Genomic DNA, 72,089 nt, shown 5'->3' on the forward strand with positions numbered 1-72,089 from the left:
GGGTTTGAGATTTTACTTTCCTACATTAGTGGATGTTTTTTGGCATCCTTAAACCTGAAATTATCAAAATTTGATATGTTTCATTTTTTCTATGCGCTCTGTGGTTCCCAAGAGGGGCCGGAAGTCACAGTGGGGTCAAAACTTTAAATGAGTCTAAATCGAAATGTACCAGCAACGTTGCAATAGGTGATGTTGATACTAGACTTCTCCGTAGTCCACTTGCCAATTGTGCACTACTCTGCAGAGTAGTGCACAATTGCTATTACATTAAGATTAAAACTCTGATTTAATTAATGAGTGCACAATTGATAGATTTTCACAACTGATCTTTTCAGTCACCGTACGCCCTCTGTTTGTTAGCTTCCCAAGTGGACTACTGACTTTGCCTTGAGAGTTAGGCCAATTTCTGGCCTAACTAAAATTGGTGATGATGTAATGCATCTTTAAAAATGAATCTGGCTTGTGATTGGTCGCCCAGATCTCGTTATTGTTTAAATCCTCCCGACGCGTACTGGTACCATTATAACTATACATGGTACACAACTATCTAGGGAATGCGGCGCTTTTGTGCTGGTGGATGAACGTATGCATCTAGCGCGTATTGTACCACCATGCTTAGTCTTGTGGTTAGATTTTATTGATAAACAAGTATGATTGACAGTGTGTGAGTCCCGGGTAAAGTTCTGCTTAAAAGTGAAAGTCCATAGTCGGTTTTTCGGATAATAAACTGGCAGATTCTAAAATTAGAATTGTTCAGTATTGAAGTGTCATTATAATTATGCCATTATGATATGTTGCATTCAATAATATAAGCCTACGTAGGGCCTATACTTTACTTTTACTGTCACAAATATAATTATATAGCCTAAACTTTTTCATAACCATTTTATACTAGTATTTTGATGTAGGCCTACTAAATATCAGTATAATTTCGAGTTCAACTGAATGCGTTCATCATGATTAATAACATTTTTATTTATCAAAAATCGACTATGGCATAGTCTATGTTGATACCATCACTTCCCATAACTGTGATCTGGTTGCCGACATTTCCGCACTCTCATCCAGGAACGTCAATCTATCCCTGAATTGGCGGGGAATTTAGGAGGCACATATTTGCAAAAAAGACAATGTTACATATTTTTGAACCGTTTTTGATGTAGTTAGGTTAAATTTAAAATTGATATAAAAGATTTTTTTTAATAGACTACAACATTTTTTTTCCATTGTTTAAAATCACGTCAGTCATTCATTACACTACAATTTTTGCTCCAAAACGTCTTTGATTTATTTTAGTACCTTTTTATTATGATAAAGTAAATCCTCCTGGCCCTCATTACTGTACACAAAAACAATAAGTACCCTTAATAGAATCAGATCATCTATCTCGTTGATCATGAGAGACGATGGGATCCACGGATCTTGGAAGAAATATTACATTTCACTCATGTTTAATTACAGTAGTTGTTTGGTACAACTATAATAAGTTGTTATATAATATTTTATGTATTTTCTTGTTTTACATTATTAAAATAAGTTTATATCGAAATGTACTAGAAAAGTTAGGATAAACAAAATGGCCGTGGTCATGGCGTTGGTCTTTTCCCAGCACTGTGACCTGGGAGCCGATATTGCCCTTATGAACTCTCATCTTCCTGTCTCATACTCCTGATAACGCATCTGTACTTCATCCATACAATTAGCACCATGCTCAAAGTTTAGATACCAGTTAAAAGTTGTTCTGGTTTTAGATAGGTCGCTGACCATGCTGACACCAAAATTGTTCCGATGTAATTATAGTAAATACCAGAGAACTTCAGCGGTCGCATGATGTTGCATGTAAATGTATACGCGCGCGCCATGCAAAAGAGTCACTAATTATAATTAGCCAATCAGAACCTCATTTCCGTGTTTGCGGTCGACGCGATTTTAGAAAGAACCATCGCAAAAGTTCTCTGGTGTTTACTATAGGAAACTTTTGTTGTCCATGCACTTTCTTTCATTTCTAGGCAACATGCTAATAATTATTATATTCTACTGAGCTACACGTGAGGACTAACACGTCAAAACATGTCTCCGAGCAACAGGTAAAATATATTTACACAAAATAATTTAGTACGAATACGACTAGCCAATAATACGCCTATTTAATTAATATGTACGTCTCTTCATGATGACCTCATAGGAGTCCAACTCACGCGCAATAGGTATTCCTGACTCCATGCGTTCCAACAAGGATTCACCTTTGTCTCTAGGTACTTTTGAGATCTCGTAGTTCTGCAGGAACCAGGTAAAAATCAGGAACAATTCCGCTTTTGCCAACGATTCTCCAAGACATGACCTTCTTCCGGCTGAGAATGGTAAGAAACTATTGGGATGCTGACGTACTGAACCAGAATCATCCAAGAAATGTTCTGTTAAAGATGAAGTTATTGACAATCAGACAAACTCATACACATGCTATATATACTACATTACTATCAGGTATAGCACGCGAAGAATAAACAGAGTAGACACACGTCATTTGATGTACAATTAAGATCACAGGAAAGATCTTTAGAAAACTTCAAACAAACAAAATAAAACAGGTGTGAAATCGACTACTGTATTCTGATTTAATGTTAATTATATAATTACATACCAAGAAAGAACATTTATTCTAGCTGAAAGGTCCGATTACGAAAAGAGAGCAATGTCAACTTGAACCAGAGGATGATTTAAGCACTTCCCAGCAAGTCTTGCGGTTAGCACAGCTGTGTGAGTGAACATGACACCACTGCCCGCCCACTGCATACACACGTGCATGGTGAAATTTGAATTTTGACAGATATATTTACAATAAAAACACCTTCTAAAGGTCGGTCGATTTCACATTTTATGTTATCTACAGAAGGTGTGAATTATCCTTCATGCATACATCACTTTAGATCTGAAATCGCCCAACTAATAATGACACACGGGCAATTCTAAAACAACGTCTTTTGCACAGAGTTCAATGGGATTTGAAAAGTAAAGTGGCAGTTGAAACTCTTTTGATAACACTTTTACAGTGCATGATGGGGCTTCCTTAAATCATCCTCTGAACTTGAACTGAGCGACTAAATAATCTGATTAATGAAACGTGCGATTTTCAATTTTGACAAGTGTGTTTTCCAAACTTTGCCGAATGTGAAGGGCGTGGTTTTTTTTTTCACTGCTATGCTACTAAATCATATTCGTTGCATCGTCGAATGATCTTCTATACATCATATACAGTGTTGGAGGACTCGGGAGTCCTTTTTTCAAGGACTCGGACTTGGACTCGGAAGCTATAGGACTCGGACTCGGACTTGGACCCCAAGGACTCGGTTTTTCGGATAATAAACTGGCAGATTCTAAAATTAGAATTGTTCAGTATTGAAGTGTCATTATAATTATGCCATTATGATATGTTGCATTCAATAATATAAGCCTACGTAGGGCCTATACTTTACTTTTACTGTCACAAATATAATTATATAGCCTAAACTTTTTCATAACCATTTTATACTAGTATTTTGATGTAGGCCTACTAAATATCAGTATAATTTCGAGTTCAACTGAATGCGTTCATCATGATTAATAACATTTTTATTTATCAAAAATCGACTATGGCATAGTCTATGTTGATACCATCACTTCCCATAACTGTGATCTGGTTGCCGACATTTCCGCACTCTCATCCAGGAACGTCAATCTATCCCTGAATTGGCGGGGAATTTAGGAGGCACATATTTGCAAAAAAGACAATGTTACATGTTTTGGAACCGTTTTTGATGTAGTTAGGTTAAATTTAAAATTGATATAAAAGATATTTTTTAATAGACTACAACATTTTTTTTCCATTGTTTAAAATCACGTCAGTCATTCATTACACTACAATTTTTGCTCCAAAACGTCTTTGATTTATTTTAGTACCTTTTATTATGATAAAGTAAATCCTCCTGGCCCTCATTACTGTACACAAAAACAATAAGTACCCTTAATAGAATCAGATCATCTATCTCGTTGATCATGAGAGACGATGGGATCCACGGATCTTGGAAGAAATATTACATTTCACTCATGTTTAATTACAGTAGTTGTTTGGTACAACTATAATAAGTTGTTATATAATATTTTTATGTATTTTCTTGTTTTACATTATCAAAATAAGTTTATATCGAAATGTACTAGAAAAGTTAGGATAAACAAAATGGCCGTGGTCATGATGTTGGTCTTTTCCCAGCACTGTGACCTGGGAGCCGATATCGCCCTTATGAACTCTCATCTTCCTGTCTCATACTCCTGATAACGCATCTGTACTTCATCCATACAATTAGCACCATGCTCAAAGTTTAGATACCAGTTAAAAGTTGTTCTGGTTTTAGATAGGTCGCTGACCATGCTGACACCAAAATTGTTCCGATGTAATTATAGTAAATACCAGAGAACTTCAGCGGTCGCATGATGTTGCATGTAAATGTATACGCGCGCGCCATGCAAAAGAGTCACTGACTTTATTGCCACGGCAGGATATCGGCCAATCAGACATCGATCAGGTTCTGATCAATCGTAGCTAATTATAATTAGCCAATCAGAACCTCATTTCCGTGTTTGCGGTCGACGCGATTTTAGAAAGAACCATCGCAAAAGTTCTCTGGTGTTTACTATAGGAAACTTTTGTTGTCCATGCACTTTCTTTCATTTCTAGGCAACATGCTAATAATTATTATATTCTACTTAGCTACACGTGAGGACTAACACGTCAAAACATGTCTCCGAGCAACAGGTAAAATATATTTACACAAAATAATTTAGTACGAATACGACTAGCCAATAATACGCCTATTTAATTAATATGTACGTCTCTTCATGATGACCTCATAGGAGTCCAACTCACGCGCAATAGGTATTCCTGACTCCATGCGTTCCAACAAGGATTCACCTTTGTCTCTAGGTACTTTTGAGATCTCGTAGTTCTGCAGGAACCAGGTAAAAATCAGGAACAATTCCGCTTTTGCCAACGATTCTCCAAGACATGACCTTCTTCCGGCTGAGAATGGTAAGAAACTATTGGGATGCTGACGTACTGAACCAGAATCATCCAAGAAATGTTCTGTTAAAGATGAAGTTATTGACAATCAGACAAACTCATACACATGCTATATATACTACATTACTATCAGGTATAGCACGCGAAGAATAAACACAGTAGACACACGTCATTTGATGTTCAAGTACAATTAAGATCACAGGAAAGATCTTTAGAAAACTTCAAACAAACAAAATAAAACAGGTGTGAAATCGACTACTGTATTGTGATTTAATGTTAATTATATAATTACATACCAAGTAAGAACATTTATTCTAGCTGAAAGGTCCGATTACGAAAAGAGAGCAATGTCAACTTGAACTGAGCGACTAAATAATCTGATTAATGAAACGTGCGGATTTTCAATTTTGACAAGTGTGTTTTCCAAACTTTGCCGAATGTGAAGGGCGTGTTTTTTATTTTATTTCACTGCTATGCTACTAAATCATATTCGTTGCTTCGCACACCGACACCGCCTGGCTAATAATTATTTGGTGCAGCAGAGACACTAAAATGAATACACGGGATCGATACACGTGAATTGCTATGCACGATTTTGATATCAGACGATAATCTTCGGATACCGGGTTAGAAAATGATGAATATCTCCCGTAAATGAATTTTTCTCAAGAAACCAGATGTGGTCTCATACACTTGAAAATACGTGTTGAACAGATATGATGGTCGCTAGTATGCGCTTTGAAAATTGGCCGTGCGCTTTGAACTCTAATTTTATATTCATGCGTTGGTCCTGTATGGACTACATCGTGTAGTACAGCTGCACTCACTACTAGGCAGTATAAAAGTCGATGACCATTGACCTCAATGGGGTATACAAGCTTTTTCACGCACAACCAAGATCAATTACCCGGCTATTGTGAGTAGCCTTAGTCATGTCCCTCGACTAATTATTCGTCTCAAAGAGTTTCAAAGGTCTGAACCAAATGGCCAATCGTGGCTGTGGATTCAACCTACTATGGCGATTTCTGCATGAAGATATAGGGTCGATGACACTGTGCACCGTCGAATGATCATCTATACATCATACAGTGTTGGAGGACTCGGGAGTCCTTTTTTCAAGGACTCGGACTTGGACTCGGAAGCTAAGGACTCGGACTCGGACTCGGACTCGGACCCCAAGGACTCGGGGACTCGGCTTCGAGTCCTCCTCGAGTCTGGCAAAACAGGGTCTTTTTAGGTCTTTTATTTTCGTTCATTGTAAACTTATCTTTATGCTTGATCAATGATCACATCACGTGAATTTTGCATGCAAATAAATTCAGTTTATAAATAAAAGTACAACCAAAAAGCAAGATTGCTTTCAGTTACATCTTTAATTGGTGAAATGGATTTTAATCATATTTGTTTGTTTTGACATGACTCCTTTGTTAGACGCAAGTCTAGAATGTACATGAATAATAATAATACTCTGGGGCACTCAGGTTAAATTTTGGTAGGAGTGTGCGGCGCCGAACTTTGGTTATTATAAGAACTGATTTGGGGGCAAAATAGAGGCTTGATAACTGTGAACTAAACTTGGGCCAAATTCAAAATGTTTCCAAATTTGATCTAAAGAGCTACAATTTTCATAGTGTTAAGCTCAATGAACTGAAGCATGATGCAAATGTGTAAAGGAACTGCCGGAGAACCTGAATAAGGGACCCTTGACCGCCGCACATACCCGTACCACCTTTACATGTGAGTGACCCACCACCCCCGGAATAATACTGCAGCCAGATCCAACACTTCTTCGTTTGGCACCTGGGGTTTGGTAGTGACATCATATTTTGATTGTAATATTGCATCTTTTGCCTCCCTAAAACACAAGCCTAATAAGTTACTGTGAGTCTGTGATTATATTCTGTTTCCAATTTTTGGCAAGTCGAGAGGGGGGAACAAGCAATTTTTGGCACATATGGGGCACCTTTCAAATAAAACGCTCTAAAAAGGCTTAGAAAACAGTACGGAAACGCTTACATAATGCAAATTTCCCTGATCGCTGCGCTCGCAACATATGTGACCATCCACATCGAAACGCTCGTAAAGTCGGCCCCTGGTCAATTTTGTTTTCTTGCGTATTTAGAAAATATATATCATAAGCTTTACAATGATATATCATTTGACTTCAAACAATATCCAGAAGCGGGGTTATGGCTTGTTAAAGTTTGCTACTTCAGTAAGAAGGTACATTATTTTGGTGCTACAATATATCTCTTTTTCTACATTGCTGGTATTAAATATCAAATGGTCATAATTGGCGGTCACTTCAAATCATCCCCAAGTCAACGAGTTTCAGGAATGTCCTCTCATTGTTAATTGTTGGTTAATTCAGCACTTGAACAGGATTAAGCCAAAGCAAACAAAGAAAGCTATTTACTATAAGTATAAGCCTATTATCCTCTTCAACAATAGGATTAAAGATTGGTATTTGACTGGACTGAAATGAGACACTTGTAGGACAATTATTAGGTACATTATGAATACAAGCTTTATGCACATTTTGGACTGTAACTCGAAATACAGTTTGCCGACTTTACGAGCGGTTTGAGATGGATGGTCACATATATCCTAAACCATTTAAAGTTTGTTAATTGGGATCCCCAAAAAATGGCATGTGCAAAGGGGTGCGAAGATTTTTGGCAGGCCGGGAAGAACTAAAATTCTGGTTAAGTATAGGCCTACGTTGATAAAGTATTGGAGAAAACCCCGGGGATTGAACTCGGACTCGGACTCGGACTCGAACATTGAGGACTCGGACTAGGATTCGGACATTAAAAATTGGCAGGGACTCGGACTCGGACTTGGACTTGGACAGCAAGGACTCGGACTCGGATGACGAGGACTCGACTACAACACTGATCATGTGTGACCGTCCACGGCGAATGAGCCGTCAATTCCTCCCGCGGTCAATTTTGTTTTATTTCGTGTTTAAAAAATAAACATCATAAACTTAAAAATGGTATATCATTTGACTTCAAACGATATCCAGAAGCGGTGTTATGGTTTGTTAAACTTTGCTCCTTCAACAAAATTATAGCTTTTTACGTTTTTACATGTGTCTCTTTTTCCACATTGTTGGCAATAAATATCAAACAGTCATAATTGGCGGTCATTTCAATTCATCCCCAAGTCAACGAGGTTTAAGAAAGTTCTCTCATTGTTGATTGTTGGTTATGCATACCTGTACAAAATACAATGCCTGGTAACCCACCACTTGAACAGGATTTAGCAATATAAGCAAACAAAGACCAGAGCTATTAAAAGTTCTATAGCCATCTAAGGTAGAAGCTTATTATCCACTTCAACAATAGGATTATTGATTAGTTCTTGACTATAGAAATAAGACGGATGTCGGGCCAGCTTAAGTTACCGATGAGTATGACCTTCGTACACATTTTACACCGTAACTCAGAATACAATTTAGGGAATTTACGGCTCATTTGTGCTGCCGGGTCACATAATTATACATTATATTATTTATGAATGTATAGAAGCTGTGACGTACCTGGCTTAAAGAGTTTCGGTTCATCCCAAATCTCTTCATCAAAATGCAGCGCATAATGGTTAATGGCAACTACGGTGTCCTTTGGAATTTGAAAGTCACCTGAAAATATATTCAAAATAAGTGAACAAGCAGCTAAGGATTCTTCATTAGGCACTGTACAAGAAGCATGTCTTAAAGTGGTAATACGTAGCACTTTAGTGCAGAGCGATAGCGTCCTCTTTTGTTATGCAGTTGATTCTGTTTTAGTCTGTATTATTTTTTAGATACCATAGAATATATGAACTATAAATATTATGCCCTATCCTTTGTAATGTTTTGGCGACCTTTCCAGTTGCATTTAATTAGAAAAACTAAAAAACACTGTGGGAATAGGTCTGACAAGTACCCCAACATGATCTGATATTTACCTAACATAACATCACATGTCGTTGAGTGTGGCACACCCAAAGGAACGGTAGTACTAAAGCGCAAAACTTCCATTATGGTTGCTTCTGTATATGGTAGGCGGCCTCTATCTTCCAAAAAGGACAGTCTCTCATGACCTACGACCTCGTTGATTTCCATGGCCACCTTCTTTTGTATGTCAGGATATTCCGCCATAATAGCCAGTGTCCAGTGCAGTGTCATGATAGTTGTATCTGTTCCAGCTTTGATTGCAAATAAACACAAGTATGACATGCATACATAAATGTACAAATAATGGAATTTAATGTTAAGCAATTTCAGTTTCTTTCGATATACGCTGAATAGGAATATTCGAACGTATCAATGTGTACCCACGGAACTACGTGGATTGATGTGGGGTTTTGTTGGTGAAAATGTTAAATATTAAATAGAAGTTCTTCGGAAAAAGTAAAAATCAGTTAATGAAACGTTAATGAAACGTAAAATACTCCGCAAATACAAGGTCTTAGGGGCTGGATTTGTGATAAATTTGTGATATTTTGGGATTTAATTCACACGGTTTGTCTATTATCAACGCAAATCTATGGCGAATACCGTTAGATTTCGATCTACAAAATGAGGCAGGCTATATCGATTGGTTATGAACAATTCACACTTGACTCTTACTCGGGCCACCACATAAAGGTGTCGATAGTTTACCGAATCTTGTCTGTTGAAGAGAGATATTATGAAATACAACTTGTATTTGAAATAACAAAAACTGAACCTTTGACACCTGACCTGACCTTCCATCATGACCCCATATTCGTCTGTGTGTTCATATTGGTGTCCTCGTGTGACAAAATTATCAATCGGCACTAATTAGATATAGTATTTGACTCCCGGTATGTAACCATCGAGATTTTCTCGAAATCTATTATTACAGCGAAACTAATACAAATGTTGTAGCAGCACGTGTGAAAAGCAACTACACACGCTATACAATACTTACTAAAACAGTTTAATACAAAATGCCCTAAATAATATATAATCTTCATCTTTTTTATTCTAAATTTATGATAATTTTACTACGCGTACGATTTAATGACAATGAAGGTAGCATCAGTGGAATCTGAGCACATTTTGAATCCACAGCGTGTGTGTTCTTTCAAAAGTTTAATGAACATGAATGGTTTCTGTTTTATAATCCAATTTATGTGATCTTACCAGCTCGAAGTTTTGGACGGATATTTACCTCCGAAAAGGTCACTGATGGTTTGTACCAGATGTGTATCGGTAAGGGATTCCACCAGATCGATTCCTTCGTCTATGGTTTCCTTCTGTGCCAGAAGCAACGAATCAAATATGTCGCCAATATTGCCTGCAGAAACAACAATATTCATATCAGGCTTTTGAGCAATACAATAAAACTGCGTATTGTATATTTCTTGAAAAGTTCCCGGATGCAATACAATAATTATTTTGATATAAAATTGGATCGATGGAGCCAATATTTATTGGTCGAGCTATGAGTTTTAAATTAATACTATAATAGACGAGACGTATGCGAGAACATGACACCAAATCTTTGGCAGAGTATGCTGGGCAGACAGAGGATCAACGAATATACGATTTTTAACATCAAAAACCTACCTGGATCAAACGATTGGCGATGAAGTTTCAATTCATCATACACAAAATTGAACATTTCTCCACGAAGCTGCTTCAGTCTTCGGACACCGGGGGTCGGAAGAAATCGCAAGACAGGGAAAAAATCAGCCAGCATGCCCAATCCTAAACATTCAAATGTCTCACGGCTCATACGAACGAACCACGTAATCCTTGGATCATCCAATTCGTACCTGGAAATTTGAATTGCCACAGTGTTTGGGTTGAGAGCAAAATTCGGGGACTAAAGTTCAAGTTGAAGTTTACTTGTTTTCATCTCAATGTACACCATTGTTATAAAAAAAATTAAAAAGATGAAAAATACAAGATAGAGAATAAATTATGATATTACTAAGAGAAAACACAGGAGAAAACATAAGAACATGAAGAGTGAAGAGATGTGAACACAAATCTGAACAAGATGGAAATTAAACACTAAAAATATTAATGTGTACAATGAACATGTAATTATATATTTCCGAACCCCACCCTTCTTCTTCTAACCATTTCTTCATTTATAAATAAAGAAGTAACCAAAACAAAAATCAAGAATATAATAATAACTTGTTAATGATTATATCATGTGGCCGAAATAAGAATTTAAAAAAATGAAATCTTTATCAAAATCAGATAATACACTCAAAAGTACAATAATAAACTATTTACAATGTTGTTATTGCTTGTCATGTTTTAAATATTACACTTACTTGTGTGCAAAACAAAGCGTCCCCAGGATGTTGTAGATACCAAGGCATACCACTTCTTTCGGGTCGATAGGCTCCCCATGCTGCTCATCTATTCGTTTACCTATTCGTTCTGTGACTTCGTGAACGATACTTTCCAACTTTTTTCCAGTCGCGAAATTTCTGGAACATGTCAAAGCAATATTGTAACTTTCCATGAAATATATTTTATTATTTATTTTATTTTTTACATGATATATTGAAGTTATATATTACGTACATGTGTCTTTTTATTTTTGAGCTGAAGAGCAAATGCTGTTTAACTAGAGAAAATCGTTATTTTATCCAGCGCCTATATCGTCCATGGGTGTCAGTCAATCGGTCATGAGGCAGATGTGTTATGAATATCCTTAGAAAGACAACGGACATTAAAAATCTCAAGTTTTGTCACAGATACGGCACCTAAGGCCTTGATTTTTTTTGTGGGATATGTTAGTTTATTAAAGGGGCACTACACCCCTTGATAAATTTGTGTCTATTTTTGCATCTTTCTCAAAAACTAATAACACAGTGGTAACAAAAGTTATGTATATTATAGGGGCAAGGAATCCTACACTGGAATTTCAGTGACCCAAGACAAGCGGTTTGTATTAAGAAAAGAGGTACCGCTAGAATGTACCTCATTTCCTATCATATATACTGAACCGCTTGTCTTGAATCACTGAAAGTTCAGTGTAGTTATTGGACTCCTTGCCCCAATAATATACATAACTTTTGTTACCAGTGTATTATTATTTTTTTGAGAAAAATGCAAAAACAGTCACAAATTTACAACAGGGGTGTACCCCTTAAAGTACATTGTAATTGTGATTTCTGGAAAATCAATCTGTTTATAATGAGTTTACATGAAAGGCATCAGAAAGTATTTTATCCGTCTAGAACTTATACCCACCTTACCATGCTTACCTTATTGCGGAATGGCTCAATTTTCTATGAAGTTTCCATCTGGCACTGTAGTCGGCAAATACAATGTTCTTGCGATTTTCACTGAATACGCCAACTGAATAAAGACTAGTTGTATGGGCGGAGCCATAGGCGGAGAGCCATACTTTAATTTTGTTTTGCAATATTTGTTCGCACGTTTAAGGGTTTATCTAGCCACTGTGTAGATTGAAAGTTGCAGGGTATATAGTATGTAATCGAATGAAGAAGTAGATAGATTTTCTATAATAATATGTGTTCAGGAAAGGAGATATTTAACAAAAACAAAAACACCCAAGTCCGTCAAATGCACGAATAAGAATACGTGTATAGTATAGGCCTATCCACCATTGGGGAATTGCCGCAGCTGATTAGAGTCGTTCATTTCGTGCGGTACATGATTAGAGTCGTTCATTTCGTGCGGTAAATAGCGGGCAATGGGTGTATTTTTTGTTTGCTTTTGCGCTGCTTTTTGGAAACACTCGCGTTTGCTATAAAGTCGTTAATTTGTTTGCGTTTGTTTGCACAGACCTAGTCTCCTACACAGCCAATTTGTGTCGAGCGATCCAAACAAACATCGTGATAGCCACATACAGTCTGGCCCGAGGCACAGACTATCAAGTGTTTGTTTACCAGTGACCTTCAATAAAATCGATACTGTAGTACAAACATGCTATATACAGGGTGTCCCTGAAAGAATTGTATCGTCAGAAACTTAATTGTTTGGGTATTTTAACGCCACAATTTTGACAAAAAGACGAAATATTAAGATTAGAAATTTAATAACGTGGCATAATCACTGCGCATCATAATTCTTACTCCATTTACTGTATAAAACATACATCTTTTGACTCATTATGACACCAGATTTTTTTTCTTTTTTGAGAAACAAAAATCCTTCCAAACTTTACATATAGAGCCAAAAATTTACAAGATTAAATTTTATTTTGGCATAACAATTTAGGGAATTTTGTTTTGTTTGTTAACGTTTGTTTTAATACGCAATCACTCAGGCACACCCTTTCCAACGAAAAATGAAAACTTTAATCTCAACATTTAATTTTGAGCATGGAGAAAGGAAATCATAATTTCCCTCCTGTTTCTCCCCATTTTCCCCTTCTCTTTTTCTTCTCTTTTTTTTTTCATTTTGCTTTTCACCTTTCCACATTTTTTCTTCTCAGACAACCCTTGTTTACTAAAAGTAATACATTTTTTTTAAATTAATGACGACACAGCATTCTGCCATCCCTGTCTAGCCCCGCTCCAAAGGTTTGACCTGGTTGTTAAACCGGCGCAGGCCAGATGTCAGAACTGCAAATCAAATACAGCAAGGTAGAGGTTGTAATATCGTGCACATAGCTACATATACCTTACTGTGTATAGTGAACAGAGCACGTGTATTTTACTCACTGGCAATTGATACAAACAGAAGGTATCAATAAATGGGACAGTATGAGGGTATATAGTATGTAATCGAATGAAGAAGTAGATAGATTTTCTATAATAATATGTGTTCAGGAAAGGATATATTTAACAAAAACAAAAACACCCAAGTCCGTCAAATGCACGAATAAGAATACGTGTATAGTATAGGCCTATCCACCATTGGGGAATTGCCGCAGCTGATTAGAGTCGTTCATTTCGTGCGGTACATGATTAGAGTCGTTCATTTCGTGCGGTAAATAGCGGGCAATGGGTGTATTTTTTGTTTGCTTTTGCGCTGCTTTTTGAAACACTCGCGTTTGCTATAAAGTCGTTAATTTGTTTGCGTTTGTTTGCACAGACCTAGTCTCCTACACAGCCAATTTGTGTCGAGCGATCCAAACAAACATCGTGATAGCCACATACAGTCTGGCCCGAGGCACAGACTATCAAGTGTTTGTTTACCAGTGACCTTCAATAAAATCGATACTGTAGTACAAACATGCTATATACAGGGTGTCCCTGAAAGAATTGTATCGTCAGAAACTTAATTGTTTGGGTATTTTAACGCCACAATTTTGACAAAAAGACGAAATATTAAGATTAGAAATTTAATAACGTGGCATAATCACTGCGCATCATAATTCTTACTCCATTTACTGTATAAAACATACATCTTTTGACTCATTATGACACCAGATTTTTTTTTTTTTTTGATAAACAAAAATCCTTCCAAACTTTACATAGATCCAAAAATTTACAAGATTAAATTTTTATTTTGGCATAACAATTTAGGGAATTTTGTTTTTGTTTGTTAACGTTTGTTTTAATACGCAATCACTCGGGCACACCCTTTCCAACGAAAAAATGAAAATTTAATTTTGAGCATGGAGAAAGGAAATCATAATTTCCCTCCTGTTTCTCCCCATTTTCCCTTCTCTTTTTTCTTCTCTTTTTTTTCATTTTGCTTTTCACCTTTCCACATTTTTTCTTCTCAGACAACCCTTGTTTACTAAAAGTAATAATTTTTTTTAAATTAATGACGACACAGCATTCTGCCATCCCTGTCTAGCCCTGCTCCAAAGGTTTGACCTGGTTGTTAAACCGGCGCAGGCCAGATGTCAGAACTGCAAATCAAATACAGCAAGGTAGAGGTTGTAATATCGTGCACATAGCTACATATACCTTACTGTGTATAGTGAACAGAGCACGTGTATTTTACTCACTGGCAATTGATACAAACAGAAGGTATCAATAAATGGGACAGTATGAATGGATCATTTTCGAAGTTTATGTTGTGATGAAGTTTGGAAGTCAACATGTGCGATGATGCCGAGTATAAGGGAACAAACCAAAAGATCAATGACGTCCTATAAACGAGTTTCGTTTAGGGGTGAGGGGGTAAAAAATACTCGATTACGTTTGTACAAAACCATCGGTCTGAAGAATGTGTCATTATTATTATGTCAAAATTGTCAACATTTCTTTATTACGTTTCTGGCAGGGAGGGAGGGGGTCGGCTGAGAAATGAAACTAGTTACGTTTATAGGACGTCATCGATCTTTTGGTTTGTTCCTTATAGGGTCTACAGGGGTTTTAACAACATGGTGTATCGCCTAAACTTGGTCAGTTGTATTTGTAGTTGATGTTCTTACAGAGCTGAATAGATTTCGGGTCATCCAAGGTCACCCAGGGTTCATCTGAGGTCAAATGACTAAAAACTGTCATATGGGCACGAAACTTGGTGGGTATAGTCAACACTTAAGAGTAAAATTTTTGGAAGGTCATTTCAGGGGTCATCCGAGGTCACCCAGGGGCATCTGAGGTCAAATTACTAAAACTGTAATATGGGCACGAAACTTGGTGGGTATGGTCAACATTTAGAGTCAAATTATTGGAAGGTCATTTCGGTGTCATCCGAGGTCACCAAGGGGTCATCTGATGTCAAATTACTAAAAACTGACATAACAGCATGAAATTTGGTGAGTACAGTCAACATTAAGAGTCAAATGTTTGGAAGGTCATTTTGGGGGTAATCCAAGGTCACTTAGGGTCATCTGAGGTCAAATGACTAAAATCTGTCGTATGGGCATGAAACTTGGTGGGTACAGTCAACATTGCTAGGAAACTGTCTATACATACAAAAACTTCCAACACACGGCTCGGGTTGTTTTGGTAAAGCAATACCAACACCTGTTGTGAACTCGACACCACGAGGGGATATCCCATATCCCAACCCATGCTCTGGGCATCTTGTAAAACATAAACATTACACAGCTGTGCGGCCTATTACATTTCCATATTATTTCCTTCTTTAATCACCCCACACTCCCCATCCACCATCCAGGCTTCGCCCATACAGGGTTCTGAAAAGAAACTCACATCTAAACACAACCACTACCATACCATCACCCAACAACCTTACACACCAACCGCGTATGCCGAAAACCGCGCAACCCGAGAACCGCTCTAGTTTGATTATTGAGTTTGATAATTTAAGATTAAGGCGAGTCGAAGTCTTCAGGGGATTTTTTTAGTTTTGTTTATTTTGCTGAAATAATGCAGTCTTTCTGCAGAGTAATATATTGCTGTTATAGAAAGCCACTGGACACGTTTTTATTTCCATAACGAATGAGCCATAAATTCCTCCCCCGGTCAATATTGTTGTATTTCGTGTTTAGAAAATATATATCATAAAATGGTATTTCATTTGACTTCAAACGATATCCAGAAGCGGGGTTATGGTTTGTTGAACTTTGCTCCTTCTACAAAATGGTAGCTTTTTTTTGTTTCTACATGTGTATCTTTTTCCACATTGCTGGTAATAAATATCAAACAGTCATAATTGGCGGTCATTTCAAATCCTCCCCAAGTCAACGAGGTTCAGGAATGTCCTCTCATTGTTAATTGTTGGTTATACATACCTGCACAAAATACAATGCTTTGTAACCCACCAGTTGAACAGGATTTAGCCAAAGCAAATAAAGACCAGAGCTATTAAGAATATTCTATAGACATCTAAAGTAGTAGTAGAAGCTTATTATCCTCTTCAACAATAGGATTATTGATTGGTTTAAAATGAGATACATGTCGCGCCAACTTGAGGTACCGATGAATACGACTTTCATCAACATTTTACATTGTAACTCAGAATACAATTTAGGACATTTACGGTTCATTCGTACTGTACGGTCACATATGTATTGTAGTTATTTTCATGCACATGGGGTGGGGTGGAGTGTGAAATAAAACTTAATATAATGTGGTTTTTCATTTAACCCATACCTTTTCCTATGAGTGTGGACTTTATTTTCTCTATTTGAGCACAAACGCCGCCAGCTCAGGTAATGCACCGACTTGTATTTAACAAGCAACCGCATACTCGCACGCTCATATACACCACGCCGACTAAAGGAAATGACATTTTCGTAGGGCGTAAGCGTAGGGCTACAGCCAGTAGCGTACTCTGGCAGGGGCAGAGTGCCCCCCGCCCCAACACACACACAATTAAAGAGAAAAGTGCCCATCTGACTTGAAACATGAAAGAAAAGACAAAAATTGTAAGACAAATGAAAAAAGGTGCAATGGGCTCATTCCGACCAAAATTTACCACGATCATGGGCCAAAATAAGTAAAATACCGAAATATCACACTGTTCTAATAAAACCCTTTTTTTGAAACTATAAGACTTAAATTATTGTTGTTCCATTGTATATCTAGAGCTATAAAGACTTAAATATGCACTAAAATTTCAGACTATTAAAGCCCCTATTTCTACATCCCCCCTACGAACATACATACATGAAAACAAGTCAGGTCTTCCTGCAAACTCATCTGGTTTTCTGAGCAGTGCCTCTTTGACTACATCTATCTGATTGAGAACTACCGTCCATCGCTGTCCCATTTTCACGGCAATTATATTGCCATACTTCTTTGTCATTTCTTTAAATTTCACATGAGGTTTATCTATCAAATCTGAAAGGAAAAACCGTTTGCTTTATTAAAACCTACACTAAAATACGGACATTAATTAAAGTTTATTGCAACCTGGAACCGTTTACTCTTAAATGAGATCTTCCAGTTTGAGTATATTATTATTTTTTTATCATACAATCACGTCATTCTCATCATTATCTCTGTGTCAATAATAAACTTACCCAACATATTTCCAGCAATAGACAGTCCCGTAGGTCCTGGTGGCATCCCGATTGGTCTCCGAATACTCCAATAAATAAGGGATGCGAGAATGGTAAGCAATAACACGGTAATGGGGTAAATCCCGCTGGTGGATGTACATATGGTTTCCACAAAATTAAACAACATGGTGATGGAGATAAGGCTATGGGTACAGAAGGTAAGCGAACATTCAAGATCAATTCTTATAATCCGGTGGCCCAATGTTACAATGCCAACTATCGAAACAGCAAAGGCATTTCAACATTGGTCCAAACTATCGAAACAAGTGTTCCAACATTAGACATTTTAGACCACTTTTAATAATGCCAACTATTGACTCATGAATGGCATACCAACAATGATCCAACGTTGCAATGCCAACTGTTGACACAGGAATGGCATTCCAATATTGGGCCAATTTTGCAGAGCCAACAATTGATTCATGAATGGCATGCCAACATTGGCCCAATGTTGCAATGCCATCTACCGAAACAGGAATGGCATTCCAACATTGGGCCAATTTTGCAATGCCAACTATATTGACTCATGAATGGCATATCAACCTAATGTTGCAATGACAACTGTTGATGCAGGATTGGCGTTTCAACATAATAATGGAATTTCTAAGGCTGCTGTCAGGGGTGGTGCAATAATTATGTGTAAACCCCGGGGGTGAATTATAGGGGGGCAAAGATTTTTGGCAGGCCAAAAGGGGGGCAAGCATTTTTGGCAGGTCGAAAGGGGGGTCAAGCGATTTTTGGCAGGTCGAAAGGGGGGGGCAAGCAATTTTGGCACAGATATTTTGGGCACCGTTTCTATATTACGCCCTAAAAGGCGTAGGAAAACGTTACGAACACTTTCAAATATGCAAAATTTCCTGCTCGCTGCGCTCGCATTATATGTGAGTGGACGCGGCGAATCAGCCGTAAACTCGGCAAATTGTATTCTGAGTAAAAGTGTAAAATGTATTTGAAGGTCGTATTCATAGGTGTATCAATTCGTTGCGACAAGTATCTTATCAAACGCTGTTTAAATCAATCAATAATACTACTGCTGAAGAGGATAATAAGCTTCTACCTATTTCTATAGAATAGTTCTTGTCTTTGTTTGCTTTGGCTAAATCCTGTTCAAGTGGTAGATAACAAAGCATTGTATTTTGTCTAGGTATGTATAATCAACAATGAACAATGAGAGGATATTTCTGAACCTCGTTGACTTGGGGATGATTTGAAATGACCGCCAATTATGACTGTTGGATATTTATTACCAGAAATGTAGAAAAAGAGACACATGTATAACCGATAAAAAATACAATTTTGTCGAAGGAACAGAGTTCAACAAATCATAACCCCGCTTTTGGATATCGTTTGAAGTCAAATGATATACCATTTTAAAGCTTATGGTATATATTTTCTAAACACGAAATAAAACACAATTGACCGGGGTCGACTTTACGGCTGATTCGCCGCGTCCAGTCACATATGTTAAGACAATTTAAGGTTTTAAATTCGGGTTCCCCAAAATCTTGCATGTGTAAGGGGGGCAAAGATTTTTGGCACGTCAAAGGGGGGCAAAGATTTTTGGCACATCGAAAGGGGGGCAAAGGTTTTTGGCACGGCCAAAGGGGGGGCAAGCGATTTTTGGCAGACCATTTTGAGAATTCACCCCCCCCCCCCGGGGTACACATAATTATTGCACCACCCCTGAAAAGATGGTAAAAAAACCTTTTGCCCATGTTGGAATGCCAACTGTTAGTCAAAGGAGTGTCAAACCAACTAGGGGCAAATGTTGGCGTGTAAACCGCGGTGGTTCCAACGTTTGCCAACGTTAGGTCAATGTTGTATTTTTTATCTGGGATCGAGAGTATGACTGTGTATTCTTAATAAATTCTTAATAATCGAAAATCAAAGATAACTAAAACTTACCCTATTATTTACCGATAAAACTGCGAATGTTATTTTGCAGTTTGCACATATAAGTGACAGCGTTGGGCTTCATGTATCGTACGCAGATGTTTATTATGGCATACTCGCTGTGTAGTATGTACATGTACATGTACAGTGTATTAGGAGTCATACCAAATGAAAAAACCTACCTACCAAACATGTGTTTGATCAAGGTCATTGGTCACGGTCGACCGTTATTTGTATTGCATTAAAGGCAATAAATAAATAAATAAATAAATAAATAAATAAATAAATAAATAAATAAATAAATAAATAAATAAATAAATAAATAAATAAATAAATAAATAAATAAATAAATAAATAAATAAATAAATAAATAAATAAATAAATAAATAAATAAATAAAGTAATGAAGTTTGATTTTGGTAGTGGTGTGCCGCTGAGAATTTTAAACTGGACCCATAAATATACCAAATTTTCAAGAAATTTGGACCCATTGATATACCAAAATTAAAAATTTTCGGCAAAATTTAACCCATATTGTCTTAGTTTTTACAAATTTTCCCAAATTTTTTGGATAATTTCGTGTCATTAATGAAAAAGCACACTTATATTGTCCATATACTAGCGTTACTAGAATAGCAATGGTCAATTCTCTTTAAATTGCAAATTTTGTGCAAAAATATAATTTTAATGCGAGTTTATAAGATAAATGTTTGTTAAATTCGGATGACTTTCCAGTTTTGGTTTGTATTTTCTTGTATTGGACATTGTTTGAGAGTCAAAAATCTGAAATGCCATTGGAACAGAATCTTGTGGGAAAGTAAAGTGAGTTAAAGTGAGTTAAAGTGAGTTAAAATGTAATGTTTTTGCAGGAGAAGCAGCACAGATAATTTTGATTCAAGATATGTATACAAATGTGTATTAATGAAAATCCGCTATGTCTTGGCTTTTAAAGTTACCAATCATTAACAGTGTGATCGTGCGCCCTTATTCACAAACACGAACTGCACGTCGTTTCCCAGCAAAACTTGTATTCTTTCATAGTGCCGTAAATGCAAAACTACATAATTTGCAGAAGTACCCAGCAAACACAAAACGTTTTCGACATCATTCGCAAAAGGTTATCAGAAAACGTTTAAATGTCGGGTTATATAAAGGGTATATTAAGAGTATAAAACGTTTTCATAACCTTAAACAACATTTTTTGATAATCTACTGCTCAGCAAACAAAAATGTTTTACAGAAAACGTTTAAATGCCGGGTTATATAAAGGTTATAAAAACGTTTTAATAACATTCCAAAAACATTCGTGAAAACTTGATACAACATTCTAAACAGAATGTTATTTTGGGGTTGAAAAAATATTTTGCGAAATATGTTTGCCCAAAATATTTTCAATAACGTTTTAAAAACGTTTTCGTGACCTTTATATAACCCGACATTTAAATGTTATTAAAAGGTTTGGAAGAAACATTTTAAGAACATTTCTGTGTTTGCTGGGTTCAAATATTTTAACATAATGTTATTTAAGTATTGACACAATATTTAGCAATATTTTTGAAAACATTTAAAAATATTGTTGTAGTGTGTTTTCATACAAACGTTTTAAAACGTTAGCATGACCTTTTAATGTTATTAAAACGTTTTTACCTAAACCAAAAGCCAAAATATAACTTATTTAAAACGTTTTTGTGTTTGCTGGGTAGGTATTTTTGCATATAAAAAACCACATACTTTTCAAAAGTATGTGGTTATGCACGCAGCACCGGCTCCAAAGTAATATGCCGGGATATTATGTCAAAACAGCGGTAGGTTCGTTTTACATACTAACTGCATATTTCTAGAGTTTCTTAGTGACGAGTTAAACTACTTTATATGCAGGCAAAATATAGGATTATAATGACATAGCGGTAGAGTTGAAGGTTATAGCATGCACGACCATGTACACTCATGTTTTAGTGGATGAAATATTTTCTGTTAAGGTGATCAGACCGTTTTTCCCGAAATTGAATTGCAGACATCTATGGCCGGTTTCTCAAACCATGGCTAGCGATTAGGCGTCACACCGTACATCATTTAGAAAGATAAATCAATCAAATGGATCCACGTAGGGCTAGCCTAGCTTAGGAAGCATAGCTAAGCATGACCCCTAGCCAAACTAGAGAAATTGGATCTTAGAAAATTAAAGCCATATTATAACATTTGTTGAGGAGAACGCCCTCAAAAAAATTCTGGTTTTTACACGATTGTAATGTACTTTAGTCAATAAAGATACTCTGCAAAAATCAAGACTTTAGGTGTTGTAGTTTTGTCAAAATCTGAGATTTTGAATAAAACGATGGGACCGGCGTTTTATTATTACGATGGAAATATTTGTCGAACACGTATGCACAGTACGTATACAGCGTGCGGGATACACATACACACACACACACCGAGGATCGTACCGTATTACAACCGCGGGAGTAACATGCATGGGCGCTAGTAGTAAATTCCAATTTTCTATGCTTTACCTTACTTGTTCGGCTCAAAATTAAAAGGTGACATGTCTGACAGTGAAAGCTAACATTTTATGGAAAATAAATACTAATCTATCCTCCTCCATAGACCTTAGTACCAATTTTTTCAGGGCAAATGCAGGGGAAAGTGTAACAAAAAAATTACACACACATTACACAGAACAAACAAACAACACAGGATTACACAGAACAAACAAACAACACAGGATTACACAGAACAAACAACAACACAGAATTACACAGAACAAACAACAACACAGGATTACACAGAAAAACATCCTTGCATTTTTAATTCACCCCAATCCAAATTACACGGAAATTTTTCCCTGCATTTTAACTCATCCAAAAAAAAAAATGCAGGGAAAAATTTCCCTGCATTTTTTTTAATCTCCTCCTAAAAATCAAAAATTTTGATTTTTACTTTTAATATATTATTTCACAAAAGTTATCCACAAGACCAAATTTGTCTTGATAATTTTTTAACATAGTCATATCTTTTTTTTCAATCGGTGGTTCATTCGTAACAAACTCAAGAGTCTTTTTCAAAACCTCGAACTCCTCTGTCCTTTCAGGAAAAATCCAAGGTGGTCTTAAACACAATCTCATCCTGTATCTATCCTTATACCACTTAATGTAACACATCAAAAGGTTGATTGCCTGAATTCTTACTTTGTTTCCGTTGTAACCGCTGACAGCAACAAACAGGTTTCCAAGACTAGTACCATTCCACATATAAAAATCTCCTTTGGACGTGTCTTCCAGTTGTTGGAATATTTCATCATCAGCGAGCTCAAAATAAACCGAATCTGCCATTTATTATTCAAATAAAGATGATCGTAGCATTTTGGATTCTTACGAGCGCTCTTTTGGATTCTCCTGAGAGAAGAATCAGGATGGAAGCCAGACGCATGACAGAAATTTTGAAAGCCTACAACGATGCTAAAGAAACAGAATGAGTACAAAAAATAAAAAACCTCTTGTGATTAATAATCACAAGAGGTTTTTTGTCATAGTTACTACACCCATTTCAAAAAAATGGATGTAGAAATGGATGTAGCACCGTAGGCTGCTATAAATGTAGTGAGTCCAACAATCAAGGGGTCCCACTCAGTCCAAGATTTCCAATTATACGGTTTATTTTTCCAAAAAAAATCATAAGATGGTGTACCATCTTTTTCATATTTACCTTCTGCTTCTACTAATCCGTTTTTGTACCAACTTGTTAAATACGTGGGAATGTTGTCATTAAACACTACCTCAGTCTTTATTTTTGTTTTTTCTTTGTCATGATACCATCTCCAAACGCCGTGTGGTTTTCCTTTATCATCCCACATTTCTTTCCGATACTTTCCATACGCTCTTAGGTTTTCAACCAAGTTGTTATCCGTAAAAAAGGGAACATCCATTTCTTTTTTATTTATACAAAACAAATTTGATTTCTAATTTTTATTTTCTACGGATTCAATGTACTTCGGAGACTCTCCAAAGCTTCTTTTTTCCTCTTTCCAGTCCAGCCTGTTCTGCCTCTGTACGAATTTTATGTTCTCTATCAGCCGTAAGTTCAATTAAATCCACTCTGGTTCTATGCTTGATTCCAGCTTTGTGACCTCGATAGTTTTCCATCTCACGCAGTACGTGGTGGAAATCCTCGTTGGACACCAGTCCATCTTCCAGGGCTCTGGAGACAAGATCATTCACCGTGTTCAAACTGGACTCTGCGGTTCTTTTGACGCTTTCGTGCTTCTCGACCTTCTTCATGGTTGCTTTTCCGAGAGCCACGCATGCTCCACTAAGGACACCTCCAAAAATTGCTATTCCTCCGAGAGGAATGCTTACGAAAGCTCCAACACCTGTGGCCAGAGTCCCGACAGCTCCCGTTCCGCTTCCAACTGCGACGAGTCCTGCTACTTGAGCCGTGTTGTAAAACACATTCCATACTGTTTTGTATTTTCTCCTTAGTTGATCTCTTTGGTCAACTTCCTTTTCGAGGAGTCGCGGATTTCGGATATCTTACTTAGTCGAAATTGAACTCCTGATCCTCTCCCTGTGGAAGATCAGGGTACATTTGCGGTGCTGTAGGTTTCTTCATCCTTTTATTTAATTAGTCAATTAGAACTTCATCATCCGTAAAGTTTAAAACGTGGTGTTGCACGAAGTGCTGAATGATCTCCTGTTTGCTGAGGTTCTTTTCGTAAAACTGAGAATTCCCAGCTGATCAATGTCCATGGTGATTCCGATCAAATTTGCTAGAGGGGATATATTGTACATCTCCCTACGTTCGCCATTAACCCAAAAACATAAATTATTAGAGACGTACTCTATCGAAAAATGATTGAGGACATTCGAGTCGATGGTAACTGACGTAAAAAAGATATTTTCTGAGACACCGTTCGTTATCCTGAAACTCACGGAGTTAGCATTCCATAAGATGGTTATCCGCTTGATATTCCTGCCGGTTTGAAATTCCATAAGGACTGTGGACATAGCATGATCTTGTTTTGCCGAAAAGGAAAGGTTCCAGGGTTGATTGATGGAATGTGGTTCATTGAAATAAATTTGCAGTGGTCTACTTAGTCGCATAATTCTCAGATCCTTGCCAGGATTGGGTAGCATTGTAAAATTAGCCCCGGTGATTCCTATTTGCATCGGTTTTGCGTTGAACGTGGTGTTTTGTCCATCTTTGATCTCTATTAGCTTGTTCTCATCCAGATCTATATTCTTCTTAGCTCTAATCGAAACGTAGTGCGTCCCGTCTTCGTTCATCCACACCATGAATCTGCCTAGAACGTGCAAACTTGTGTCGTGCTCATGTCGAACTAAATTGTCCACGTATTTTTGGTTACAACGTCCTTATCATCCGTCGCTGTTCCCACGTTGGTTATTTTTTCCTCACCCATGTCTAGAGGACCCGTCATGAATCCTCCGGCTGTGTTCAACTTTATGCCGTTTAGATAACTCGTAAGTCTTCCGACTTCCGCCTTTGTGACAGCGTCTTCAGGCTCTGTTGCTTCACCTAAATTTGTTATTCTTTTTCCTCCCATATTAATCCTTCCAGTCATTCTTGCCCCAGTCTTTCTGACGTAGGTTGAAAGATCCTGGACGGTGTTGTCCGAGGGTGGCTTAGTTTTAAATCGTGGTCCACGAATACTCTTTTTTCTTTCTTTTATTTTATCAATAATCGTACATCCATAGGCTGCTCATGGTTATCCAGTTTTTCCGCGCCCCATCTCCAAACTACTCTGAAGTCAAAATCCAGCTCATGAATGCTCGACTGTGTCAATGCTATCAAATCAGGTTTGTTATAATTTAAGGAAAAATATTCACCGAAAGGATTGTTTAAGAGAGGATAAACCCGAGTAATTGCGAACCCCTTAAAATACCATCTTTGTCGTTACAATAAAGATTTTTCGAAATATTTAGCTGTCGAAGGTAAATCTCGATCCTTCGGGGTAAGAACTCGATCGCGTGATCTCCTTCGTGTTCTGCAGCTCTTAGCCAATCAGAGTTATCAATTCCCAATAGATTCAGCACTTGCTTGGAAAACCAGATTTCATAGTTCTCTGGAATAGTCATAACGATCTTTCCCGTTTCTTCGTTGAGTGCAAATTCCAGTCCGACAATTTCGTCGGTGAACCATTTGGTCAGGGATTCAAAATTCCACAATCCTGGAGGGATAATTATAGGTTCTGAGGTAGATCCTCCTTCAAGTGTGTACCTCCAATCCAGTTCTTTTTTGATGTTGTACCAACCAACTCGTCCGCTGATACTTTTGATTCCGATTTTCAGATTTCCGTTTGTGTTTTCTATAGGTTGACTCAGTCTGTAGGGACCTTCACCAGTAATTGTGACAAACATTTTTCTTTTATCTTTCAATAAAATGAGAACTGGAGGAGTATTCGAACCGACGCACGGTTTCAGTCTTGTGAATCAAGAAATTCAAGTCAACAAAAAAGGAAAATTTTACGTAAGATTTCCCAGTTTGTGGCAAAAGTACAAACTTCCGAGAGTCACGGAAAAAGAGGTGTACGATGACTGGCTCTCCAACCAGATGCAATTTTGGCAAAACCAGCTGAACTTCGCGGTCTGGTGCGCCACGTCAGGATGCGGGGTGCCCAAAGAACTTCTCAGTCACAAAGATCCGATGATTCGATCCGTGTTCAGATTTCACGCATATTATCAGATCAGAAGAATCCTGTCGGAAATGTCCTGTCCACTACCCTCGGAGGAATCCTTCAATCCTCTGAACAACGGGATCGACACCCACGCTTACGAAAGAATTTGCAACGAATTTGGAGTGTCCACGAGAGCTAACTGGAGACAAAAGTTCGATCTTTCCAACGGAATGGGCAGTTACTTCTTCAACAAACAATTTTACGACTGGAAATTCGTGACCACCAAAAATGGTCGAAGCTTACCAACGGAGGAAACTACAGTCAGTCGATGGACTGGAAAGTTCACTTTGATGCGGACAGCTTCGGAGGCGTGGACAAGCAGACTGACAAAATTCTATACATTGAACAGCTGTTCGATCACGATCCGGATATAACCGACAGATCCATTCGGAAAGGAGATGCCATGGCTGCCATCGGCAGTTTCGTAGCAGACACTTGGAACGAGGGTTTCACACGTGCGGGAGTTTCGAGAATCAACGACTCCATCAGGACTTACACGTGGGCAATTCTCGGATCCCAAGCTCAAGCCAGATCCGGCATCCTGCGTTCCGGCAAGGCGTTCGACGCTCAGAAACAATTTCTAGCAAACGTCGAGGATGCGATCAACTCGGTCGTGGATCTTCCGGACTCGATCGACAGATACCAAAAACTCTTCAGTACGCTCAAAGCAAATTGGATTTTGTTGTGGGTCATGGACTTTACTTGCTTCCGAGCAATATGGAAATCCTCGTGGGATCCGTGAACGGATACAACAATTTTATTCAAATCGCCACGGATGACATGCAGATAGGGCTAAACTCAAGCGTAAACACCGACTTTCGACCGAATGTTGAAGACAGTGCTCCTGAGGAGAGTCAGTTGCTTGAAACGGTTAAAAGCCCATCTTTGGCTGAAGGGGTTGAAAGTTCACTTATGGTAGAGGAGGTTGAAAGTCCGCCCTTAACTGAAGACCTCCTACTAATGCATGATGAAAAAAGCTTTCTTTAATTTTGGGAGCAGCCGTTATTGGATTAGCCATCGTATATTTTCGTTAAAATAAAAGATGGATGTCCCACCAGCCGAAGAAGCAAGTGAAAGGGAGAAGCTGATAGAAGAGAGAGAAAAGCCGCTTACAATACGAGAGTTGAACTAGCATTCACGTGTGTGTGGATGACTTGTCTCGCGGCAAAAATTTGGAAAAAAAAGTAAAAAAATAATCCTTAGCAAAAATAAATGCTAAGGGTTATTTTTTTTGCTCGTCGTATTACTTTTTCTTTTTCTCGTATGCCTCTGTTACAGTTTTGTACAAAATTCCTCCAACTGCGAGAGCAAAGATCCATAGGTGTTCCGCTAGAAATCCAACCACGGATCCGGCTGTTTTCATCACAAAATTTATTACGGCTCCGATGATCCCTGGAAGAGCTATCAAGGCTTTGTCTCCTAATTTTAATAGGAGGTTTGCAATCTTTTGCAGTTGATCCTTGAACCAATCTGTCCACGTTTTCGGCTTTGAAGGCTCTGGTGGCTTTGGTCCTGGACCCGGGTCTGGTCCTGGAGGCTTTGGTTTTGGAGGCACAGGCTTAGGTGCAGGAGTGACGGCTGAAATTGCTGATTTGGTTGTCACAATTATCGATGTCATAATTGTTGATATTGTCATACTAACTGCGGTTATAATCGATACAATAGTAACCCCATTTCGTCGAAATAATGTGCTAATTCTATCACGCAATAAGCCATTGTTATGTATGAAATTTTCGGTAGAATTATCCACACTTTGAAGCAAATTTCTGACCTTGGCGTCTTGGTCTACAATAGATTTGTCAAAATCATCAATTTCTGTTTCCAGTTCTTTAACTCTTTCAACGTTTTTTTCGTTTATGTGTAATAGAGGTTCTTTTTCCAGATCATCTTTGTATGTTGGATTAACAAAACTAACTGAACGATCGCCTTTGGATTTCAAGTTTTTTAGTTCGGTGACTTTTTCATCCCTTCTTTTGACAAGATGCTCGTAATTATTGGACATATTTTTTAGTTGTCCTTGTTCATTCGAAAAATTCCTGACTTCGTCTTGGTTCGCAATGGGATCATTTATAAGGTTTACTTTCATTTTGTCTATATTACCGTTTGCTCTTTGAAGAACTTGTAATGCTCTAGCCGCATCTGGTCTACCTGTTGGAGTGGTGGATAGCGTGGGGACATCTCTAATACTAACCGATGTCCTTTTAGCTTGTTGTTGCGTTTTTTTACTAGTGCTAATGAAATCCTTTACACCTAGGGTTTCTCTTACAAATGTACTACCTCCTACACCATATTTTTGTTTAATATAATCAATACTTAGAAATTTTCGCGGATTTCCTATTACGGTAAGTCTGGTATTTTTACCCTTATATTCAATAAAAATAGTATCGTCCTCAATTGACCATTTTGTATCCTTCCGAAATGTGTCTCCTATTTTCTCAGCATTATCTTTATTGAGTTCAAATCTTAGTTTTAATTTTTGTTTTACATACTCTTTCCAAGGTACGGAAAGTTTTACATTAATATCTTTTTGTATTTTTAGAAACTCTTTTGGAGGTTCTGGAATTCCAGAGCGAATTCTATCACCTCTAAGAGCATTAAGTCGTTGATTTAAATTTTTCACAAAATCGATATCCTTTTGAGTGAGGTCAACGTCTTCCCATTCAACGCTTCCTCTACGTCCTTGGTCTGTTGTTTCAATTTGTCCACCTCCAAAATCAGTATCTGCCTGACCCTGGATGGAAAGTCCACCAACTGCACCAGTTGTTCCATCGACAGTTGATTCAAACTTATCATCACCACCAATGGTATCCATTGATATATCATTAAATCCATCTGCTGCCATTTTGTTTTTTATTTTACGCTTTTCTTCTAATGAACTTTGTAATAATAAAAAGAAAGATGGCAACTGAATACGGATACAAATTGGACCCATACCGACAACTTCGTAATGCACGAGGAATCAATGATGACCGACGCAGCATTCGAAACACGCACGTTCCAAGTACTATCGATCAGGGTGGAATCCTCACAGTGAGGTTCCCAGACCTTGGAAAAAATGATGTCATAGTCCCTGGAACTAGCAGGCTTTCATTTAATGTTGATCTGAATTCTGCGGCTGGTGGAAACCAAGATGTTAATCGAACGATCGTAAATAATCTTGGAAGAGCGATAGTGTCAAAAATTGAGGTCAAATTGGAAGGACAGAGCATATACATTCTGAACGATGCTGACGTTTTCCTGTGCTATCAAGATCTTTGGAAAACAACCAAGGAGCGATCAAATGCCGTCTTTCAGGGTATTCAATCTGGAGCAGGGCGTAAGCACAGAATAGATGCCGGTGACAAAGGTGCCGACGCCAAGGATATTGCCGTGGACAAGAATTATGGCAACATGTTCTGCATCCCGTTGGACTTTGAAATGCTGAGTTCCCACAACCCATTTTTCCAGTTCGAGTTAAAAGACAGACTCTCTTACGAACTAACTTTTAACAACTATGGGAAAGTGGTAGTTTCCACAGACACAGCTGCCAGTTACTCCATTTCTAACATTCACCTGGAGTTTGATGTGGTAAGCTCACGAGAGACGGCGACGATGATCAAAAACATGTACGATGGAAAAAGCGTGGTTATGTACGATAGAGTTATCAGACACAGCAAGGAGTCGCTGGACAAATCAAACACCGTCTGGAATATTGTCCTGGCACCACGAGCAAAGTCCATGAAAGGCATTTTGATTCTTTTTGTAGATCCTGCGGATGGAGGAGCCGATTACGCTCGAGATTCCGAGAAATTATACAACCCAAAAATCAAAAAAGTCTCAGCCACTCTAGACGGAAACCCAAACCAGCTGTATGCGAGCGGAATGTTACCTCACCACCATTTTGAAGAAATTCAAAAGCACTTTGCGGATGGAAAGCACAGAACCGTTCCACACACGATCAAAGAAGCGGAATTGGCCGATGTGATTTTACCAGATTATCTCACGACTAAGTATGGGCTCTGGTTGGACATGAGAACCACGGATGATGACACGTTGCATGGATCTGGCAGGAGAATTGAGGGAACTAGTCAGAGTATTCAGATCGAAATCGAAAAAGAAGCCGAGGCTGCAGGAGCGTTGAACGCTTACGTGTACTACATACAGGATGCGCAGGTAAATATCGAAGCCGGAAGATTGCAGAGCGTAAAATACTAAAAAATAAAAGATGTTTCCAAAACACGCGCACTCGGCGATAATCTCGGGCGAAACCATGTCCGGCAAAACCGAGTATGTTTTAAATCTATTAGAAAACGAATATCGTGGATTTTTTGCTTACATAGTGATTATCTGTCCGAACTGGGTTAATAATTCGACTTACCGCGGTAGGCGGTGGATTTTTGATAATCCTTACCAAGTATTTATGATCGATCCGGAAGAATGGTTTCCTAACAAAGACGATCAATTTCAATTAGCGATCAAGGTATTTTGGGAAACTGTCGGGAAAATGGATGACTCCCAGGTTCTGTTTCTGATCGACGATAGCATAACCGAAGAAGGAATCGACAAAAAAAGAAGCGTTTTAACAAAACTCGCTTGTTCCGGCAGACACGATAACTGCTCTCTTTGGATGCTCACTCAAGCTTACGTAGCAGTTCCCAAAACTATTAGAAGACAGGTCAAATGGCTGTCTACCTTCTATTGTAAAGATGAAGATGATTTTGCCACCATCATGAAAGAGAACAAAGTAGTTCCCAAAGAAAAGAGGGAGGCATTAAATAAAAACTAGAAAAAAATCAATATTCAAAATTAAATCTATTTTATGTCCACCCAGAGGATTTGAGTACAGATAAAAAATTAAAAAAATTTAAAAAAAATGATCGCTAACGTGAATTTTATAATCAAATAAAGAAAATCATGACTGAAGTTGAAGATATAGTTAACGAGGCGATGACCGCGGGCGTTCTGCCCACCCTGAGCAAAACGTCTACCTTAGACAGTACGACTACATGGGAGGAACCTGTAAACACGGACTCAGCCAAAACGGAACAACTGCGGGAACGGTTGATCGGTGTAGTGGAGGCAGGAAAAAGCAAAGAGTATTTGTGAAAAACCCTAACCTCCACTGAGATTGATAGGCTTGATCAAAAGAGTCTGACGAGACTCTACGGCAGATACGAGGCTCACATGGGTGGGATAGTGACCGGGTCGATGAAAAAGCACTTCGTTACCACTTACATAAATTTGGTTGGACTTTTTCTTCCAAAAATTTGGTGATTACCGATCGCGATGCTTTGGAAGAGTCTCTGAACGAAGGGCCCTTTATCGATTTAGCTTTAAACAAATGGACCTGTGGACTGTATCATAGTTTTGGACATATGCTAGCTCCGTTGGAGGCTATTCTGTTAACTAGCAACGGTGTTAAAAAAGTTGACCTTCCTCCAGAAGCGAAGTGTACAGTGGACGACTCCCAAGTATTGATGTGATTGATTGAGATCCTGAAACTAAAAAAAAAATCAAGAGGAAGTATTTATTCCTCTTGATTTTTTTGTTGATTCCTATGGTACTTGAACAAATTTGGACATATGCTAGACCCACTTGAGGCTGTACTGTTGACAGGCAATCACATTCAGAAAAACCCAGAAACCCCTTAGGAACTCCAACCCTTGGCTGGAAATCAATCAGAATCTCCACCACCAGCTAAACACTCTAGTGAAAATCTCAGTGCTAAATCAGATGTATGTCCGAGTGCAGAATAAATAAAATTGATTTATGAAAAGCATAACAAAAAAAAACCGAAACAATGACAACAATCACTACAACTACAGTTATGTCAACAGCAAATTGTGATCCCGCAAAGAATCCAAAAAGCGTCGTGGCTGGTAAAGCATTGGCTGCAAAGAATAAAGAACAGCTTGAATTATTAAGAGAGTTTGAAGCGCAGAAAAAGTAAAGGAAAAAAATCCAAGACGAGTCGCAGCTGGAAAAATGGTTGCAGAACGTTTGAAAAAAGAATCGAAGCGATGCATGAAGTTCAACAGGAGCATCCTGAGATTGAAACCCAAACCTATCCGGAGAAAAGAACCATAGAAACACAAACTTATCCGGAGATGAGCTCCATAGAGACACAAACTGACTAAAAAATTCTTATCATACTAAAATTGTATGATAAGAATTTTTTTGTAGACGATTCTACAGGTATCTATAGATGATTTCTACAGGTATCTATAGATGATTTCTACAGGTATCTGTAGACGATTCTACAGGTATCTATAGATGATTTCTACAGGTATCTATAGATGATTCTACAGGTATCTATAGATGATTTCTACAGGTATCTATAGATGATTCTATAGGTATCTATAGATTTTTTTCTACAGGTATCTATAGATGATTTCTACAGGTATCTATAGATGATTCTACAGGCATCTATAGATTTTTTCTAATAATAAAAGATGAGTGATCAAGAAACCAAATCAGTAAACGTTCCGTCCAAGGTGGAAGTGTCAACAGCGGTAGCAACATCCGCGAAGCCGGCAAAGGTGATAGCAAAAGTGAGTCAAGCAAAAGTCAAAGACCCAAAGAGGGTTGCCGCTGGAAAGGCATTAGCCGTAAAAAACAAAGAAAAATTAGCAAAATTAAAAGCCTATGAAGCAGAGGAAACGACACGGGAGAACCCGTCCACCATAAACAAAACGTCACGTACACCTTCAGAAAAATCAACCGTGTCAAACTGGTTGTCAAGTCCAGTTCTTGTTGGAGGAGCGGTCGTCGTTGTTGGAGGGATAGTGGCATATGGGTATTCTACCGTAGGCAGAATGTCTACCTTAAACGATACAACTAAAAACCCACCCACTGTAACCACAGCAGTCAACAGTCAACCAAAAGTCGATCCTTTCGGTGATTTTTAATAGTAAGACGACCGACGATGGCTACACTCATTCCCAACGCGACGATCTTCGGAAACGGCGCGTATCACGCAGCAACGATAAGCCTCGGTGTATGGGCTAACTCGTTCGTTATGAAAAAGTTCCTGAAATGGAAACCGGCTAATCTCTCGCAGCTTGATGCGGAGGATATCGGAAAGTTGACTTTGAGTGTCTTTTCGGCTACGATGCTCAGAGATTGGCTCGTGAATCAAGGAATTCTTCCGGATGAAATTATGGCTTAGACATAAGGTAGACATTCTGCCTATGGTAGACATTCTGCCTATGGTAGGTATATTAAAAAAAACCTCTTAGCACAGATAGTGCTAAGAGGGTTTTTTTTGTAAAAATAAAGAGAAAATGGCGTCAATCGCATTCATGGTTGGCGGAGCCTTGGTTAATGCTTTGGCATTTTCAGGGAGCAATTATCTGTTCAACTCTCTTAATAATTCGGAAGAACGCAAAAGACATGATCTCGCTCTTGAGAAACTTCAGCACGACCGAGATTCTTGGAATTTAGCGATCAGTTGAAAAAACAGGGTCATGCGGAGAGAACCTTTTCGGACGTCGATGACGCGATGAGACAGTATTATAATTTGACGGGAATTTTGATGGATCCTCTTCCACCCGAACCATATCTTTATGATGGAGAGTATCTCGATGAAGATCAAACAAAATTGATTCAGAATGGGGAGTTAGCTTTGCTCGGACTGGGATTGCTCGGAACCGGTGTGGTCGCTCTCAAATATTTTGGATAAAAGTATTTGAGTGGGAGCCGAACCTCTAATCTCTGGAAAATCATCGAGAGTTACGGGATAATTTCTTCGCTTGAGTAGGTAAAAAAGAGCGTAGTGGATATTAAAATTATTTCTCTTGGGTTTATTTTGTAGATAAATTTTCAGTATATTATCAAGATCGCATAACAAATTAACCCGATCATGACAAAAATCGACGGGAAAATTACCCGTAACTTTGTAGTAAATCTTGTGAATGGTGTTTAAAAATCCGGGTATGATCTCGAGAATTGTAACAAGTCTTTTTTACTCAGGGACTCGAACAATTTTTTTTGTTTTTTAATTTTTTTAATAAACTCATCGATCAAAATCTCAGAAGTACTCGTAACATTTCCACTGTAGACTTCGATGTATTCTTCAAACTGGTTGATCTTGGTTTCGCAGTATTTTATTGGTTGTTGAATTTGGTCGATGTCAACTCGCGGTGAGTTCACGTTAAGAGGTGTGTCGTTTTCAAAACCACAATCATAACACACGTCACCCACCATGTATTTTGAGTTACAATTTTCACATTTTGGTATGCTTTGCACTCGCGCGGGTTCTTTAAACAACTGATTAAATTCAGTACCGTATAGACAAATCGGTTTTTTGTTCTGTTTTCGGAGACGAGTTTTCTTTTTACACAATTTGCAAAAACAACGCTTATATTTACTCGTACACTTCATTTTTGTAACAATAAAAAATCTCCTTTAGACTGAATGTCTAAAGGAGATTTTTTGTTGGTTATGGTAGACTGTACGACTAGTCTGAGTCTTCGTCATGAATGGCAGGCTTTACAACATGTTCAAAACTGTGGTACATGTTCTCCGACGTTTTACTCATTTTTAGACCCGTAGGTTTAACATGAAGAGTGGAGAATTTATCTAGGACCAAGTTTTCTAGCGTTTTGGTTAGAAGTGAAGGACTCCAAACCCGGTTGTTATCACTAAGGGTGATGACACCGGATTTTCCGATTCTAGTCTCTATAAACTCAAACTTGGTAACTTCATAAATTCCACCTTCTTCTAGTTCAACCCATTTCAAAATATCTGGCAATTTTTGCTCTTCATACAATTTTTCAAATTCTTGCTTCGTTATGCTTGATTGTTTCACCATTTTGTTCGCTTTTTTATTAATTAGGATTTTCTTAAACTGTTTTTATTTTTTTATTAGTCGGTATTTTTTCTTAAATCAAATTTTTTATCCGATTTATTTTTTACGGGGTCTGAGCCGTCTTGGTGACGGAGCACGCGGTTCAATGCCTTCGCGGTGGATCCTTCGTTCCACTCGTTGGGTTTGTCTTTCTTTTCTCGACTCCGCGTGCTCTGCATGCTTCGCTTCGCCTGGTCCGACCCGGTCAACGGTGAAATGGCCTGAAGTTCGTAATCCTTGTACGTTCCTTGCAGACCTTTGATTTTGAACCTATCAACACCCACTCTCTCTTGAATTTCGTGCACGGTCGAAGACCATTTTGACGCACTGCCTTTCGTGAAACCTACTCTGTTAACGATGTGTCTAACGTCGGTGCCGGGAGTTAGATTAAGTTTATCCACGCGATTGGCAACTCTCATCGCTCTTGCCTTGTCTTCTAGACGAACTTGCTCAATGTGATCGGGGGTTGTGTTGGCTGAGGCTATTCCTATGGCGCTGTTCACACGCTTGTTGTAAGATTCGATGATTTGGGGTAAAGAGTCGACCCAATTGTTTTTTTCCGGTGTGGAGAAACCAGCGTTCAAATATTGTGCGAAGCGTGAGATGGAAACGATCGATTCGGCCAAGAGGGGCGTGATTTTTAGCGCCAGAGAATTGATGTTGAATGTTGGAGGCCTTCATCAGATCCTGAAATTTTTTCGAGGTAAATTCCGTTCCCGGATCGGTCCATAGGGTTTTGATCGACTCTCTGGACTTGGCGTTATTAATGATACGCCGCATGGCATCGGGTGTGTCGGATTTTTTCTTGAGAGGCTCGGCGTACATGAACCTAGAGTTTGCGCTAATCACGGTCAGGATACTCTTGTGGCCGCGGTTCACTCTGGATATGTCCTCGAAGAATACTAGGTCGCCTTGGTAGGTGCCTGGAGGTCCGCCGGTGGGAGCGTATTCTTTTGGTTTAATCGTACGCTTGGTCATCTGCTGCGAGGCTGTGGTTTTCTTTTTGGTAGCAAAAAGTATCGACTCCATTTTCTTTATCTTTAGCGATGACCCGATGCGTTTTGACAACTGCGACACGAGATCTGGCAGTTGTCTTTGAAATGAGCTCGGGAATTGTCAATTCTGTCGATGCTCCAGTCGAGGTCTAGCGGCTCGAGACACACGGCGCAGCTGTAGCCCTGCGCCTTAACTTTTCCCCGAGCCCAGCATTCGGTAACGTAATCTTTCGCATTAAACGCTCTGCCCTTCCTTTTGTCCACTATCTTATGATTGGATATCCTCTGATGAATTGTCTTCGATGCCATATGGCACGGGTTCTGAAACACGACCAAGACAATATTCAAAGTTTTGCATCTAGTGATGGCCGTTCGCATCCATCTCGCAGTAGCAAAATGGCTGTCAGAATCGTGAATGTAAAGTTTGTCACCAACGGTCTGACCTAGATCGAGTCTTCGAGGAAACATCTGCCACATTATTTGATCATAGTAAGCATCAAAGTCAACACCGAGTATTTGACCCACTGGTTCGTTCTGAGCTGGGTCACCGTTAGCGATGAAGATTTTGTCCGGATTGGAAATCATAAAATCGCGAATCCACTCAAGCTGAAAGACGGGGTAAAAGTAGATCTCTTCAAACAAAACAACGTTGTATTTTGACACATCAAACTTGGTGTAGTTTTCTTCCTCAGAATCCCTCGGTCTACGACCCAATAGTCTGTGCATGGTTATGGCTTTGTAACCTTGCTGCAAAACAGAATCACACAGAACATTCGTGGGACATACAACCAGCATGTCATCTCTCTTGTTCCCCCAATGCAGGGCTAGTCTGCTTTTGCCACATCCCGGTATTTGCCAGTAACCAGTAGGGGCTCTGGAGTTCCTTCGCGAGGGCATTCAATTTCACACTCCTCATCCTCGTCAAAAATGGTTTCGGTCTGCTGTTCAATTATTCTTTTGGCTTCGTCGTCATCGTATTCATCCTTCATAAGAATCCGAGTTTGAGGTTTGGATTTTTCAAGCAAGAACTCGGGGACTTCGACGATATTGAGTTCTCCTTCCGGTAGAAGAATCGGGTCTTCGACAAATCTGAAGTTACCAATCCGGCTGCCAAAAGTGAACAACGGGGTTAATCTTTGTCTCGCATCTTCTTTCGTTAGAGTCGTGAACACGCAGTCCGTTCTCACGCCAACAACAGAGTCTCCCAACGCAGACACGATCCTGTGAAGAAGAACCCTCATACCATTTAGAATGAGAGCGGCAACTGGTCGATATCCTTCCGAAAGTTCGCGAATGAATTCGTCGACGACGAGATGAAGACCCGGAGCAATCTCGATATTTAAACGATCTTCTCCGTACGCGTTTGCTTCTTCTTCATCTTGAAACAACTGACCAAATGCCGCCTTGTTATTTTTCCTAGCCGTTAGACCGTACACGAGGTTGGCTACGTACTTTTTATCTTCGTCTTGAAGATTACTCTCGTACATTTCGTCAATTACACCGACGGGATCAACCTTGATAACCCTGTGAGGTACTAGGCGTCCTACGACAGTGTACTGGATACCGCAAGAATCGGCGTATCGCAGTACTGATCCGGGTACAAGGTCTTCATTCTGCGGGAAGAGGATCAGATCAGGCTCGTCGACACGCACCAGGTAAAACATCTCATCGCGAATGTCTTCGGATTTTGGTTGAAAGTCGAGGCGATCAAACGTGGAAAATACCGGAATTGTCTCGATATTTTGAATGAAGTGAGTGTAAGCTCGGACTACGTCTATTCCAGATAAACATAACCCCTTCAACTGAGGGCGAATTAATCCGCATCTTGGACCCCTCCTGAATTGGTTAAACAACGCTAAGGTTTGTTCGTTGTAACGCGAGAGTCCAAATTTGGGAGTTATTTCATCCGACAGCTTCTTAATCCAATTCATAACGGCGATGTGACGATCCTCTGACCAGGATCTTCTATCGTCCGGCTGATCGCCAACTATATCACCGGGAAGCGCCCGTTTCACTCGAACGGTAACCTTGGAATCTTTGGGATGGTGAATAGAGAACCCGTCCACGACACCATTTCTGCAAGTCAAATTGCCTGGCTCGATATTGTGGTCTTGAACCAATTCTCTGATGAAGTCTTCGGGCTCTTCTCCAGTAATGGCAATAATTTGACCGGTACCGTCAAGCTCGATGTTCAAAATTTCATTCACATCATCGACGAAGTAAAGTTTTTCTTTATTCTCGCGGGGTCGGGGCCATTTATCGGAAAGTTTCATCGAATTTTGCGGGCGAGGAAGTTGGGTTTCGGGTTGCTTTCCCGAGTATTTTTGTCCAAACTCCTGAACGTTTTTATTCACAATCCAGACGTGCTTATTATGAAGGAGAATATAAAATTTAGCGCAATTGATATGCATATTTACATGGTGTGGTGGTGGATCGTACCTGCATCGAACTTTACCTCCAGCGTCAATCACTAGACCCGGGATACGGAATTTTTTCAACCAAACTTCGGCATGCGTCCACGACAGGGGCCATTCTAAATTCTCATCGGGTACAGGATCGTCGGGTCTGGCTAATTTCCAAAGACCTTCGTAAGTAAGCAACGGATTGGGTGTGTTTCTACGCTTATTCAAAATAGGTTTAAACTTTCGAAGAAACACAGTTGCCATACATCTGCCCGGTCGAAATTCCGAACTGTCCCATTCTGTAGAGTCCGTCCAATGAGAAAAAACTTGAGGAGCGGAGTTGTCCGCAACTCCTACGACATTATGATCAAAGTTGACGGGAGCATTACCGGGCTCGATTGAAACAATTCTTACGTAGGGGGTCATCGATTCCCTATTTGCCAACCATTCCATCATTTCTAGTTTTTGAAAAAGATCCCGAACAATATTGGCGGTGCTGTCCGTCGGAACTCGTAGGTTGTTTTTATAACCTCTAGTCTTATCCTGTAAAATCGCGAAGAATTTAACGAGCGAATGAGCTCGTTTCTATTCAGATACTAGTAGCCGTTCACACCCTTTTCTTTCGCCAGTGTTTTCAGCCTAGTTGCCGTCATGTTCTCAAAAGCATAAGGGTCAGCCAACAATTCTACGAGCTGGGGTTTGGCCAGTTTTGAATATTCTCGGAGACCGGCATTTTTTGCGAGCGTGTTTAATTCCTTTTTGGTGTACTCTCCTCTTTGTCGTCTTTCTTCATTTTTTGCTTCCTCGATCGCCTTGTAATCCGGGGGAAGCTTGCTGATTAATTTTCTCAACTCTTCCTTTTTCAGTTTAGAGTATCCTCGATATCCGTTTTTTCTAGCGTATTCGCGAAATTCTTTCGCGGTTGAAATTTTACGAATAATCATTCTAGCTTTATTCTTTATTATTTTCTTTTTTAAACCAAAATATTTATTCTAGCTTTATTCTTTATTTATATTCTTTTTAAACCAAAATATTTATTTTTCTAAATTGATTTTTTCTGCTTTCTTTTTAGCATAATATTTTTTAGAAGCCTTTATATATGATTCTTTGTGTCTCAAATATAGCTCTTTCGAATATTTAACCGGATTACACAGTCCAAGTTCAGTACACAAAATTCCATCATATCGATTAATCATCGTAGAATAACCAAAAAATTTGTCTGGATTTTTCTTATGACTAAGCTGAATCCACTGATCCTTGTAAAATACAAACAAATGCTTGTTTTCAACTTTTGACTCAAGAGTAATTTCTTTTTCGATGTTGCGATAATTTTTAAACGATTCCATTTTTTTATTATAAGATTTTTTTTTAATAAAATATTTTTTTTAAAATCAAAAATTTTTGATTTTTAGGAGGAGGTTAAAAAAAAAAAATGCAGGAAATTTTTTCCCTGCATTTTTTTTTTTGGATGAGTTAAAATTCAGGGGAAAAATTTCCGTGTAATTTGGATTGGGGTGAATTAAAAATGCAAGGATGTTTTTCTGTGTAATCCTGTGTTGTTGTTTGTTCTGTGTAATTCTGTGTTGTTGTGTTTGTTCTGTGTAATCCTGTGTTGTTTGTTTGTTCTGTGTAATCCTGTGTTGTTTGTTTGTTCTGTGTAATGTGTGTGTAATTTTCCCCCTGCATTTTGCCCTGAAAAAATTGGTACTAAGGTCTATGGAGGAGGTACTATTTTTACAGAAATGTTATAATATGGCTTTATTAACTCTCATGACACAGTTACTATCATCAATACCGGTGTTGTCTTTTATGGGAGGGAGTATGAGATTGTGTACGTTTAAATGCCACTGATTGTACGACGATATGGACGCTAAAATTAAAGAATCGTGCTTGATAGACGAACATGTTTGAAATCGTAGCGATTATGAAATAAAAAAATAAAATAGTCAAACAAAGCAAAACTATGGCCACCTTATGGAACACCATATCAATATGTAAAAGTCATAGTCCATTGAATTTACAACCGTATGATAAAACAGGCGAAAATAGTAACTTTTTTTTTTTTTTTGCAATTTAAAGAGAATTGGCCATTGCTCATTCTAGTGACGCTAGTATATGGACAACATAAGTGTGCTTTTTCATTTAATGACATAAAATTTGAAAAATATTGTAAGGAACACTTGAGGTTTTGACTTTTAAAACCTACATTTTGGTCAAAAAATGTGCTTGGATAGGTAGTTTTCAACAGATTTTCCACATTCGCCTTGCTATAACATTGAATTGCGTTTATCTGTTAACCTAGTGACGAAAAGTGTTTAGGGGGAAGTGTTAGCTTTCGTTTGATATAAAAACAAATTCTGATTGGATGAAGGGAACACTTGAGGTTTCGACAAAAAAAAACAATTAACGAGGCCCATTTTTCAGCTAGACGCACAACAGCTCTTGCATTGCTATGCACGCAACCGTGTAGTGTAATCAAAGACTGTGGTGGAGACATTCACTGCTTGTTGTTCTCTGCTTGGAAGCTCTTGGACGAAAATGTGTGATCAGGTGTATCGAGGTGGAAACTGTGCGTAGATGGTTTATAAGAGAATCGTTTTTGTATAGAAACCTGTCGACAGGACACGATGATCCACACACCACATGCACCAACCATACCAAGCACCCCGCAACCATGCACAACAATTCGTGCACACACACCAACGCCCATACTGTACCCCCCCCCCCCTTGAAAAATGTCTAAACAACCCCACATCCGCAAACCTCACTCTACCACAAAAACACCCTCTACACAAAATACTCCATTCTACTGTAAGCTGTGTAACTCTGCAACATTGGATGCTTATAACTTGCCACTAAGAAACTCTAGAAATACGCAGTACGTTAGCATGCAAACTTGACGAACCTGCTGGTCAAAGTTCAGGTGATCATGACATTAGAATTCAGGTGTATGATGATGTGAAATAACCTGAAAAACCAGTACCAATCTGACAGGTGCTACGTCACAAAGTCTGTGTAAAACTGACAGCTCTACACCGTTGGAAATAAGATAACGTTGGGAATAAGGTAAGTAGAATTTTCTGTAATTTAGAGAATGGTGCAAGGTGCAACTTGAGACCAAGACATTTGTACATTAGAGATACGTGCCATTAATATATTGGCTACCACGGTACAATATATACTCTCAATTGTTTACGAACATGGCTAACCTGGGCGTGCGCCTGCTAGACGCTGAAGTTCAAGGCCAAAGAAAATAATACTTTTGGCTCATGTTCCTCGCACGCATTTGAGTATTTGATAATTTATAAACCAATTTTGTGTCTGTTTGCAGTTTCGCACTGCAACTCCAATGCCATTATATAAAGACTGCACAAAAAGAAATGCAGCTGTATTATAAAATACGCGCCTATAACGTCAGAACTAATAAGTGTGTTCACAATATTTCAACATAGAAAGAAGGATGATTTATTTACGCGCATTTTCATACCCCATTTGCCCGATTTTGTTCAATATTAACAACACAGCAGTGTTTTTAAAGAAAAATACGCGAATTGTTGCAGCTATTTGTATTGATTTGAAGTCAGCGCGAAGATAAATGGCTTGCGTAATAACCACTGATCGCTGTAAACTAGCTTATAACTGCAACTTTTAAATTCGGATATTTTTCTTCAAAAGCATTATGTTGAAAGACATTTGACGAATGTGGTATCAAAATGCGCTTAAATAGGTCATCCTTCTTTCTATGTAGAAATATTATGGAAACAATTGTTAGTTCTGAAGCTATAAGCGTATTTATAACAGCTGCGTTACTTTTTGGGCAGACTTTAGAATATTACATATATATTATAAAATACCCAAAAATTGGCGTTGTCAATTTATAAAAGAAATGAAATAAAAATCCCCATACCGCATTATATTTCAAACTCCCATGGGACGTGAGACAGAACTATTATTTTGTTTGGCCTAAGAGCGATATTTTTGCCACGTTTCCATTTCTATAGATTGCATTGTCACCATTTTTACCATTTTGAGAATCACTACCTCGCGGGTACACATAAATATTGCACAGGCCCTATACAATATCTTCCTACAACCTTTCCGCCATAGTTTGCATGTACATATTAAAGGGCAACTACAGGACAAGTTATAATAATTTTCATTTTTATCGTCTTACATTTTTGCCCTGCATGAAGAAATATCACAATGTTAAGATTATTTTGATAATATGAAATGTATTGATTAAGTTTTATGCATTTGTTTGGCCAACTGGATGAATAATTTATATTAAGTATACATGTATGCATGTAGTGCAAAATATAAGGCAGTGGGATGATTGCACTCATTTTTACCATTGCCCATTCCCGCGCTCGGAGCTTTAATTTGTGTATTACACTTTACGGGATATACAGAGACGGTTTATTCGCCGTCTTAGTGAGACGTCAAAATCATTTGTTGCTAGGTAAAATGATCCACGATATCTGTGCTCCGAACAACGATCAAAATGATTGCAACACATATTCAATGGGTTGCCAACAGGTGTGACTAAGGTGTGACATTTTCACTCCGACGGCGAATAGTAATCATAGTGGTATTCGTCACTATGGACGACCGACAACTCGACTAACACTTATGGACCACAATGGCTTCATCCCAATGGCATAGTTTAATAACCTCAATTTAACAATCATAGTGCAAAATTTGACCTCAAGTTGCCGAGTATGAGTTTTGGTACCCAACTTTGCACAGGTCATTCAATGAATGTACACATGTATTGAGGGTAAGGAACTGTGCCCTGACAGATGAGCATGTTGTGGATAGTGTAAATAATGCAAATTATTGTCTTTTTCTTACCTTTAGACTGATCTCCGTCACCATGTTGCTTAGTTTTCTTGAGACTATCTATATATCCGTCAGTGGAATTTACCCCATTACCGTTCTGTTGTTTATCATTCTCGCATCCCTTCTTTATTGGAATGTGCGGAGACCAAGCGGGATGCCACCCGGACCTATGGGACTTCCTATTGTTGGAAATATGTTCAGTAAGTCGATTCTTGATAATAAAATTGATGTTGTTTAAATTGTTGTGAATTTTTTGGAGATATATAAATAATCCTAGCTATTACTCAAAAACCGTTAAAATTTCTGAATTCGACAAGCTAGGTCATATACAATGTTTTGATGGAGAACGCGTAAGGCACGTTTTAGAACAATCAAATAGACCATGTAGACATACTCAAGAGGACGGAATAACCAGCATCCGCTTTATTACGTGATATAACCTAGGACTACATTGATGTTGTGGAATGATGCACGCTTACTTTCAATAGGGCCTAATGCATATTTTTGAGAGACTGATATGTGCCACATGCTCGTGATACGAAGTCTCTACGTATTACTATCCAATTTAAATTTTAAAATCCGTAATTTTTATCCAGGTTTCACGGATCAACCACACATTAAATTTACGGAAATGACAAAAAAGTATGGCAATATATTTGCCGTGAAAATGGGTCAGAGATGGATGGTAGTTCTCAATCAAATAGATGTGGTGAGAGATGCAATGCTCAAAAAACCAGTTGAGTTTGCAGGACGGCCTGATTTATATTCAAGTAAGTAGGGATGTAGGAGCTTGTAGGTGGGATGTTGGATATGGGTCTTTGATTTGGGTGTATCTGGGTTGCGTGCGTGGGTATTAAAATAATTTAGATTTCGCCTTTGTTGACGTAGTTGCCACATACCTACCGCACCAGCAAGAATTAAAAGTTTCGGTAGACCACAGGTGGTTCGGAGCATGAATTGTTTGGGGCGCCCTCTACGGAGAGGGACCGTTATCGTCTTGAAGTTGCAAATTGCTTCAATTTACGGTTTTGTAGATTTGCTTTGCAGCTGTTTTGTTTAAAAGTACGCGTAGAATAAGTAACACAACTCGCTTTTGCAGTCAAGTTAGCTCAATCGATAAGGTGTTCGACTATGGTGCGAGAGGTTGCGGGTTCGAACCCTGGTGGTGCCTAGTACGCTCTCGTGGGAAAATTGAGTTACCTTGAAATTCCCATGGACAAGGAACTCACTGTTAATTTGTCTCGTTGTAATCCGTACGAAACTCGGGGAGCTGATCCTGGTTGCGAAGGTTATTTGTAGAATGTCTAGGGTGTGCGCTCTTCAATTGTTGTTTAATGTTTTATGGAATGATCTGGTGCCGTAGTGGTCAGCGACAACCTGTAAAGTGTCCTGAGGCTTGTGGATCAACGTCAAGGCGTTGTTCCTGTGCGTAGCGCACTATAAATCACTGCGGTTTTTTTTTAATTATTATTATTATTGTTACTATAGTACTAACATGCATTGCATGCAAATAAATATATAGTTCTGTATACAGCGAGAATCAACGATTGAAATGCAAAATTAGTGAAAATGCCTTTAAGTAAAAATTTATGTTCTATATAGCGGCAAATAATAATAATAAAATGGACACAGATATCGATCGTTGTTTATTATTCAGGTGGATTGATGACAGAAAATTTCCAAGACATTGTTCTTACCACTTACAGTGCCAGATGGAAACTCCACAGAAAATTGGGTCATTCCGCAATAAGGTAGGGCCACTCGCCGTAGATATGACGTAAATAATCGGATTAACTACCATAGCAATAGATAAATACAATTTTGAATATATCGCCCTGCACTCCAAAGTTCACGCGGTACCTATAAATTAAACCATAGATGGCAAATAACAGGGATAAAGACCTGGATCGTAATTCTATACTGCCCCACCATGACAAAAGGGCATAACATACATTTTTTGAGAAATGGAGTTATCACCTCAGGAAGGTCAATACATATTATATCTACCTATTAAAACTATAAAACAATTTTATTCTAACCTGCAAACACTAATAAATAGCCCAATTAGGATTGGTTATCCTGTACAAGTCAATGCAGGCTGAGCACAGTTTTAATCAATTATCTCGAAATGATCAATATGTATGTTATGCCCTTTTGTCATGGTGGGGCAGTATAGAATATTCATATCATGCTAATCACTCGCACCTGTAAGATTAGTGTCCTTGAAAAAAGTGGTATTGTATTCAATCTATGGTTGCAGACATACACAAGTGATGAGTCCAACTTGTTTGTAGTGCAGGGCGATATATTCCAAAATGGTATTCATCTATTGTTATGGTAGTTAATCCGATTATTACGTCACCTATACGGCGAATATCTAAGATATTCGAGAAGGAACAATAGCCCTTAACAAAAGGATTGGTCCTTTAAACAGTGTCCGTCATGGTCTCATTCTGTTTTGGATTTTAAGATAATATTTCGTGATAAGCCATTTTAGAAGTCGCCCGCAGGGGCCAAAGGGGATCTCAAGGTCACCAGAATTTCTTCATCTGCGATAATATGTTGAAGCTCATTTGATATCTTTCATTTACCGCAAAGAATATTTCAACTCTGCACGCACAAAAAATACCGCAAAATTGTAGGTTTTCAGCTGAATTTCATTTGTATATGGTCGAATCCAACCAAAAGTGTCCACGGGCCAAAAATAAAATTCCGAAATAAAGATGTCTCCACAATTTTTTTTCTTTTGCCCATTGATTGATGACATATTGGCCTTATAAGAACCAAAAGTGCCATTACTAATCTTGAAAAATAAATCCAGGACGTGTGATAGTAAATGTGATATGAAAACCCAATGTTACCTACGAATACCACTAGGATGCTTTCACTATCGCAATACTAATCAACCTAAAACAAATGGAATATTCCCATTAACGCTTTTTTCGTGTAATGTAGACCACAGGGTGTCAGGAAAATGCTAGCTCAACCAGAAAATATTTGTTTTTATTTTTATAACGCGATCAATATGATCTTAGTCAATTTATGCTAGTTTATTTTTGAAAATGAAGTTTAGGTCAGTTTCTGTATTTTATTTATCAAATGAGTATGAATCAATTTACACATTGTATAATAACGAGTATGATATATGTTTTCAAGAATATTAGGAATTATACGCATACACCTAACGCTTTATACAATGAAAAGGTGAAGAAACCCGGGTATTCGTAGGTAAAATGAGCGATTTAACAATATCTATATTGAGTTTATAGGTTTAAATTTTGCTATTATGGTAATGAATTAATAAAATGGTAGTTTTAGATCTCTTTCAGATGGTACGTCCAAATGAATAAATGCTATTACCTTAGATCAAAATTTGTTGATGCTTTTAGCAAGATTTTGGCCACTTCATTTTGATATACAAGTAGTTAATCAGCAATTTTACATAATAAATAATTGTTGAATGAATCCGTATATCGGTAATAATAGTGTCCTGGGGTACCGCTTGAAGTTTTTGACAATTAATTTCCATTGGTAGGGCCACTTCATTACACATGTCATGTATTATGCTGTATTCGTAAGTAACATTTCAGTATTTGTAGGTAAGAATTAGACTTTTGGTGGATATCGCAATCAAAACTTCATTTTATAAAGCACTTTGAATGTATTATTTTCTTTATGTGCGTTTATTGATACTTTAGACCCTATCATGTATTAATAATGTCGGTTCACAGCGGTTGAAAGAGGATTGAAGTAAGAAACAAAGGCACTAAAGCGACTTTAATTTGCTTAATTGCACACAAATCGCTTAAAACCGTTATTGCAGACTTGTGAAGTCCATCTTGGAGTCAGTTACGTCTTGTGGCCTTTCGTTTGAGGCCAACTACAATTAGCTTTATACCAGGGTCCATCAATGTGTTATCTAGATCATGAGACAATGATAACAGTCGTTTTTTCCATGGTATTCGTAGGTAACCTTAGCGAAAACGTCAAAAGTTACCTTCCAATAAATCAATTTGGACACAAATTACTCAGAAACCAGAAGGTCGGTAAACATTTAAAATGAAGCACACATGACAGTTGACAAATCCAAGTATTTATCCCTTCTAATCTTCTTTGAATTTGATTTTTCTTTCAAATGAGCAGGCCGTCGTCTATTTCAGTACATATTTTTCACCAATTAAGCCGTATTCAGTTTTGCATGGTGGGCATGTATGTGAATTCGCAACTTTCATTGACATATGATTTGATAGCAAACATACAGGCCTTCGTTATGTACCAATATGGGCATTGGCATGAATGGCGGTGTTTCACAATACTGTCATGATGTCAAAGTGTATTCGTAGGTAACATTCGGTTACCGAAATTTACCTACGAATACTTGCTTTTATTGTTGTCATCTCAGAAATATTTAAACGCAGGTTATTGAAACTTGGTAGAAATAAAGAGTGTATTACCCTGCACCTATTGCTTAACTATTGTTTACTATTCTCCCACTTTGTGGAAATGGCACAGCTTTTAACATGTATTCGGAGGTAATGCATATTTTATACCAAACCTACCTTTGTGCCATTTAGAATTTCTGGCAGCTAAACACAATAATAAAGATGTCCGAATGCAATGCATTTCAGTATTGGACATATCAAAGCTTGTATCAATTGCGCATTTATTAGTGATTTCCATTTTTAAAGATATATCTAGTGCTATGAAAAATTGTATTCGTAGGTAATGTAAAAAAATACCACTGAAAAAATTATCACAAAAAATTCATAATTATGTACAAATATGTGAAAAATTGAACAGGGAATCTTTCAATACACACCTTTCAGGAAATCAATTTAGATTCAATCCAATGACTTCTTTTCATAACTGATTTAGATGTTTTTAAAAATACTGTAAGAAATATTTTGAAAAAATGGGTAAAAATAGCATGTTTTGGGGTCTCTGTGTCTAAGTTATTCACAGAAGGGGTCTTATTATATATGGCGCGAAGCGTATGATCAAGGCGAATAAAAAAAAAAAAAAAACGAATGCCAATTGATTAATACTTTTAAGTTATGGGCCTGAACATGCCGTGTACACTTTTCGTTGGATTCGACCATATCTGTATCAAGGTATCAACGTGAATATCCAACAGACAAAAAATGAAAAGGTACTTTTCCTTATTCTACTTTTGAGCTTTTTAGGGCCAGTAGTTCGAAGTAATGTACCACAGATATCTTTGAGTGTACGTTATCAGGGGCGTATGCAGAAACCTTAGTACTCCGAGGTGCGCAGCAGCAAGTGCAGCCAAAAATATGCTGAATTTGCATGTTTTGAACATAGACCCGGGAGTGCGCACCGGCCTCGTTATGCCATTGTGACAAACGCAACGGCAGTTTTGTAGCATTATAATACTTTTGAGCGGAAAATCACAGCGAGAACCGAAACATCGCAACGGAACACGAAAGCTTTTGGCACATGTAAAATTCATGCAAAAGCGTCACTCAGACGAGCAGGGCTACTGGTCTTTTAATCCCCGTAAATGAATTATAGCAACTCTCCACCAAATATTGAAATACCCAGTATTGCGTACTATTTTTATTTTCTACAGAAATTTTGCCACAGGAAAGAAATTGGAAAACATTGTTCACGAAGCCACAGAACGCATAGGTAAACGAATAGATGAGCAGCATGGGAAGCCTATCGACCCTAAACAAGCGGTATGTCTTGGCATCTACAACATCCTAGGGACCCTAATTTTTGCACACAAGTAAGTGAAAAGGAAACGCTTGATGTAAACAAATATAATAAAATATAGTTAATCGCGGTATACTTGTCTTACTTTGGACAAAAATATACTGAAAAGTATTAGGCGCAACATCTATTTGGGTCCTATAACATTATCGGTGCCCCGATTTGTACCGATGACTCGTTTTTCTATCTAAATGAAATACGATAACACTATACAAATGTTATTTATTGTTAATTATACTAGTCATATGATATTAAATCTATATCGTATGTATACACTTTATTCCTTAATCTTGGAACCAGCCACTCTCTATTTAGTAATGCCATCACTGTCATTAATCAATAAAAGTAAATATCGGTAACGTTGTCAGAATAATTTAAGGACCTGATCAAAATCAAAATTTCAGGTACGAATTCGACGATCCACAGCTGGCATGGTTCATTCGCATGAGTCGTGAAATCTTCGAGGCAATCGGAGTGGGCTTTATGGCTGATTATATTCCTGTATTGAGATATTTTCCAACGCAGGGTGTCACAAAGCTGAAGAAAATTTTTGACGAATTTCTAGGCTTCATGTATGCTGAACTAAATCGTCACCGAGAATTGTTTGATCCGGGTAAGAGTTTCTATAGTTAATCTATGTTATACAACCCAATAATTTATATTATAGGCTTATCTCTAAAGTGAGCTAGAGGACATACTTGTCTATTAAAAGGGCATTTCGTGATCCACAGCATCATCCCCCACTTTTCTCCCAAAAAAAGTTGAGATTTTTATATCATTGGATACCTCTGTTTACATCATGTTTATGTACAAAATAATTCTTGCAGATTAATTTGTTTAGCAAAGATATCGTAAAATTTGAATTTCGTTCTGGTATACCAGAACGAAATTACAACACATTGTCTATGGAGCAATGTAATACACAATATCATGCATAACTCGCAAACGCAAAATCGGAATCAACTGAAATTTTGGGAATAAACTTTTTTCATGGATATCTACTGCAAAAAATGTCATAAAAAGAGGATGCTAGGATCACGAAATACTCCTTTAATAAACAGAATATCACGAGTATCACAAGTATTATGTAACATTAAACTGAGGTTGCAGGCGGATGAGGGGGACTGCTCTATAATCCGAAGGTTCTATAATCCGAAAGTCCTTTAGTCCGAAGGTTCGCTAGTCCGAACACGTGTTCATAGCATTCGCTAGTCCGAATTTTAAAAGAGGTTCTCTAGTCCGAAAAAAAATTGAAAAGAGGTTCTTTATTCCGACGGTTCTTTATTTCGAACGTTCTATAGTTCGAATTTTAAAAACGGTTCTCTAGTCCGAATATGAAAAAAGTCTCTATAGTCCGAATTTAAAAAAGGGTTCTATAGTCCGAATATAGAAATAGGCTCTATAGTCCGAATTTTAAAAAGGGTTCAATAGTCCGAATATAGAAAAAGGCCTATAATCCGAATTCAAAAAAAGGGTTCTCTAGTCCGAAATTGCAAAACGGTTCTATAGTCCGAAACGGATACCGTGTTCTTTATTCCGAATCAGTAAAAAGGTTCTATAGTCCGAATTTTTAAAACATTAACATAACCTTTTGCTAAATAGGACTAAAGCAGAGTTGATGGTAAACGAGATGGCTCTACTGCTAAAAGGGCGTACACCACCAAATCACGATGTAATGTAGATGGATTCCAGTAAAAACAAAAATATTTTTAGAGATATTTCGTCGGCAGAGTGCTACACTATCGTAAGTGCAGTTTGGACAGTTTTACAGGAGGAGCATTTTTGTGTTTAGCGTAGCCGTTTGTTTCCAAGTAACCATAAAATGACATGGGAATGTAAAGTAATTTGATACGTTATCATATAAACTATATAAATGGTGTTAAAGTTAATAAATCGATGAATTATTTGCTGATTTAGATGTCGTAAGTGCCACATACGATAGTGTTACACTCAAATTGAAATGAGTGTAGAGTGCAACACTATCGTAAGTGCCACATACGATAGTGTTGCACTCAAATAGAAATAACTGTAGAGTGCAACACTATCGTATGTGCCACATACGATAGTGTAGCATTCATTGCTAAATTAGGATATGCGTAATATCGGCTCAAATATCCAATATTTTGTCATTTTATGTTTCTTAACAAGTTTTAATTTATTTTGGCACATAATATTAACAATAGCAAGACATCTTTTGCCGTAATGTTATCTCTCAAGATTTATTACTGAATCTAAAACTAAAAACACCGGATTTATCGTCTCTATTACCAGTCATGGGCGCTATGAACTTAGCCAGCATGATGACAACGCATACAGCCGTCAGCGTCACAGCCAGTGATGTGTTAGAGACTGTTTTGCACTTACGATGGTGTAGCATTCCGTGATTTTGTTGAACTAATTTGTTTAAATGACTAAAAAAATTTAAATGAAAAAGCCGCAGCATTTACATGGCTTGATGGCGCTATTAAAATTTGAACTCGACAATGCCCGAATACATCGTAGAGTATTACCGTATATAATATTATAATGGAATGAAAAAGGATAAAAATGAAGAAAATATCACCAGGATAAAGGTGAACGTCAATGTACGCTACGGAAATATCCAGAGAAAACAACCATGTTGAACAGCAGCGGATTTGTATTTAACAATTGATGATTTGACACTGAAACAAATGATAAAAATAAAATTCGGATTAAAGAACCCGTTTACCAATTCGGACTAAAGAACACGGTATCCGTTTCGGACTATAGAACAGTTTTGCAATTTCGGACTAGAGAACCTTTTTTCAAATTCAGATTAGAGGACCTATTTCTATATTCGGACTAGAGAACCTTTTTTAAATTCGGACTATAGAGCCTATTTTCATATTCGGACTAGAGAACCGTTTTTTAAAATTCGGATTAAAGAACCTCTTTTAATATTCGGATTAGGGAACCTTTTTTTAAATTCGGACTATAGAACCTTCGAAATAAAGAACCGTCGGAAAAAAGAACCTTCGTAATAAAGAACCGTCGGATTAAAGAACCTTCGGACTAAAGAACCGTCGGAATAAAGAACCGTCGGACTATAGAGCTTCCACCGACGATGAGACACGACCGGACAATATGCTTCTTTTGTGGACACATGTCGTCCGTAATTAATCAACATCAAAATTAAACTTATTTCTTGGGACTTAACTATTTTAACGACTCTCTTTAGAGTCACCAAATCCAAGTCAGCAGCAATCTAGTTTACGACTCCTTTTAGATGACAAGGTGCAGTTCGCATGTGAAGGGCCCTCTTCAGCGCCACCGAAGAAGCTCAGGGTACCAACTGTTTTCAAACACACCGCTTCTTAGGAAGGGCAAACTACTAATTCTCGCTATTCGCAATAAGGGCGCCGCCAGCGGTTTGCGATGTAATCGTGATGTATCATGTTTGTCAAAAGGTCGACATTCAAGTCCGCGAATCGATACTCAATACCATACTTATTACATAGGAACACGTGCACAATTAATTTTTTCTATTTGTCAAAATAAAGGTGTTACACCGATATTGATAAACTCAAAAATATTGTCACGTGATTTGTAATAGCATGGTAATATTCGTATTACGCGACTTGCGTGTCGACCTTTATGATACATCACGATTTTCCCATGATACATCACGATTACATCGCAAACCGCTGGCGGCGCCCTTATTGCGAATAGCGAGAATTGTATCATGCATTGGATAACGCAATACAGGTTGCAAACCTCAACCTGTATCTTTCATTTTACACAGTGATGTTGTTATTTTGTTTCTGTAGACAATATTCGTGACATAATTGATTCCTTGCTTCTGGCGCAGGAGGAAGCAAAAGATGAAGGAAACGATCTCGTGGACTCTCTTACTGATACGCATCTGACAGAAACCATAGCTGATCTTTTTGATGGTAGGCTTAATTACATAGCCCTAACAATTCATACCAAGTGTATATATATATATATATATATAAATATTTATTGGGTTAACAATTCGATAGTTGTCATTAGGTTATGACTTATGGTGTTTTGTTATGGTGTTTGTAATTGCACATCCGTTTTTAAACCCAATCATAATGTATGATTGCGCTATTGTTTACTTTATTCAGATTTACTAATCATTTGGAGGGATGAGATATCAAGTATCAGGTGGATGGCAAAAGCAAATGACAGGAATCTTTGGTGCCAACGTGTGAAGGCTTTCGCCCTACAGTGGGCTACGATCATGATGATGACTAATCATTTGGACAACACTATTGGGTCATAGACTGTAACAGTCTATGATTGGGTTTACTAATCTAGTCGGGGAACTGACTTAATGTTTTATTGACATAAATGTGGATGAACCTCTCCATAAAAAGTGTATGAATCTCTCCATAAAAATATTCTCTTGGTGAAAAAGTTTCACATAACCTTGAAACTTACATTAATCGATGAAAAAAGAGTCATATATTTTGTAAATGTAATTGTAGGTGGATTGAAACTTTCATGGCATTACATTATTCACACCTAATTTGCATAAATTATTAGTGCATGTATATTTCTCCTTTTTATTCAAAGCTGGAACAAGCTCAACAATCATTACTCTCCACTGGACAATAGCTATTATGGCAGAATATCCTGACATACAAAAGAAGGTGGCCATGGAAATCGAAGAGGTCATAGGTCATGAGAGACTGTCCTCTTTGGAAGATAGAGGGCGCCTACCATATACAGAAGCAACCATGATGGAAGTTTTACGCTTTAGTTCTGTTTTTCCACTGGGTCTGCCACACTCAACAACCTGTGACGTTATGTTAGGTAACAAAGCGTAGTAATAGGGGGGTAGTAGGCTTACGCAGGGAAGGTCTTTCTAATCTTCTATGGCTTAGACACCACATCGAATTTGGTCCTATAAAACTAACGCCCTGTGTAAATGTTCAGGGCACGATAAAAAGTGCCATCTGTACCTCTTCAGGCACCGATAGCGCTATAGGGCCAAAAAGGAAGTTGTGCCTTACATAAACTCGCGCATTTCACCAAAATATTGTAACTGCAGACATGTTGCTTATGCTAGACTATACACTGGAGTCTTTATGACCAAAGAGAGCCGTCGCTTGATGCCGTAGATTAAATTAATATATTAAAACAACTTGAATATTTAGACTAATTTATCTTACTTGTTTATAGACATTATATCCACTTATTATTTGATTTTCAGATAACTTTCAAATTCCAAAAGACACGATGGTAGTCATCAATCATTTTGCGCTGCATTTTGATGGAGAGTTCTGGGATCAGCCGAAATGCTTTAAACCAGGTACGTTCGTTTGATATTTGTGATGCGATCAAGCAAAATCAGTCGGAACTCGGAAGTATTGAATTTTCAGTTTTTTATAGGATAGTAATAAGTATTTTTAAAGCTGAATTTTGCAGAAAACCCCATTGAAATGGACCAACTAGTTCCAAAGATATGAGCATTTAAAGAGTTTCCAAAACAATAGGAAACAAAAGAAAGTATTACCTTCGCTTGGCTATATCTCAAAATCAATATTTCCGAGTTCCGACTGATTTTGCTTGATCGCATCACATTTAAGCATAAGTCAACCATGTTCTTCTTGGGCAGCAACTTGGGCTGCCAGTTGTATGTATATACACTATACAGTGAAAAGAAATGTTCAACCCTATTCTATACAGGGTGTATCAAAATTAAGCATACAGTTTGAAAGATGCCGCTAGATTAAAAAGTATGGGTCTGTGGTCAAAATTCTCTAGTTGAAAACGTAATCAACATCTTGTCCTCCTATAGTTGAAAAATCACTGGCGTGTGACCAATAATAAGGATTTGGTGGCTACTTTTGTGAACCGAGTACAAACAGCAGTTGCGCGAAGTCAATTAAAATCAAAACAACATGCAAATCACAAAAAGTCTCACCACTTTCTTTAATGTTTAGAGTTATTGACAGTTTTAGTGTTAGTCTTCCACATGCCCACAATTCTTCTGTATGCAGATTTCGGCTCTTCTCAACATGGCGTTCACACCACGTCTAATGAGAAGTCTGTCCTGCCTGAGAATATCAACTTGTGCAATTATGCGTCTCTGAAGCTCATCAAGATATGCAGGAGGACTTGTGAAATCATTTAATGCCAACTCTGCTTCATCGCCAGTGATGCAATCTTCCAGGAAACGTAGAGAAAGGGCAAGAAGCCACTGGCAGAACACAGTGCGACGTTGTAATCTGCTTGCTGAAGTTGATGTCTCCTTATCGTCTGATAGGGATGAGATCGCAAGTCATAAACGAGTTGTTCAGTTAAAGGTTGCAGATGGTATTCCAAGTCCAGTTCGATGGCAGCTAATTTGACCTCCCGCTTACCTCGCCTGCAGAGTGTTACGGACTGCTAGGATATTAGCAGCAGATCTTCCAGTTCGGGAGCGACCACAATATTCTCTGTTCAGATTACGACTCGTTCCAGATATTTGATTCTTCGCAACATTTTTGTAAAAAGCGCCATGTGAAGGGGGTCGTGCATTTGGGTACTGCTGACGGAATCTCCAAAGCACTTCTGCTAGACTCTGGGTGGGATGGTAAACTGCAACAAGGAAGGCCTTTTGCTCTGGCGTGTAGGCCTACTGTGGAGTATCCATTTTAATGTTGCTATTCTCCTTGTCAAGTAAAACCTAGCATATGCCCAGATTTACCAAAAGTCACGTGTTATGTAACTCATACATGCACAGGATTGGAACCCTAACAATGAGGACAAATGATCTGTACACATGCATGTTTCTCTTGGCTGCACAACAATAACAAGCATTGGGCATTTAAACCCAATTGACTTCGCGCACCTGCTTTTTGTACTCGGCTCACAAAAGTAGCCACCAAATCCTTATTAATGGTCACACGCCAGTGATTTTTCAGCTGTAGGGAGACAAGATGTTGATTAAGTTATCAACTAGAGAAATTTGACCAAAGACATCATACTTTTTAATCTAGCGGCATTTTTCAAACTGTATACTTAATTTTGATACACCCTGTATACATCATGATGTGTAATTTAGTACCTAAGGGATGAAATCAAAACTCGTCCTCAGGAGCTGGTTTCTATTATTCTAAACAATGGAAGGCGGTTCGACCGCCGGTAACCGCCAGTCGAGTTTTGATTTCAACCCTAATAATAATTTGATCAGCGACTTCCAACCTTGATTACTACACAACATAATATGAATAGGAAATATACATCCTTCAAGATTTTTGTATACTTGACAGAGACCATCAGGCTGTAGCTTCTCCCCGGGGCTACACCACAGCAAACACATGAAAATAAATGGGTAAAGAAACTAACAAGATCTTGGATCTTGGCAGCCTGTCATCTCAAAAAATTAAGCAGTGAATTCCTACTTTGAAAAGAATGACCGCAAAAGTGGTGAATCGTAAAATTGTAGATTTTTTTAAAGTGTAAAAATGTAAAAAATAAACTACTTTTGGTTGATTTGTTCATTTTGACAGAACACTTCCTGGATGACAGCGGTTCTGTACGTCAGCATCCCAATAGTTTCTTGCCATTCTCAGCAGGAAGAAGGTCATGTCTTGGAGAATCTCTGGTTAAAGCGGAACTGTTCCTGATTTTTACATGGTTCCTGCAGAACTACGAAATCTCGAAAGTGCCTGGCGACCAGGGCGAATCCTTGTTGGGACGCTTTAAGTCAGGGGAGAGAGAGTATGTTTCGCGAGTTGGCTCCGTATGAAGTGATAATGAAAAGACGTGAATATTGATGTCCAATAAAAAAAAAAGGTTCTAGACCACTGTGTTTATATCGAAATAGAACATTTTTTAACGGGAATACTTCATCACCTTGCATTAAACACATATTTCAGTTCTTGGAGGACCTGAAAATGACGGCAATGGTTGAAATCCAAAGTTACTTGTTGCTCGCTGTGTTATCATTCAAGGCATCACAAAAATCGGAAATACCAGAAAAGTCCTCACAAAGTCAGTCTCATATACCTGTGTATCAAATGGGATATATGACGTTATATTTCATATTGATCATTCCTTGTTTTGTCAGGTGAAAATGTTAAAAGCCAATAAAAATAAAAATGTATCCAAAGGGATCCGGGACACATGAGGTAATTTCCGCCTGATGAAAGGAACAAAAAGTGTAAAGACACATATATATATATATATATTATTTAGGCCTGTTTCCTTTGTGCCGAAAATCAAATCGGCACAAAGGAACAATGCGTTACGTAATCTATTGATCCTCCAGGATTTAATAGCTCCATGTCTTACAGGTGCGAGTAATCAGTATCACGTGGTTCAATGCAGAGGTCACTCGTGAACGTACCAGTGCAGCGCGGTATATTCACAAATTGTTTTCACCTACCGCTATGGTAGTTAATCCGATTATTACATAACTTCGCCAGCGTATAGCTACATCCAAGCCATTTCGCGCGTAAACGCTGCTCATATAACTTTTCATAATAAGGCATACATGAGTCTGCCAGTTGCAAAACATCTTCAGGTAGTTCGTTTCGGTCCGTCAGTATATATATATTCTGAGAGCATATACTCAGACGATTTCAGAAACGATACAATGGGAGTCATTATACAGGGTGACCCATATAATATACAGGGTGTAGGGCAAAATAAAGATGAAAATATTAATTCAGTTAGGGGTGCCACCCCTCGACGTACATTGATAATGTAAAGTTTTGACACATGTTTAATATAGTTAACTTAATTGCCCACCCAGCCACATGGAACTTTTAGCGGTCAATTACTTCAATTATTACAGGGTGGGCAAAAATCTATCAATATTTATATAAATTTCTTCAAAACACCACTTATCTGGCACTGGGGATGCAAATTTTCATGATTGAGGCATGTAACTAGATGTAAAATAAGCTCAACAATCCAGTTTTGAAAGTTTAAAAGAGAATTCGACAAAGCGTTTTCATAAAAATGGACTTTTTGGATGTTTTACTAGTTTTTAGTTTACTGAAGTAAAGAGGATCACAACCAATATCTGCTTAAGAAATTTGAGTCTTTTATCATGTTTCGTTTGTCCATAGCACCCTTTTGAATGTTGCCTACATTAAATTCCTATTCAAATACATAGAGGGCGACAAACTTTATTAATGTAGCAACAAGTAATTAGTCATTTTAATTGTCTAATTAACAAATACCGAGGCAATGAATGCTAAACATGATATCACTTGGCTGAGATCAAGTACAGAAACAATCCATCAATAATGTTTATTGAAGATCATGTGGCGGAGGATCACCATTGTACAGCATTGTGATCCTCCGCCACATGATCTTCCGCCACATGAGCCACCCCTGACTAATCAGACTTAACGAGTTACAGTAATTAGTACAAATAAAAATCATACATTTTGTTTCAGAAATTGAAAGACCAATGTCTAAGGAAAATAATAGTACTAAACAAGCTCATAATAAATATCAAATAAACAAGCTGCATGCATGTAAACACGTCTTGATGAGTAAGAATGCAACAAAGCCACCCTTTTTAGGTGCCCAGTATAAAAAACATGGCCTTGTGTGAGGTCTTTTTACTCTGCTATTAACGGTAGTACCGTTGACGGTTCATCTCTTCTGGTTTTCTCAATGATTGCTCGTGCCATCAGGAGCGCATCGGTTCGCGAAGATAAAAGGTTCGTGCAATGTTACAGATCTGTCTACGAATGTTATACACTTGAGAAATGCTGTGGAAACAGATCTGGGAGTAGACCACAATATGACGCGTGCAGGATTATGATCTGCCATCTATTATGGCACTTTAACCCATCATGCATAGAACTACTCTTCGTTTGTCATTTAAAAGACCAAAATTCAACTTGATTATACCAAATTAGTAATATTTATTTATGCACATTTTCGCGAGAACGCGCGCAAATGTTTTAGGAAGAAGGGGTATTTTGTATTCTTGCCCCGGGCGCCACAACATCTAGCTGCGTCACTGCAGCTAGTGACGAATCTTCAAAAGTAAAGGCATTTGAGAAGATGAAAACATTTTTTATTAACATGAAGTTCATTGAAACATAAATTTGATCTGAAACACTATTTGTAAGGTATTCGGTAAGTCTATATGGCTTTCAATACCAAAGTTGATTTGCTCTGCACCATGCACGGGACACCCGATCTACATGATCTACTTTCGCCCCCGGGCACCCTGACCCGAAGTTACGCCATTGACTACCAACACCCAACCAGGCCACCTGGTGCTTCAATTTCAAGACCGTACTCACTCTCCTCTCCTCCCCTCTCCCCATTGAACCACTTGGTGACGACATTGTATTACAGTCCGACGTTTTTGTGTAGGTTTTTCTGTTTCGACCACCGTGCACCACTAAAGCTGCCAGGGCATACAGAGGAATCTCAATTTTGCAGCACGACTAACAGTACTTTCTCACTGCGTTGCCGTTTTTAGCCGCGATTTTCAGTTATGCAATTTTGCCGCTGAAAAGGTTGATTGTTCGAATCTTATTCTTTACGACGACGTTCTGCCGCTGTGGCAGCTTTTTGATTCGGGAAATAAATAATTATTGCAGATGTTACACCGGAAACAAAATATACGCAAGAATGATGTCGAACTACCTTTTTAAAGCATTGTCTCTTTCGGTCTCTCTTGACAAAACTGTTGGCTGACCCTGATATATATAAAAATATGACCACCAATATTGATAATATTGATATTGTATATGGAGTTCGCTTTGGACTCTGACCTTACAGCCGACCTTAAACAGTTTGACAGAGGCGATATAATAAGTAGGTTCCAATGTGTGTCACAATAGTTCAGGTGATTATGACGTTTGAATATTCAGGTGTATAATGACGTGAAACAACCTGATAGAACAACATTCATAAAAACCAGGTGCTATATCACAAACTCTGATATCTCTACAACGTTGGTAAGTAGAATTTTCTAGTAAATATTTAGAGAAAATGAATGATATTTTATACATTAGAGATGCATGCCATTGCACCATTGTTTCCACACAAACATCTTCTCAATTGGTCAAGCACGGCCAATCTAGGGCGTGCCAAATAAATGTTAGACGCTGTTAAAGTCTTCAAACGTGCTAAGTTATATTCTTAAATTGTTTAATTTTGTATTAATAAACCTGCCATCTATATATTGGTCGTATTTGTCGCTATGGAAAACAAACATGCACAAAGCCGAAAAACATACCAGCATTGTGCATTGTAGAAATTCATCTGTGAGGTCAAATTTGGGCCAAAATGCTCATTTTGGCCCAAAATCCCAAAAACAGTTTTTTGACCCACTTCTTTTTCGTTAAACGTAACAAAAATAATTTTGGGCCAACATTTTTTGGTTTGTAATTTTTAAAAACTGGATAAAAATATTCTAGGAGCCGTTTTTTTTTTTTGAATTTTGACCAACTTCACCAAAAATATTTGTTTAATTTTGTATTAATAAACCTGCCATCTATATATTGGTCGTATTTGTCGCTATGGAAAACAAACCATGCACAATGCCGAAAAACATACCAGCATTGTGCATTGTAGAAGTTTATACAATAGACGAGTCAATTTAAGGTTGGTCTTAACCCAGGAATTATGGAAACTTTCGGGCCTCATATGCAAAATTGTTGGTCTAAAGTCACGTTATATTAAGATATACATTTTTAGAATGACAATGACTTGCTTAATTCATCTGTGAGGTCAAATTTGGGCCAAAATGTTCATTTTGGCCCAAAATCCCAAAAAAGGGTTTTTTTTTTTTTTTTTTTTTTTTTTTAAACTAGATAGAAATATTCTAGGAGTCGTTTTTTATTTTTTTGAATTTTGACCAACTTCACCAAAAATATTTGAAATTTGGGCCAAAATCGGGCTTTTTATGATTTTTTTTTGAAAATTAAGCATTTTTTACCATTTTGGTGCAAATTTCTTAAAGTTGGTCAAAATTCCAAAAAATAAAAAAACATCTCCTAGATATTTTTATCTCGTTTTTAAAAATTAATAAAAAAAAATATTTGGCCCAAGAATGTTTTTTGTTACGTTTAACGAAAAAAAAAGTGGGATTTTTGGGCCAAAAAAAATGAGCATTTTGGCTCAAATTTGACATCACAGATGTATTGCCATTCTAAATATTATACTTTTATATACTTTAGACCCCGCTTTAGACTAACAATTTAGCCGTTATGAGGCCCGAAAGTTGCCATAATTCCTGGGTTAAGACCAACCTTAAGTAAAATAATGGGTGTACCAAGACAAAATTGGAACACCAACGTTTGCCTGCTTGTGACTCTAAACATCCTCCTTCAATGAACCAAAAGGTAACAAAACACATGAGATATAGCAAACAATTCTCTGTTTAAAATGTTTTTCCAAGCGGAACTATTTGAGACCACATTGATCAAAATCGGAACATTTTGATATTTTTACCAAAGTGGACAATAGTGGAGACCAAAATTTAACATCATTTGACCTTTAAGCATATAACTCAAGAACTGTACCTCGGACTATACTTTTTCTGAATCCTAATAATGAGACGAATATAATCAAATGTTTTTAAATCCATATTCGCCCAATTTTGCGAAATTATAAACTACACCTTTGTATTGAACCAAGTATTGACGTTGTTGCACTGTTGCCATTTCTACCATCAGCTACCATAGATTAATCCCCATCACCATGTTGCTCAATTTTGTGACCATTTCTACATTGGGCGGTGGAATTTACTCCATTACCGTGGTATTGCTTACCATTCTCGCATCACTTATTTATTGGAGTATTCGGAGACCAAGCGGGATGCCACCCGGACCTACGGGACTGCCTATTGTTGGAAATATGTTCAGTAAGTCGATCCTTGAGAATAGCCTATAATAGTCCTGGCCCTGTCCTACAGACCCGTATACAATTTTTCAGGGAGAAAGTTTGAATGTTGATTCGAGTAGGGTATGCATAGGTCTTTCAAATTCTACTAGGTGGAAAATTCCAAACCCGGGCAAACTCTGTATATGGCCGTTTTTCAAAATGGCCGCCAAAATGTACTTATGAACCAGGTATAATGACAATAACTCCGAAACTATTTGACCTAGAGGGGTGATTGAGGTGTCTATCCCCACTAAATCAAGGCTGTCTGATTGAATGAAGGGGGTTTCATGGTTGTCCGAGGTCTAGGACACCTGAAATCCAAGATAGCCGCCTGTAGCCACCATAATCATCATATTCGCCAGATGAAATGACAATAATTCGGAATCTGCTTGACCTACAAGGGTCATTAAGGTGTATATCCCCACTAAATCAAGGCTTTCTGATTGAATAAAGGGGTTTCATGGTTGTCCGAGGTCTAGGACACCTGAAATTCAAGATGGCCGCCCATAGCAACCAGATAATCATCATATTAGCCAGATGAAATGACAATAATTCGGAATCTGCTTGACCTACAAGGGCCATTTAGGTCTCTATCCCTATGAAATCAAGACTGTCTAATTGAATGAAGAGGGTGTCATGGTTGTCTGATGTCTAGGACCCCGGGTCTAGGACAACCACAATCTAAGATGGCCGCCCATAGCAACCATATAAATATTCACATTAACCAGGTGAGATGACAATATCTCAATAATTATTTGATCCAGAAGAGCAATTAAGGCGTGTAACTTCGCTAAATCAAGGCTGTTTGATTAAATGATGTGATATCATGGTTGTCTGAAGTCGAAGTCACACCAAACCAGATGGCAGCCATAGCAACCACTATTAACCAAGTAAAATGTCATCAATTAGAACCTCTGTAACATAGAGGCTGGATTAATGCCGCCAAAATACGTTTTTTTTTCACTAAAAATGGGTTAGAGTGTCATTGAAACAGCATTATAAGCATTAAATATTCAAAAAAAAAAAAAAAAAATGGCTTTGAGGGTTATAGCAGAAACATTTCTCCCTAAATTATGTTGCTAATATGTTTTTAATCCAAAATGGCGCCGATTATGAGGTCCAAAATGGCCTTCAAAATACATTTTTTTCACTCAAAAAATGGGTTAGAGTGGCAATAAAACAGCATTTAACATTAAATATTCAAACTTATCAATGGTAAATGGCTTTGAGGGTTACAGCAAAAACATTTCTCCCCAAATTGTGTTGTTAACATGTTTCAAATCCAAAATGGTGCCGATAAAGAGGAAAAAAATGTCCACCAAAATACTTTTTTCACTCAAAAATGGGTTAGAGTGGCATTAAAACAGCATTATAAACATTAAATATTCAAAATAATCAATGAAAAATGGCTTTGAGGGTTATAGAAGAAACATGTCTCCCCAAATTATGTTGCTAATATGTTTTAAATCCAAAAGGGCGCCGATTATGAGGTCCAAAATGGCCTCCAAAATACATTTTTTCACTCAACAAATGGGTTAGAGTGGCATTAAAACAGCATTTAACACATTAAATATTCAAACTTATCAATGGTAAATGGCATTGAGGGCTACAGATAGACATTTGTAACCAAATTGTGTCATTCACAGGTGTCAAATTCAAAATGGCGCCCAAAGTGAAGCCCAAAATAGCGGCCAAATACATTTTTCTCAGCTTTTAATGCTGTTTTAATGTCGCCTTTAGTATGAAAAAAATACTTTAACGGTCATTTTGGTTTTCATTTTTGGCACCATTTTGGATTTAAAACATGTTAACAACCTATTGTTTGGTACAAAATGTTTCTGTTGTAATCCCTAAAACGGTTTACCATTGATTATTTTGAATATTTTAATGCTGTTTTAATACTACTTATGGCTGCTTAAAATGTATTTTTGCGGCCATTTTGGACCTCATAATGGACACCATTTTGGATTTGAAACATGTTAACAACACAATTTGGGGGAAAATGTTTCTGCTGTAACCCTCTAAAGCCATTTACCATTGATAAGTTTTAATATTTAATGTGTTAAATGCTGTTTTAATGCCATTCTAACCCATTTTTCGAGTGAAAAAATGTATTTTGGAGGCCATTTTGGACCTCATAATATCAAAAATATAATTTTGGATTTAAAACATATAAGCAACATAATTTGGGGAGACATGTTTCTTCTATAACCCTCAAAGCCATTTTTCATTGATTATTTTGAATATTTAATGTTTATAATGTTGTTTTAATGCCACTCTAACCCATTTTTAAGTGAAAAAAGTATTTTGGTGGACATTTTTGACCTCATAATCGGCATTATTTTGGATTTGAAACATGTTAACAACACAATTGGGGAGAAATGTTTCTGCTGTAACCTTCAAAGCCATTTACCATTGATAAGTTTGAATATTTAATGTGTTAAATGCTGTTTTAATGCCACTCTAACCCATTTTTTGAGTGAAAAAATGTATTTTGAAGGCCATTTTGGACCTCATAATCGGCGCCATTTTGGATTAAAAACATATTAGCAAAAACATATTAGCAACATCATTTAGGGAGAAACGTTTCTGCTATAACCCTCAAAGCCATTTTTCATCGATTATTTTGAATATTTATTGCTTATAATGCTGTTTCAATGACACTCTAACCCATTTTTTTAGTGAAAAAACATATTTTGGCGGCATTAATCCAGCCTCTATGTTACAGAGGTTCTAATTGATGACATTTTACTTGGTTAATAGTGGTTGCTATGGCTGCCATCTGGTTTGGTGTGACTTCGACTTCAGACAACCATGATATCACATCATTTAATCAAACAGCCTTGATTTAGCGATATTGTCATCTCACCTGGTTAATATGAATATTTATATGGTTGCTATGGGCGGCCATCTTAGATTGTGGGTGTCCTAGACCCGGGGGTCCTAGACATCAGACAACCATGGCACCCTCTTCATTCAATTAGACAGTCTTGATTTCATAGGGATAGAGACCTAAATGGCCCTTGCAGGTCAACCAGATTCCGAATTATTATCATTTCATCTGGCTAATATTAAATATGATGATTATCTGGTTGCTATGGGCGGCCATCTTGAATTCCAGGTGTCCTAGACCTCGGATAACCATGAAACCCCCTTTATTCAATCAGAAAGCCTTGATTTAGTGGGGATAGACACCTTAATGACCCTTGTAGGTCAAGCAGATTCCGAATTATTGTCATTTCATCTGGCGAATATGATGATTATGGTTGCTACGGGCGGCCATCTTGGATTTCAGGTGTCCTAGACCTCGGACAACCATGAAACCCCTTCATTCAATCAGACAGCCTTGATTTAGTGGGGATAGACACCTCAATCACCCCTCTAGGTCAAATAGTTTCAGAGTTATTGTCATTATACCTGGTTCATAAGTACATTTTGGCGGCCATTTTGAAAAACGGCCATATACAGAGTTTGCCCGGGTTTGGAATTTTCCACCTAGTAGAATTTGAAAGACCTATGCATACCCTACTCGAATCAACATTCAAACTTTCTCCCTGAAAAATTGTATACGGGTCTGTAGGACAGGGCCAGGACTATAAATGATGTTGTTTAAAATTGTTCAAAATATTAATCAACTTAGGAAATACAAAATGTTTTTACAGAAAACATTTAAATATTTTATATAACGGGTATAAACATTTTAATAGCATACAGAAAACATGATGCAAAACATTCTAACACTATGTGTTGACAAAATAGTTAACCAAAATGCAAAAACATTAACCAAAACATAATCTGCAATAATATTTTGATAACATTTTTAAAATCTTGTTTTAATGTTGTTTTTCATATTAAACGTTTTAAAATGTTTCCTGACCTTTAGGCCTATAGCCCGATATTTAGGCCTAAATGTTATTAAAACGTTAATAAAACCATGATAACGGTTTAAAAACATTTTTGTGTTTGTTTGGTAATAATCCAAGCTATCACTCAGAAACAAGATCAGTCATAACCCAAGTTAAAAGCTAAATTTCCTGAGTAGAATTTAACAAGCTCTGTAGGTCACCAGCCTATTGAGCATATTTTTTTTATCTATAACATTCGGTCGAAGCCAGGCAAAGCTGCTCAGAGACTACTAAATTAAAGGGATGCCAACTGAATATGGCGGGACAGGGATATGGGAAGAGATCCAACTTAAGAAGCAGGAAGAAAACCGGTGCACCGAGAGAAAAACCTGCGAGAACGAGCATGGATCGGCAACCAAACTTACCATGCTTACGTGTCATACTGCAGTTACTGTCCGTTTTCCTATACACAATACACAGTGCTCTCACCATTGACGCGTGACCCCTACAAATGATGTATGTTGGGAGAATGGACACTTGCCTAGTTAACATCACTGTGTGAAAAATAACCAGCCAATATTTTATTTATTCTCCAAAACTTCTAGCAAATATATTTCTCTAACATGACCTAAAATTACAGCTAGGTTAGATGTTCAGAAATGGTCGTACTTTTGTAAAATATGAGTGAGGGCAAGGCATAGCTAGCCAACTCCCCGTGTTATTTGAATGGAGTTTTGACCGAAAATATTGGTATCGGACCGCTCACTTCTGAAGGATGCCACAAAAAAACCGGTAAAAGCTACATTTAAATTATTCTAAATAGGTTCTAGAAAATAAAGTTTTGTAACATGTCCTAAATTTTTAGCTAATTTAGGTGTTTGGAGAGGGTCGTACTTTTGTGTTTTAGGAAGGACATGTAAACGACAGATAACACCAAAAATATGAAGAAATTATTTCTAAACCGTGTTAAGTCAAAAATCATTATGTTGCTCATTTTCAAGAATGCTGGTTTACAAAAAGCACGACATTGTCTGATTTCGTGAACAAAGCCACACATAACATTGTTTCCTTTCGTTTCCTTTATAATCGGTTACCCAACTGAAGCTATGAATACCAGCTTTATTGCGATATCGCACATGAAAACAGTCACTTGTGCACAACCAGAGAAGATCCGATTTAATCAGTTGAGCTGTTTCAATGAGTGTTATCTTGGTTTAATAGCTTTTAATGGGGTTAAGTCCTGCAAAGGTCGAGATGAATTCTACTGTAGACATGACTGCATCATGTGGCAACACGGGGAGTTTAACCCGGGCCGCAGTGTTGAGAACCCGGGTGAGAAGCGAGTAAACTAAAAAAAGCTAGAAGACCATTACACTAACCCGTTCTCTTAAAATGTATCAATGGAGAACGTGTAAAGCACGTTTTCATATGCAGAAGAACATGCAAATAAACATACTCAAGATATTGAATCGGAACCCTTAGTGACCCCTGAGTAAAATAGACCCGAGCAGGACGTGACTACAAAAGAAAATGTCTATCTTAAAAAGCATGTAAGCTACATTGATACCGATGCCACCAATAGACCAATAAGATTTGCCCCTTCATTTTGCATACCACTTTGTCCAATTTCTACCTTAGTCAAATGACACTTTTTCTTAGATTCTGATTTCTTTCTTTCTTCTACCAATCGTATAATGAGCCATCGTAGTCATATGCGTTTGTCAATTTTGACGACATTTGGTTATTATGACCATTGGGGGGTGCCACAAATGTCATGTGAAAATGTCTGGCGCAAATGTCATGTCAAGGTCATTATAGCCAAAAACGTGTTTTTCGCTTAAAATGCTACTCATTCCCCATATTACATAGCACCGTGGCATCACTTGCACACACGCATCGTCTATAGCCAGTCTCTAAAGGTTGTACACAGAATTGGGGTCAACGGTCATTTATGGGTCATTTCATAATAGCATGTAATCTTAAATCGGCCATCGTAGCCATATGCTATTTGCCATGTTGACCATAGTTGAGCACTCTGAGCACTAGGACCATTGGGTGGTGCCACAAATGCCACGTGATCATTTGCGGTCAAAGTTCTTCCACTTACGGACAATGACCAAAAACGTAATTTTCACTCAAATTGACTAGGGGGCCCTATGACCCCCCCCCCCCCATGATAGATTTGCACACAAATATGTCATCCATACAGCAAAGATATATAGTCCTTACAAGCCCATTGTGGTTCAATGAGCCATGTATAATAATAATTGGGCTGATCATTCCTCATAACGTGTCCTTGTAAGGCTTTGTAAAGATAGGTTTACAATCTTTACAGAGTCTTCCAAGGGCATCTGTGTATTTACCTAGCTGAGCTAGGTCCTGTTTTTCTATCCGATTCCCGGGGGGGGGGTCACTTCCATTGTGGCCTGTACACCATCCGCGATAATGAAAACGCGTAAAAATTGTAGTTTTTCGTGGGTAGGAGGCACGATACGCGCGTACCGTGTTTAGGGTGTCAAAAACATGAAATGAAATTTAGGGTATGAAATTTGATACAAGGAATAAAATTCCTGTTAAGGGTAGCCAAGTTTTATCATTTTAGCCAAGGGTTAAATCCTTGTTTAGGGTGCTTTTCAAAAGTTGATTATCGCGGATGGTGTACAGGCCACAATGGGAGTGACCCCCCCGGGTCCGATTCTTCTTCTTTCTTTCTTTACCAAATACTTTCAAAATGCTGCTGCTCCCGTAAATTACATAGAAGGCCTACAATGTCGTCACCACCATGAACCATAGGCTGGTGGTACAAATGTCGCATGAACAACTCTAGGTCAAAGGTCATAAAAAGATCAACATCACAGGGCTCTGTGAGCACAATGTCTAGTTTTTTCTCATTTCTTCACAGAATGCAAAAAAAATGGCAAAAAAAATGAAATGGGTGTAGTACCCCCTTAATATGTACAACAACATCCCAAATTTAGGTTTAAAAAGATCCATTCAAAGTTTTCCTGCTGGTCAGTTGGTACTGTTTTAGTTTGCTTTCTTGCTTATCTGCCTTTTGAATATTTTGACAGACTGATACTCACATGTCACATGCTCAGGATACGTAGTCTCTACGTATCACAATACAATTTAAATTAGGAAAACCATTACTTTTTATCCAGGTTTCATGGACCACCCTCACATTAAATTCAAGGAAATGACGAAGAAGTATGGCAATATATTTGCCGTGAAAATGGGTCAGCGATGGATGGTAGTTCTCAATCAAATAGATGTGGTGAGAGATGCAATGCTCAAAAAACCAGTTGAGTTTGCAGGACGACCTGACTTATATTCAAGTAAGGGATGTGCTTGGTTTGTTTTTTTGTTTTTTTGGTGTGGTTTTTTTTTTGGGGGGGAGGGTGTTTGAGTAGACTTGCTTCAAGTCCTTTGGCGTCCATAGTTAGTGAATGTAAAATTCATGGAAGCTTTGCCAAAACATTATGTTTCAAAATTTTAAAAGTTTTAAAAGTTTAGTTATTCTTTCAAAATAGATATTTACCATCATAACTTTGTGAAAATCTATTTGACATTTGAATTGTTAGGCCAGATAGTGGACTTTCTGATCTTACTTTATCCCAGGCATACTGTGTATTGCAGGGGTAGTGTTTGAACAAAATGCCCACCATGCCCACAAGGCACACTTTCTGATTATACATGGGTCTAATGAAGAGTATGAATAGAGAAAAATTCATACTATTTATTTGACCCATGTATAATCAGTGGTAGATGTATCATATACTGGACTCTCTCAAATTTTTAGTCAGGTCAGATTTTTTGTGTAGGCATATGAGCCTTGGATTAGAAAGTGTATCTATTAAAGAAATTAATTTACCCAAATATGGTTCAGTTTTAAAATTGGGCTTTTTTCCAAGTGTAAGGAAACTTTTTGGCGCATTATATCATGCTGATCACTCGCACCTGTAAGATTAACAGCTTTGAAAAGGGTGGTATTGTATCCAATCTATGACTGCAGACATACACAGGTGAAGAGTGCAACCTTCTTGTAGTGCAGGGCGATATATAAAAGAATTGGTTTACCTATTGCTATGGTAGTTAATCCTGTTACATCAACTTCTACGGCGAATTACATATGAGGATATTTGCTTAAAAAGTTACAGTTACCTTTTTCAGAGTCTTGGTTAGCAGCGTCGTAGCTTTCGACACCATCACGGCGTCTTCATTCAGCGTAGTGTTTACAATCCTCCGGTCACATGACCACCCGATGGGTGGTCAAGTGTCATCAGATTATTGTAGATGGCGGGCAGGTCGTATCCGGCGTCCCTGTTGAGTGTAGGTTTTAGTGTCTTTATCTCTATGGCTTCCCTGTTCCAGAAACGATCCTCCCTGCCGATGACTTCCACATCGTCCATGCTGATGTCGTGTTTGTAATCAGCTTTGTGGTCATCGACTGCTGTTCGGGGGTGGTGGTTCTAGTATGTTCTTTGAACCGGGTGCCAAGATTTCTACTTGTCTCGCCAACATAAGTGTTCTCACATTCGGGGCAGCTAATTCTGTAAATTACACCACCTTTGTTGGTATTTGGGGTCTTCTCCTTCGGGTGTACTAAAAGGATCTGATGGTATTGACCGGTTTGTGGTAGCATTGACCCCGTGGTCACGGGAAATGTAGGATAACTTCTCAGAAAGTCCTTTGATGTATGACAAGGGGACATTGATTTTTCGCTCGTACTGTCCAGCTGTTTCCTTGCGATCTTTCTTTTTCTTTGGTTTGGGGGTTTTGAACATCCAGGACTTATAGCCGTTTGCCATGAGTGCAGTTTTAACGTGGCTCGTTTCCTGTTGTTTGTCCTCGTATGTGGTGACCAACCTGTCCACTTTATTCATCAGCGTTCTGACCACTGACTTTTTATGCTCCAGATGGTAGTTCGAGTCAAAGTTCAAATATTGGTCGGTATGCGTGTGCTGCCGTCATCCTCAACGTGGATACAAGTGTCTAGGAAGGGGAGTTTACCCTCTTGTTCGGGTTCGTTGGTGAATTTGATGTTCTTGTCGAGACTATTGATGTGCGTTGTAAAACCATCAATGTCATATTCATGGATAAGGACGAATGTGTCATCGACATAACGAAACCATTTCGACGGGGGGCGAGGGGCCGTAGCAAGAGCCTTGGTCTCGGAACGCTCCAGGTACAGATTGGCTACAATGGGGGAGACTGGGGAACCCATCGCCGCACCATGGGCTTGTTTGTAGTATTGTCGTTTGTATACGAAGTAAGTGGTATTGGGGCAAAAAGTGAGGAATTCCAGGATATGGTTGATTTTGAGAGGAGTGCGATCCTTTAGCGTGGCGTCCTTCTCCAGCTTATCCTTGACTGCTTCAATCGCGTCCGGTACGGGTATACTTGTGAACAGGGCAGAGACATCATAAGATATCAGCTTTTGTCCAGGTGGTACTTCTAACTTCTTAATTTTGTGCACGAACTCACCACTGTTGTGAATGTGGTGTTCAGTATTGCCGACTAAGGGACTGAGAATTTCTGCAAGGACTTTGGCTGCGTTGTATGTCAAGCTACCGATGCTAGACACTATTGGTCGAAGTGGAGCATCTGGTTTATGGATTTTAGGAGTGCTGTACACTTTAGGTACTTCCTCGGTTGTTGGATAGATTTTGTGTTTGATGTCTTGAAGAAAGGGGTCTTTGTGTTGCCATTCACGTATATTGCCAATCAATTCGCGTTTGTATGCTGGCGTGGGATCTTTGGCTAGCTTTTGGTAGGTGTTTTGATCATTGAGCAAAGACTCCATCTTATCTTCATAGTCATTGGTATTGAGAACTACTGTCGCTCGACCTTTGTCGGTGGATTGTAAACACTACGCTGAATGAAGACGCCGTGATGGTGTCGGAAGCTACGTCGCTGCTAACCAAGGCTCTGAAAAAGGTAACTTTTTAAGCAAATGTCAAGAATGACAGAGTCCAATATCAGTATCCATGCTGTTATGAGGATATTATTAGTGGCTAGACATGGGATTGGCTGCAACTTATCCCACAATGCAAACTGATTAAGGTGACCTTCATGTGCAGATGGTGTTTAACTT

At 38.1% G+C, this 72,089-nt stretch overlaps 3 protein-coding genes across 4 annotated transcripts in view; 2 read left to right on the forward strand and 1 right to left on the reverse strand.

Annotated features, from left to right (window-relative positions):
• Window positions 1-3,913: 3,913 nt before the first annotated feature.
• Window positions 3,914-19,954, reverse strand: LOC140164604 (steroid 17-alpha-hydroxylase/17,20 lyase-like). Of its 2 annotated transcripts, XM_072187927.1 has the most exons (10): window positions 19,837-19,954; window positions 17,893-18,074; window positions 17,537-17,710; window positions 12,299-12,392; window positions 11,357-11,515; window positions 10,635-10,843; window positions 10,237-10,362; window positions 9,005-9,244; window positions 8,598-8,696; window positions 3,914-5,116 (listed from the first exon to the last, which is right to left on the reverse strand). In XM_072187927.1, the coding sequence occupies exons 2-10, from the start codon at window positions 18,056-18,058 to the stop codon at window positions 4,854-4,856; spliced, it is 1,530 nt and encodes a 509-aa protein (XP_072044028.1). In that variant the 5' UTR covers window positions 18,059-18,074; window positions 19,837-19,954; the 3' UTR covers window positions 3,914-4,853. The 2 variants fall into 2 exon arrangements, with proteins under 2 accessions (XP_072044028.1, XP_072044030.1); XM_072187929.1 differs by lacking the exon at window positions 17,893-18,074.
• A 21,687-nt stretch (window positions 19,955-41,641) lies between these two features.
• On the forward strand, window positions 41,642-58,311 carry LOC140164605 (cytochrome P450 1A1-like). The gene is made up of 10 exons (XM_072187930.1): window positions 41,642-41,801; window positions 43,593-43,774; window positions 44,171-44,344; window positions 45,232-45,325; window positions 49,165-49,323; window positions 49,712-49,920; window positions 53,096-53,221; window positions 53,871-54,110; window positions 54,511-54,609; window positions 56,795-58,311. Exons 2-10 carry the CDS (start codon window positions 43,609-43,611, stop codon window positions 57,031-57,033), a joined length of 1,506 nt encoding a protein of 501 aa, XP_072044031.1. The 5' UTR covers window positions 41,642-41,801; window positions 43,593-43,608; the 3' UTR covers window positions 57,034-58,311.
• Window positions 58,312-61,461: 3,150 nt separating this feature from the next.
• Window positions 61,462-72,089, forward strand: part of LOC140164612 (cytochrome P450 1A1-like) — a 19,849-nt gene continuing 9,221 nt past the window's right edge. Inside the window, 2 exon segments of the mRNA XM_072187939.1 lie at window positions 61,462-62,130; window positions 69,157-69,330. Coding sequence (XP_072044040.1) covers window positions 61,968-62,130; window positions 69,157-69,330 — 337 coding nt within the window. The 5' untranslated portion in view covers window positions 61,462-61,967.

The sequence above is a fragment of the Amphiura filiformis genome, chromosome 11 (assembly GCF_039555335.1).
Source record: "Amphiura filiformis chromosome 11, Afil_fr2py, whole genome shotgun sequence".
Taxonomy (NCBI): Eukaryota; Metazoa; Echinodermata; class Ophiuroidea; order Amphilepidida; family Amphiuridae; genus Amphiura; species Amphiura filiformis.

What these genes read in the sequence shown, in the direction of transcription:
- LOC140164604 (XM_072187927.1), bottom strand. Translation starts at nt 18,058, where the DNA reads ATGTTGTTTAATTTTGTGGAAACCATATGTACATCCACCAGCGGGATT. An exon ending in TATTGCTGGAAATATGTTGG is followed by an intron (nt 17,711 to 17,892) that starts GTAAGTTTATTA and finishes TTTTCCTTTCAG; the next exon opens with ATTTGATAGATAAACCTCAT. An exon ending in ACGCTTTGTTTTGCACACAA is followed by an intron (nt 10,844 to 11,356) that starts GTAAGTGTAATA and finishes TCAAATTTCCAG; the next exon opens with GTACGAATTGGATGATCCAA.
- LOC140164605 (XM_072187930.1), top strand. Translation starts at nt 43,609, where the DNA reads ATGTTGCTTAGTTTTCTTGAGACTATCTATATATCCGTCAGTGGAATT. An exon ending in ACCCTAATTTTTGCACACAA is followed by an intron (nt 49,324 to 49,711) that starts GTAAGTGAAAAG and finishes TCAAAATTTCAG; the next exon opens with GTACGAATTCGACGATCCAC. An exon ending in AACCTGTGACGTTATGTTAG is followed by an intron (nt 54,111 to 54,510) that starts GTAACAAAGCGT and finishes TTTGATTTTCAG; the next exon opens with ATAACTTTCAAATTCCAAAA.